The 71222-nt window shown below is 47.4% G+C and overlaps 1 protein-coding gene across 10 annotated transcripts; it reads left to right on the forward strand.

Moving 5' to 3' along the window:
* The first annotated feature begins 4647 nt into the window (after positions 1-4647).
* On the forward strand, positions 4648-41809 carry ZNF496 (zinc finger protein 496). Of its 10 annotated transcripts, none has more exons than XM_045056521.1 (11): positions 4648-4804; positions 5251-5454; positions 6563-6774; positions 7172-7551; positions 7826-8009; positions 11744-11820; positions 12707-12769; positions 31086-31218; positions 31845-31952; positions 32940-33053; positions 38603-41809. In XM_045056521.1, the coding sequence occupies exons 2-11, from the start codon at positions 5375-5377 to the stop codon at positions 39337-39339; spliced, it is 2088 nt and encodes a 695-aa protein (XP_044912456.1). In that variant the 5' UTR covers positions 4648-4804; positions 5251-5374; the 3' UTR covers positions 39340-41809. The 10 variants fall into 10 exon arrangements, with proteins under 10 accessions (XP_044912456.1, XP_044912459.1, XP_044912463.1 ...); XM_045056524.1 differs by having other exon boundaries at positions 31107-31218; XM_045056528.1 differs by lacking the exon at positions 12707-12769.
* The last annotated feature ends 29413 nt before the right edge of the window (positions 41810-71222 follow it).

Genomic DNA, 71222 nt, shown 5'->3' on the forward strand with positions numbered 1-71222 from the left:
TCAAAGCTTCCTGATTTCAAGGTTAATCTCATCTAGAAATACCTTCACAGCAAATGTAAACCAGTGTTTGATCAAAATCTGGGCACCTTGGCCCAGCCAAGTGGACACATAAAATATACCATCACACCCTGCTTCTCATCTTACTGGACAGTGCCCACCATGGACTCCCAGACAGCCACACATTCTCACTCTGTTACCAGAGGCCACCTTCCCTATCCTCCTCCCTTCGCAGCTCCCCTGGGCCCTGGACCCCGCCCCCTCCCTGCTGCTGGAGATTGCTCCTACACAGCCCCTGGCTCCTGCCCAGCCCCTCTACCCAGTCCTAGGAGGGTGTTAGCTCCTCATGGGGTGTGATCTGCCAGCAGCAATTACCCCATTCCTCAGTCACCTATGGGGGATTCCAAGGCTCAGCAGTGCCCAATTTCCCTCCACCTCAGGGCAGCTGCTCCCCCTCCTCCTCCCTCCCTTTCCCTCCTCCAGCCACTCCCCTCCTCCCCCTCCTCCTCACCTTCTCCCTTTCTTCCTCCCCCTCCCCTTCCTCCTCTTCCCCCCTCCCTTTCCTCTTCTCCCTTCTCCCCTCTCCCTTTCTTCCTCCTCTCCTCCCTTCCTCCTCCCCCTCCTCCTCCCCTTCCTCCTCCTTCCTCTCTCCTCCTCCATTCCTTCCACTCCTTCCTTTCCTTCTCCTCCCCCCTCCCTTCCTCCTCCTCCCCCTCCTCCTCCCTTTCCTTCTCTCCCTCCTCTCTCTCCTCTTTCCCCTCCCTTCTTCCTCCCCCTCCTCCTCCCCTTCTCCCTTTCCTTCTCTCCCTCCTCCCTCTCCTTCTTCCCCTCCCTCCTCCTCCCCCTCCTCCTCCCCTCCTTCCTCCTTCCCCTCCATCTCCTCCCCTCCTCCCTTTCCTCCTCCCCCTCCTCCTCCCCTTCTCCCTCTCCTCCTTCTCTTCCCTCCTCCTCCTCCCCTCCCTCCTCCTTCCCTTCTCCTCCTCCATTTCCTCCCCTCCCTCCTCCTTCTCTTCTCCTCCTCCATCTCCTCCCTCCCTCCTTCTTCCCCTATCCTCCTCTATCTCCTCCCCTCCTCCCTTTCCTCCTCCTCTCCCTCCTCCTTCCCCTCCCTTCTTCCTTCTCTCCCTCTTCCCTTTCCTTCTCTCCCTCCTCCCTCTCCTCCTTCCCCTCCCTCCTCCCCCTCCCCTCTCTCCTCCTTCCCCTCTCCTCCTCCATCTCCTCCCCTCCCTCCTCCTTCCCCTCTCCTCCTCCATCTCCTCCCCCTCCCTTTCCTCCTCCCCCTCCTCCTCCCTTTCCTACTCCTCCCTTTCTTCCTCCCTTCCTCCCTTTCCTGCTCCCCTCCACCTCTCCTCCTACTCCTCCCTTTTCCTCCCTCTCCTCCTCCCTCCCCCCTCCTCTTCCCCTCCCTTCCTCTCCCTCCCTCTCCCCATCCCCCTCTGCATCTCCCCACTCTCTTCCTGATCTGGAAGCTGCCCTGGCCCAGTTCTGCCTGCTCTTCCCAGAGGCAGCATCTGCACCCACCCATACTTGTCCATCCCAGGGTCACTGCTGTTGTGATTCCACATTTCCACCCCCAGCCTCCATGTTCTCCCCCAAGGGTCATCACTACTTGTCTCTTGGGCATTTCAGACCCAGCAAGTCCAAAATTCCACAACTGCCTCCCAAGCCCTTTCCAGAAACCTGCTTCACTGTTTCTTGGACAAACCCTTCAGTTGCCCAGTTCAGGCCCAAACCACACCGTTCCTCATTCCTCTAACATCCACAGCACATCAGGGGGATCCCAGCCACAGCTTGCCAGATCAACCATCTACTGCCTGTTTCCCCCGCGGCTTCTAACTCAGCCCCTGCTCTCTGTGTCCTCCAATCTGGGGCATACAGTGATCACAGTAGGAAAGTCCCATCAGGCCATGCCCCTTCCTGAAAACTTCTGAAGGTAAAATCCAGTCACTCTGTTCCAGCTCCTTGTTCTCTCACCATGCGTGCACAGAGGGAAACAAACTCCTGCTTCACAGCCTTTGCATGCAGTTCTCTCTGCTGCAATGCTGTTCCCCACACACCTCTGTTCTGCTTGTTCAGAGCACCTGTTGAAACTTCCACACTCTCTCTGTTCAAATGTCACCTCATGGAGGTCCTTCTAGACTGCCCTGGCAGGCTCCTCCTTACCTGGGTTTTATTTTATTTTGTTTCATTTTATTTTATTTTTATTTTCATGGCATCTATCACCAATAGTGTTATATCACAGAGGCATTTATTTATTATCTGATTTCCCTTCAAGTTTCCAGAAACCAGGATTTTCCATCCACCACAAGGATGGAAGAACTAGTGGCAGATGGAAAGTATTTCAATCAATCAGCAACAGGAACATAAATGTAATAAACATACACACTGATGCAAGATGGCCAATGGTCCTTGAGCAGTGTCTATGTGCAGGGTTCATACCATGGTGCTTCACGCCGTGGTCCCCGACACAGTCCTGTATGGTGCAGAAAAAAAAAACATTTCCATGGCTTCCAGGCCTATGCACCTACCTGCTCACTCTCTGACACCCCATTTCTTTAGCTCACCATGGTGACGGTGGCCTCCACGGGGGACCCTGTTCTCACCCCTGCTGGAGCTTGACTGACTCTCTCAGATATCACAGTCACGATGGAGCCTTGACACTGCTCCACTTCTGCAACATGGATCCAACATAGCAGCCACGTTACTGATTGCACCAAGTGCTTGCCTGCACCCTACCCCCACGAGCTGGTTGTGTGCATGGATGTGCCTGAGTGCTGGAAGTGCCTAGTAGGTGCTCAGTAAGTTTGCTAAATGCCTGAACGATCCCAAACATGCACCCAACGAGGTAGACAGCTTCATCTGTTTCCTGGATGAAGAAACTGAGGCATAGAAAGGTTAAGCATGCCTGAGATCACCTGGTCAGGAACTGATGAAGCAGGATTTACCCCAGAGGCTGGCTCTAACCCTGGGGCTGAATGAAATGTAGAGTGAGGGCATATTCTAAGCTGTGAAGGGCAGACAGGTGACAGAGAGGTGTCAGTTTGGGGGAGGGAAATGGAGTAGGCAGCAGGGAATGATCTGATGCTGTACACAGTCATCTCTAGGCTCTGCATTTTATCTGCCGCAGGGCCACTGGCCCTAGGCAGAATTGTGAGCACTGATTCCCAGCACTCCACAGCAGCATCTCCGGCCAGTCACAGGGCTAGGAGCTCCAGCAGAGGGTGTGGGCGTGACCACCTCAACCCAAACTACCTGGGCTAGCCTTGGTCCAGGCCAAGCTGCTGGCTGGTGTTTCTGAAATTGAGTGTGCCTGATTCCTGCTAACCGTGAGTCCAGGGAAAACCTGAAGGGGGTGGCTGCACATAAGATACCTGGGTATGTATCTGTCATTTGGGGGAACACTCACTGTTCACAAAGAACTTCACTGCTTCACTTTGGTGCATCTCCTGTTAAAGTCGAATCCAGGTATTTGACAAATGGCGGATCCCAGTAACTGCACTAGTCAGGAGTGATGATTTTGCAGTCTATAGGAAACAGGAGGTGCCCAGGCCCTGAAGTGCGAACAACACAGCTAAGGGATCCAGGTTCTCCTCAGTCCATCCACTTTCTACCCATTTGTTCTGCCAGGCCACTTTCTTCAGGGGAACTGATTTCATTTCTGCTTGGCCTTCAAACAGGATCTGAGGCAAATGGGTTCTGTGTCGTCAGGCGCTGCTCTGGTAGATGGAACCTTTTCTTTGCCTTCTCTTCTGTGGGAAAGTCCAACTTCGGTGTGGAGCAGATGATGCAGAGGGCTGGTGGGAATCGGGTCTGCTCAGGGATCCTGGACATGCCTTCTCCCAGGCTCCAGAGCCTGGAAGATTAGGGATGGGTGCAGGAAGACCCCTTTGAGCCACCAGACTATGTTCAGCATAGAGTAGTGGCAAGTGGCCCTGTCTGGGGGTCCGGCGGCCCTGATTCCTGCTCGCCCCTCACTGTTACCTGACTTCAAATACCCTTCGCCTCTCTCCCCAGCACAGTATGCACATCTAGCCGTACCCTCCGCTGAAGCGAGGAATGAGCTTCCCGATCAGCCACTCGTGGCCGGGATTCCCCACAGCCCCTTTGCGCATCCCCCAGGGTTGTCCTAATGCTCAGAAGAGCCTTAGCGGGCAGCCCTGTCTCAAACTGTGAATCATCCCTGGAAAGCGCGGGCTGCTGCGGGCTGCGACGGGGAGGAGGGGTCTCCGTCTCGGCAGCCCAAGCAACCCCGGCGGCCGCGAGCTGGGCGTGAGGGAGGGGTTCCGGCTGCAGGGGGGTTGGGTCGGGAGGGTCCCAGGCGGACTCCGGGAATGCAGTGGCCCAGGGCGCGCGGGAGCGTCCTCCTTCCGCTGCCCCCTCCCAGTTCCAACATTCCGGCGCGGCTCCGGGATCGGGATCGGCCCTTCCCGGCGTCCCCGGGCCCCCGGCCAGCCCATGGTCCGCCCCCAGGCGCGTCCCCAGCGCAACACCGGGGTGGTCCAGGCCGCAGCCGCGCGGTGGGCCCCACAACGCCCCCGGCCGGACGCCCTTGTCCCGGCGGGCGCGCGCGCGCGCGCGCGCGGAGCGGGGCGGGGCGCGCGGGCCGGGCCCGGCCGGGGGGTGTCGGATGTCACCCCCCGCGCACACCTCGACCACTGAGATGCGGAGACCTCCCCAGTCCTAGAGCGGAGCAGGAAGTGTCCCAGGGGAGGGAGCCGGAGGGCTCCGGCCTTTCCTTTCCTGCGCGTCCGGCGGGCTCCGCGGCGGCCAGGCTAGCGCGGCCCGCCAAAGGGGACGCGCCGCGGCGGTGAGTGCGGCCCGGGGCTCGGCGGGGCCCGCGCGCTCTGCCCGGTGCCTTCCCGAGCGCCCCGGCCTCCCCGCGCCCTGCTCCCGGCCCCGGCCTCCCCGCGCCCCGCTCCCGGCCTCCGCGCGCGCCCCGGCCTCCCCGCTCCCGGCCCCGGGCTCCCCGCGCCCCCGCCTCCTAGCCCGCAGCCCCGGCCTCCGCCTCCGCCCTGACCTCCCCCCGTGCGCTCCCCGTTACCGGCCCCTCAAGCCCGGGCCTCCCCGCCTGCAGTCGCGGTCTCTCCGCGCGCCCGGCCTCCCCGCGCGCCTGGGTCTCCCCGCTCGCAGCCCAGGTCTCTCCGCGCGCCCGGCCTCCCCACGCGCCCGGGTCTCCCCGCCCGCAGCCCAGGTCTCTCCGCGCCAGGGACTCCGCGGGCGGGGCTGTAAGGCTGCACGAATGCTGTTTTGCAGGCGCCTCCATTTGCTGCACTAGTTCAGCCGCGTTTTCGTGCATGAGCGGGAGACGGGGGCTCGACCAGCCAAGGAGAGAGTCCCTCGGCCTCAGGAAGGACGCCCGGGAGGCCGGGCTGGAAGGATGAGGAGCTGCTGCCGGAGACTTCCGCAGCAGCAGGAGGGATTGGAGTTAGACTCGGGGAAGGAGGTCCGGGCTGCGAGGTGAGGAGCCTGGAGCGGGTTACGCTGGAGGCGCGCCTGGGGTAGGCGGGGAACGAGGACAGCCTGCCTCTCTGTCTGGCTTAGCGTGCCCTCCTCCTTCCTTTCTGCTGATGGGGCTCTGTCCTCCGAGAGCTGCTACAGGCATGCCCCGCCCCCTCCGGGAAGGCCCCCGGGACTTAAGTTAGCTCATTCATCAGGCATCCTTCTGCGCCGCCTGCGTGCCAGGTGCCAGGTCCCGGGGTGACAAAGGCAGACCCGGCTGTCTGCTTAGGATGATCCTCACAGACCCCGAGCGGGATGCCCCACTGCGAACAGAGTGTAGAAGGTGGGGCCCGAGCCCCCACCCAAGCCTAGGGGCAGGTCTGAGAAATATAGAGGCCCGGCAGGTGTGCGCTGGCTGAACTCAGGGAACGTGGGGGCGGTGGAGGAGAGATTGTATTCCAGGTGCTGGAGGCGGGAGGACACCCAGACACACTTGGAATACTTTGGTGTCATTCTGTATTGGTTTCTATGTTGCAGAGCAAGGGGGTCCAGAAACTGGAGTGTTTCTGATTGCCACTCAGTGGTCTTTGTTCTCTCTCCTGGCCTCACTGGTCTTCCTGTGAAATGGGAGTGAGCTGGAGCCTTATGCAGACTGGAGTCCAAGGCTCTCATGTTTCCCCATTCGCCCTTCCCTTGAGTCCCACAGTGCAGAGTCAGGGTTACTGCTCCCTGATGTCGCCCTGTGTGTGTTCACTGGGGAGGTGCAGGTGTAACTGCGCCAGAGTGCCCCCACCTCACTCCTGACGGAGGAAGGGCCGTGAGCAGTACACGGTTGCCTTCATCATGGTTTGAAGAGGACAAGGGGGTGGGGTAGAGGCTCGATGGAAGGCCAGTGCATCTTTAAACACATCCTAAAGTTTGCCATCCAGACTTGGGGGCAAGATGGGTAGAGGCTGATCTGAAAGCACTGATGTTTTTACATACGTAGTTACCTTCTGCTCTACACTCAGGATGTACCTGCCTCTTTTGACTCTTCCCATCTTATGCATGGGCATCATCTGGGCTGTGTGCTTTATCCCCCTGGATTCTGCTGGGTGCCATTAATTCTTGCTCTGTGTGAGTCCAGATCCAGCACCGACGGCTGGCCCTGGGCACCAGCATGGCTGATTTCTGGTCCCGGATCCTCTTTGAAGGCTCCTCCCAGGCACCCCAGGCATGTCTGTGTCTTTCCAGCTCTTTTTGTAAAGGTCTCAAGGGCAAGAACGGGGACTTTGGCTGCGAAGTCTCAAGATAGCGGCCTATTCACTTGTCCTGTCCAGGAGGACCTGGCCACGGAAGGTACCACAGAGTCTCAATTCAATCTCTGCCCTGCATGTGGCCCTGTCAGGCTCCCTGGATGCCTGAAATGCCCGTGATGTGTTGATATGCTAGCGCTTCTCTCCCAGATCCTCTGCCTCATTTGGCTGCCCCGTTAGGGAAATCCTGTCATGATGCTCTTGTGTTGGGGGGGGGGGGTCTTCCCTATCTCCCCTTGTGTAAGAGCCAGCCACAGTGACCCTTGTCCCATGTCCGAGGACTTGTCCCACGGGCTGGTCTCTGTGGGTTTTGTCACTTTCCCCATCACTGCCCCCAAAAAACTGCCACAGGAGACCAGAACATTGAAGCCAGTGATTTCTGTTTGGAAATAGGGTCGTCCTCTGCTGCTGACCCCCATCAAATCCCATCATGCCCACAGCCCTGTGTCCCCGAGTCTTGGCTCCGAAAGAAAGCGAGGAGCCCAGGAAAATGAGGAGCCCACCAGGAGAGAACCCTAGCCCCCAGGGCGAGCTTCCCAGCCCCGAGTCCTCCCGCCGCCTCTTCCGCCGTTTTCGCTACCAGGAGGCGGCGGGCCCCCGGGAGGCCCTGCGCCGCCTCTGGGACCTGTGCCAGGGCTGGCTGAGGCCCGACAGACACACCAAGGAACAGATCCTGGAGCGACTGGTGCTGGAGCAGTTCCTGGCCATCCTGCCCCGTGAGATCCAGGGCTGGGTGCGGGCCCAGGAGCCTGAGAGTGGTGATCAGGCTGTGGCGGCTGTGGAGGCGCTGGAGCGGGAGCCTGGGCGGCCCTGGCAGTGGGTGAGCAGGGGGACACAGCGGGGCTGGGCAGCACTGATGGGGAGGGTGCCTCGGGGCCCCTGGCTGCGAAGAAGTTCTGTGTAGAGCCCCACACTTCAGCAAGGCTCACACTGGAGTTTGGTTTCCCAAGAAAGCAGGTTCCATTCCTTGAGGGTCCTGCTTTGGGGCATGGTTCTGTCCTATGCGGGGCCCTGGCGGAGCCTATGGCGGTCACTGTGCAGATGGTCAGCAGGACCTCTCCACCTCGCCCTGAGCACCCTCTCTGGGATTGCAGCTCAAGCACTGTGAAGACCCCGTGGTGATTGATGATGGCGAAGGCCCTCCAGACCGAGAGCCGGAGCGGCTGCCGGCAGAAGCCCAGAGCGACCTTGCAAAGAGCCAGGACAGCCAGCCCACGGCCGTAGCACAGGGCCCTGGGCTCCCAAGCAGAACCCCGGGCCAGCCCGGTGGGGATCCAGGTACTCAGTGGGGTTACCCCTCCCTGTGCCTCTGGCTCTGGACTTGGGTTTTTCTTGCTCATCCCCTGAAGAGCCATGAACTGTTTCCATGGTCTGGGTCCTTCTCTAGAGCAATTCAGTCAGGATCTCCTGAGGATGTGTGCCCCCTTCACTGTGGTAAATCCACACAGAGCGACCAGGGCTGTGGGTGGGTGTCTGAGGCCGCACCATCTCCTCTTCTTGAGGGTGCATCTCCAGACTTGGTCGGTTTGGGGAGACGCCTGTGTGGGTGGCTGAGCACAGCCACATCTTGTGTCTCCAAACCTCCTTCCCCAGTGAAGAAATAGCTGCTCTCCGGATTTGTTAGGAAGCTGCAAGGAAATCTGCAAGTGCTTCAGAGGGAACAGGGTGGGTTTTTCAGGCCTGAATGTCGCCTGGACCTATTTGGCTATCTGTACAAAGAATGCCAGTGGTGGCTTGAGGCAGGTGGCTTTGACGACTCTAGCTATGACTGAGAGCACTCTCCAAGTCCTGGTTTCCTGGCCCACCCTTTGGGGATAATCATCACCCATATGGGTCTTTTGAGAATTAAAGGACTTTACCCACAGAATGCTGAGAGCGGAGACCCTGAGCCCTTCTTGACTTTTGGTCGCGGTAACCACCATGGGAAGTTGTGGTTGAGGGGAGTGACCCCAGTGGGGTGCAGGTTGGTGTGGGCAGACTCCCCACATTGTACTGTAGTTACACATGCCATAGGAAGCCGGGAGTGCACTCCTGTGACTCACAGAAGTGATCCTTTATAAGCTTTTCAGTAAAAAAAAAACACACAAAAAAAAAAACATATTAAGTTTCTTTTTGGGTGGAATTAATCTGATTTTAGTACAGATGTCCAGGCACGCTGGCCTTGTGTTAGTTTGCTAGGGATTGCTTGGCAAAGCATCGTACCGGGCAGGCCCAACAATGCAGGTTTACATCCTCAGAGTTCTGCGGGATAGATGTTCTAAACCAAGGTGCAGGCAGGCTCGCTTTCCCATGAGGCTCCTTCCTTGGCTTGTTAATCACTGTGGTCTCCCTGCATCTCCACACGGTTGTCCTAATCTCTATTTATAAGGACACGAGTCGTTGGAGCAGGGCCCACCCTTGTGACCTCACGTTAACTCATTACCTCTTGAGAGATCTCTCTAAATGCAGTCATATTCTGAGGTACTAGGATTGGGACACAACTCAGCCCAGAACTTATTCTCCCAGATAAACCTTGTGTGTGCACACAGCCTGGGTCGTGCCCTGAGAGGGTCTTCAGGAGGGCAGATAGGAGATCCAGGGGCTGCACCAGCCCAGGCAGGTGAGCCAGGTGCTGCAAGGGGCTTTGGGTCAGATAGGTCAGCTCCAGTATTTCCCCGGACAACAGTAAATGGACAGAGTAGGCATGATGCGAGTTAGTTATCAGGAAGACCTTAAAATTCATCATTGACTTGTGGGGATGAGCTTCCAGTAGCAGCTATATAGTTCCTATGTTGTTGTTTTTTTTGTGTGTGTGTTTTTTTTTCTAAGTTTATTTATTTATTTAGAGAGTGAGAATGGGATAGCATCAGCAGGGGAGGGGCAGAGAGAGGGTGAGAGAGAGAATGCCAGACAGCCTCAGCACAGTCAGCACGGAGCTTGACTCAGAGCTTAAACTCCCAACCGTGAGCTCGTGACCTGAGCAGAAATCCAGAGTTTGACACTTGACCACCTGAGCCACCCAGGCGCCCCAGTATAGTTGCTAATCTTGAAGGTCTTCCTCAAAAGCTAGATTTTGTTTGGAGACAGAGCTCTGCAGAGGGATGTGCATAGTGTCCCTGCACTCATTTCTTCTGGGGACATGTAAGGCAGGGCTGTAGTCCCTCCCTCAGAAGGCAGCAGGTAAGAGAGCATATTAAATCACCCCCTACTCCAATCCTGAGCTTCCACAGCTGGGGCAGCCAGACAGCACCACAGGATAAACTGGCTCCCCTCCTGGTGTCTCGCCTGTGCCATGACGAAAGCTTCGTGTCCCAGGTCCGAAAGGTGAGGGACACTGGCTTCCAGTGTTAGCTTTGGCAGTGATTTAACACGTGACCTAGGGTCAGCCTCTGGGATTTCCTCTCAACCAGGAGATGGTAGTACAGCTTTCCAAGTCTCCCTCTGTAAAAGGAGCATATTGTTTTTTTAAAGTTTACTTATTTTTCGGAGAGAGAGAATCCCAAGCAGGCTCCACACCATCAGTGCAGAGCCCGATGTGAGGCTCAAACTCACAAACTGCGAGATCGTGACCCGAGCCAAAATCGAGAGTTGGAGACTTAATCGACTAAGCCACCCAGATGCCCCAAAAGGAGCGCATTCTAAAACACGGCTCGGGTTCACACAGCAACTCCCTGCCAGGTACATGCCCCCCCCCACACCCCGGCTAGCAGAAGCCTGAGGCAGGCAATGAGTCCCAGCCAGAGGAGGGACGTCATAGGAGAATATAGCAGAGGTCCCAGCAGCTCAAGTGGAGGGCAGGTGAGATGACTAATCCCATACTCTGCACTTTCATGTGACAGTAGCTCTTCCAAGAGTACCTCACAGCTGCTTCCTCATGCAACTTTGCAATTTATGAACTTAAAAATCTGTAGATGATAGTGGAGCCTACAATCATGTTCATTACTAGCAGCTCTTACTGGCACCACAGCCCCGTAGAGCTTTAACCTTTATTTTCCCCCATATCGCGGTTGAAGCTGAGATCCCTGAACCCATGGAAAGTTGCAGAGCTACCTGATGGCAGCATACAGTTATCCTGATGAGCTGAGTAAAAACACAGATTTGCTAACCTACTGTATTGTCCACCTGAAACTAATATAATGCTGTATGTGTACTATACTGGAATTAAAATTTAAAAAAATAAAATAATAGTGGCACCTGGGTAGCTCAGTCAGCTGAGCATCTGACTCTTGATTTCAGTTCAAGTCATGATCGCAGGGTCATGGGTTTGAGCCCCATGTTGGGCTCTACACTGAGCGTGGAGCCTCCTTGGGATTTTCTCTGTCTCTGCCCCTCCCTGCTCATACTCTTTCTCTTAAAAAAAAATTAAAAAACGGGCACCTGGGTGGCTCAGTCAGTTAGGCGTCTGACTCCGACTCAGGTCATGATTTCATGGTTTGTGACTTCAAGCCCTGCATTGGGCTCTGTGCTGACCGCTCAGAACCTGGAGCCTGGTTTGGATTTTGTGTCTCCCCCTCTCTCTGCCCCTCCCCCGCTCATTCTCTCTCTCTTTCTCTTTCTCTCTCTCTCTCTCTCTTTCCCTCCCTCTCCCTCTCTCTCTGCCAAAAATAAACATTAAAAAATTGTTTAAAAATTGGGGGCACTTGGGTGGCTCAGTTGGTCAGGCGTCCAACTTTGGCTCAGGTCATGATCTCATGGTTTGTGGGTTTGAGCCCCGCATTGGGCTCTGTGCTGACAGCTCAGAGCCTGGAGCCTGCTTCAGATTCTATATCTCCCTCTCTCTCTGTCCCTCTCCTGCTGACACTGTGCAACTCTCTCAAAAATAAATAAGCATTAAAAAAATTTTATTAAAAAGCATCACGTATTATACACAAAAAAGCTCCCTAGAGACTGAGCGCACATGACCCAGGCATTCCCCACTGAAGCCTTCTCATTGGTGATGTAAATTCTTGTGGTTCACAAGTGCTTTACCCCTTCGACGTCTTGCAGATGAGAAGAGACCTTAGATTTATGAATCCACGTTTCCTCTCTTTCAGTTCTGCAAGAGCCTGCCCTTCTTCAGGAGGCAAGTCTGAGGGATACACAGCAGGTAACCACCCTGCAGCTGCCCCCGGTGAGTGATGTGTGGACAGCCCTTGAAGAACCCCATCTCTGCCCGCCAGCTGTGATGGTGGGAGACAGATGTCCTCCCCCTGTGTGTTAGGGTTTCCCCCTTGTGAAAAAAGGGAGACCTCTCTTTTCATACTTCACAGGGTACTGTCTTATGCAGTGATAACCACAGTGATTGTATTTAGGAAATGGAGGAAAAGCAGAGATATGTCAGTGCTGTACGCAAGTGGGCATGTTGTTGGGGAGTTTCCTGGGCGTTTTTCCCTGTTGTGATTCTGCACAAGGCCGTGCAAAGCTTCCCTTGTTGGGCGTCCCTGTGGGATGGAAAGCTGGTCCGATAGGGGGTCTCACGCACTTCCTTCCAGCCCCCTTGCCTCTGGCCACGGTTTCTCATCACACCCCCTTTGTTTCTCTCTAATGATGTCTGCTGGCTGGCACGCGACTTGGGTATTACAGCCTGGTCTGTTTGCACGAGAAAGTGCATGACAAGAAGGTGTGGACCTTGTCTGGTTATTGTTCCTTACAGATGGAGGGCCATCTGAAGGATGGTAGACACACAGTAATCACGTCCCAAGGTTGCTCTCGGCCATCCTAAGCACAATGCATCCCGCATAACCTGAAGCCTGGGTACGTGGTACCAGGCACATGGGGTGGGGTGCCTCCTTTCCCCAAGAGCTGCGTTCGTGGGCTCTGTTCACGTGTGTCAGCATCTCCCATGTAGTGTGGTGGCTGCTGAGCACAAGTGTGAGCCCAAGGAGGGAAAACTCAGGTTTCTTATTAAAGATTGAGACTTTTGGCCAGTATGACACACAGAGATGCTGTGACCTTAGTATCTAATGAGCCTTGGTATTCGTCTTTGAATTTCTCTGCGTTCCTGTACCCCAACCAAGGTATTCGTCTTTGAATTTCTCTGCGTTCCTGTAAAGGCCCCAGTAAACAGGAGACAGATTTTGGTAAGTCAGTGCTGTTTCATCACTCTGCTGAAGATCATTTCTGCTCAGTGCAGTGAAAGTCTTCATCACGAAGGTTTTTGTTTCTCAGTCTTTCTAACATTTTTTTAAGTTTATTTATTTTGAGAGAGAGAGAGAGAGAGTGAAGGAGGGAGTGGCAGAGTGAGAGAAAGAGAATCCCAAGCAGGCTCTGTGCATGTGGCTTGAACTCACAATCTGTGAGATCATGACCTGAGTGGAAATTAAGAATTAGACACTTAACCGACTGAGCCCCCCCAGGCGCCCCTTAGTTTCAATTGTAGTAAAATACATGTTACATAAAATTTACCATCTTAACTATTTTTATGTACTGTAGTGTTTTTAAGTGTTTAGTAATACACATATTCACACTGTCATGCAGCCCACCTCCAGAACTTTCTCATCTTTCCAAACTGAAACTCCTCACTGGTTCCAGGAATAGCTCCCCGTGTCCCCAGAGAGATGACCATTCTATTTTATGAACTCAGCTACCCTAACTAGCTTGCATAAGAATTACACCTTTGTGACTGGCTTGTTTCATGTAGTATAGGGACTTCAGGGTCCGTCCATACCATATCCTGTGACAGGACTTCCTTTCTGAGGCTGGATAATATCCCATAGTGTGTGTATAATGCATGTTGTTTATTCATTTTTGGTGGACCCTTGGTTTGTGTCCAGCTGTCGTGAATAATGCTGCTGTGAACGTGGGTGCATGTAATGTTTATCTTTTTTCTTTGAGTAACTACCTTCGCATGCAGTTGTGAGAAATATCAGAGATCTCTTGTACTCTTTACGCTAAATGGTAATGTCTTGCGAAAACACAGCCCGAGGCTACAGCCAGCGCACTGGTGTTGATACACACACGATACAGAACATTTGTGTCACCACGACCATCCCTCCTATTGCTTTTTATAGTGAAATCCATGGCTCCTTCACGCCGTCCTCTCGTTGGCCACACTAACCACAGATGTTGTCAACTTCACGAACGTCGTATAGACGGACCCCTGCCTTTGGGGGTTGACTGTTCAGTCGGCACGGTCTGAGGAGCTGTTTATTTCTGAGTGGAATTCCATGGTCCAGATACACCACATTTTTTTGCCCATGCACTTGTTGAACAACCTCTGGGTTGTTTTCTAGTTTGGGCCATTCTGCCTAATGCTGTTGTAAATATTTGTAAGGTTTTTATGTGAGCGTCACTTTGTGTCTCTGGGGTAAATGCCCAGGTATATAGTCACTGGGTTGTGTGCTAAGTGCAAATTTAGTTTTGTTTTCCGGAGGGACTCTATGCCATCCCATTCCCATGAGCAGTGTGTGAGTAATCTACATTCTCGCTGCCACCGTTTACTGTTTGCACTGTTTTGTTTTTTTTTTTAAGCTGTTCTGATGGGTGTGCTGTGATGTCTCATTATGGTTTACATTTTCATTCCATGAGGGCTAATAATGTTGGGCATCTTTCCTGTGCGGATCTGGCCTCTGAATATCCTGTCATCTTCTATGGAATATTTCATCACTTTTGCTCATGTTCTAATGGGACCATTTGCATTTTTCTCTTACTTTGAGAGTTCCTTATATGTCCCAGATATTTGACCTTCGTTGGATATGTGTTTTGTAAATGTTTCCTCTCATTCTGGAGCTTGACTTTCCTTCCCTTTGACAGGGTCTTCCCACCCCCTCTCCCCTGCCCCCAACCAAGGTTTCATCCATTTTATTTTACTGTATTTAATTTTTATTTTATTTTTTTTATTAAAGTATAGTTGAAGCCCAAAAGTTTTTAATGTTCATTTACTCCAAATTGTCAGTTTTTCCTTTTAAGGATCATGCTTTTGGTGTAAAGTCTAAGAACTCTTTGCCTGGTCTTCAATCTCAAAAACTTCATCCTATATTTTTGCCTAAAAGTTATATAGTTAAACATTTTCCATTTTAAGTCTATGATTGGTTTAATCCATGATCTGTGATCCAGTTGGATTTGAGTCCATGATCTCTAGCTTATTTATTTATGTATGTATGTAAGTTTCTTTATTTTGAGAGAGAGAGAGAGAGAGAAAGCAGGGGAGGGGCAGAGAGAGAGAGAGAGGAAGAGAGAATCCCAAGCAGTTTCCACACTGTGGAGCCCAATGTGGTGCTCCATCCCACAAACCCACGAGATCATGACCTGAGCTGGACACTCAATCGCCTGAGCCATCCAGGCGCCCCCGTGATCTCTAACTTATAAATGAGGTGTGACACATTAGTTGTGGCTTATTTGTTTGTGCCAGTGGATGTCTGGTTCCAGCCCCATCTGTTGGAAAGGTTTTCGGGGCTCCTGGGTAGCTCAGTGGGTTTAGGGTCTCACTCTTGACTCTGGCTCAGGTCATGATCTCACAGTTCGTGAGATCGAGCCCTCCATCAGGATCTGTGCTGTCAGCATGGAGCCTGCTTGGAATTGTCTCTCCCTCTCTCTCTCTGCCCTCCTCTGTGCTCTCTCAAAATAAGGAAGTAAACATTTTTTTTTTTTAAAAGAAGATTTTCTTCCCTCCATTGAATTGCTTTTGCTCCTTCGTCAAACATCACTCGAGGGGCGCCTGGGTGGCTCAGTTGGTTGAGCGTCCGACTTTTGATTGTGGCTCAGGTCATGATCCCAGGGCCTGAGATCTATCCCCACATCCATGCTGGGTGTGGAGCCTGCTTAAGATTCTCTGTCTCTCTTTCCGCTTCAGCCCTTTCGTGCACACACTCACACTTTCTCTCTCTGTAAAAAAAGCAAAAACTCTGTTGAGCATATTTCTATAGGTCTGTTCCTGGGTTCTTTACTCTGTTTCATCGACCTAGGTCTGTCTCTACTGATACCGCACAGCTTTGATTACTGCGGCTATTTTCTAAGTCTTGGAAGTGGCGGCCTTGATTCCTCCCATTGTATTGTTTTCAGAAATTACTTCAGCTGTTTTAGTCCCTTTGTAAAATTTCTTTGTAAATTTTAGAATAATCTTGTCCATGTCTACAAAGAGTCTTACAGAGATTTCGATAGGAATTTTGTTTAGCCTGTATATCCATTTGGGGAGCATTGACATTTTCACCCATCTGAGTCATTCTGTCTGTGAATGTGGGATGCCTCTCCATTTACTTCTTTCTTTCTCTCTTTTTTTTTTTTTAAGATTTTTTTATTTTTATTTTTTTTAAGTAATCTCTGTAGCCAGTGTGGGACTAAAACTCACGACCTCGAGATCAAGAGGTGCACACTTCCCCAACTGAGCCAGTGGGCACCCCTCCATTTACTTACTTCTTTGATTTCTTTCATTAGTGCTGTGTGCTCCTTAGCTTGTAAGTAGCTGTGCACGTTTTGTTAAATTCATACCTAAGTACTTCATTTTTTGAGCAATTATAAATGATACTATTTTTTTTTTTTAATTTTGATTTCTAGTATAAGACATGTAGTGGAAGGGAGCCTGAGTGGCTCAGACAGTTAAGTGTCTTGATTTTGGGTCAGGTCATGATCACAGGGTAATGAGTTCAAGCCCTGTATCAGGCTCGGCACTGACATTGTGGAGCCTGCTTGGGATTCTCTCTCCCTCTCTCTGCCACTCTCCCCTGCTCATGCGCACAGGCTTTCTCTGTCCCAAAATAAATAAATAAACTTAACAACAACAACAAAAAGAAATGCAGTTGGTTTTTTTGTATGTTGATTTTGTATTCTGTGACCTTGCTGGATTGACACATTGTTTAAGGAGGGATTTTTGTTGGTTTGTTTTTAAATAGAGTCCTCTAGATTTTCTATGTAAACCATCATGCTATCTGCAAATAAAAACTTTTATTTCTTTCCAATTATATGCTTTTATATCCTTTTCTTGCTTCATTCGGCTGGTGAGGACTCTGATCATGTTGTTGAAAAGCACTGATGAGAGCAGATGTCCTTGTTCCCAATCTTAGAGAGAAAGCATTCAGTCTTTCACCATTTGGTATGTTAGCTGAGGGATTTTTGTAAATTCTCTTTATCCACTTGAGAAACCTCCTCAATTCCTGTTTCTCTGGAGTTTTTATCATGGGTGGTTATTGAATTTTGTCCAATGTTACATGTTTTTGTTTCCATTGATCACATGAATTTTCTTGTGACTCTTAATATTGTGGGTTATGTTTATTGATTTTTGAATATTGAACCGGCCTTGCCTCCCTGGAATAAACGTCTTCTTGCCATGGAATAAACGTCTTCTTCTGTTGATATATTACTGGATTTTATTTGCTCTTACAGTTGAACATTGAACACATGAATTTGAACTGTTTGTCCACTTATACGAAGATTTTTTTTTGACAAATGCAGTACTTTAATGTATTTTCCTTGCGATTTTCTTAATAATGATCTCTTTTGTCACTTTATTGTAAGAATGCAGTGTATAATACATATAATATACAAAATATGGGTTAACTGTTTATATCATCGGTAAGTTTTCCTTATGGTAAAGAGCAGGTGATTAGTAAAGTTTTGGGGAAGTCAAAAGGTATACATGGATTTTCTGTTGTAGTGGGGGACTTGTTCAAGAGTCACCTGCATTTTAAGAATTTCCGTATCTATACTCATGGGTGAGTATGGTGAATCAGGAAGTGTCCCCTTTTATTTTCTAAAAGAGATTGTTTAGAATTGGTTTTATTTATTTGTTTATTATTTTTTAAATGTAATTTTAGAGAGAGAGAAAGAGAGTGTGCATGAGGTGGTGAGGGACAGAGAGAGAGAATCCCAATCCGGGGGTCCATGCTCAGTGCAGAGCCCGACCTGGTGCAGAGCCCGACCTGGTGCTCAATCTCACGACCCTGGGGTTGTGACCTGAGCTGAAAACCAAGAGCCAGAAACTCAACCCTGGGCCACCCAGGCGCCCCTAGACTTGGTTTTGATTCTTCAACATTTGGTAGAATACGATAGTGGAACCATATGAATGAGAGATTTTGTCGGGGTGGGGGGAAGTGGTATTTTAATTATAGAGCCAACTTCCTTAATGGTTACAGAGCTGTTCATGTGATCTGATGGTGGTTGAGTTTTGGTAGTACGCGCTTCTCAAGCAGTTGGCTCATTTCATTGAAGTTGTCAAATGTATTGCATGTAGACTTTCTTGTGGTGTTCCTTTATCGTTTTGGTATGGGCATGGTCTGTGCTATTCCGGTTTCATTTCTGATACTGGAAATTTGTGTTTTTTCTCTCTCTCTTTTTTTTCTGTTTAAGTCTTGTTAGAGGTTTTCACTTTCACTGACCTTTTCAAAGAACTAGTTCATTGTTTCATTGGTTTTTCTTTGTTATTTTCCTGTTTTCAGTTTCGTTGATTTCTGCTCTCATCTTGACTGTTTTCTTCTTCCTACATGCTTTGGGTTTATTTTACTGTTTGCCTTCTAGGTTCGTGAGGTGGGAGCTTCAATTATTGATTTGAGACTTTCCCTCAAATGTAAGCATTTTTTTTTTAATTTACATCCAAGTTAGCATACAGTGCAATAATGATTTCGGGAGTCAAATCCAATGATTCATCCTCTGTGTATAACACCCAGTGCTCATCCCAGCAAGTGTCTTCCTTAATGCCCCTTTCCCATTTAGTCCATCTCCCCGTCCACAACCCCTCCAGTAACCCTGTTTGTTCTCCATATTTAAGAGTCTCTTATGTTGTGTCCCCCTCCCTGTTTTTATATTATTTTTGCTTCCCTTCCCTTATGTTCATCTGTTTTGTATCTTAAAGTCCTCATATGAGTGAAGTCATATGATATTTGTCTTTCTCTGACTGACTAATTCCACTTAGCATAATACCCTCTAGTTCCATCCATGTAGTTGCAAATGCCAAGATTTCATTCTTTTTAATTGCCAAGTAATACTCCATTGTGTGTGTGTGCACATGTGTGTATACATACCACGTTTTCTTTATCCATTCATCCATCAATGGACATTTGGGCTCTTTCCATGCTTTGCCTTTGTTAATAAATGTAAGCATTTTTTAATATAAGCATTTTAGTGCTGTAGATATCCCTCTGAGAACCACTTTGGCCGTATCCCACAAGTTACAGTATGATGTGGTTTTACCTTCATTTATTTCAGTGTATTTTTTAATTTCTCTTGAGCCTTCTTTGACCCAAGGATTATTTTAAAATGTGGTATTTCATTTCCAAAGGCTTGAAGGTTTTCCCTTTATTTTCTTTTATAGATTTCTGGTTTGGTTCCATTATGATCCAAGAATATACTCTGTATTTCTTTCAAATTTGTTGGGAGTTTCTCCTCTCCCTCCAGGATTTTGATGACCCAGTGTTTGGTCTGTCTTGGTATAGTCCTGTGCACACGTAAAAACAGGATATATATTCTGCTGGCGTTGGGTGAAGTGTTTTATAGAAGTTGATCAGAACCTCTTGTTTGGTGGTGCTATCAAGTTACTTTCTTCTTATTTTCTGTCAGTTGAGAGTGGGATATGGAAGTCAATAGTAATTGATTTGTCTGTTTTCCTTTGAGTTCTGTCAGTTTTTGCCTTGTATATTTTTCAGCTTTGTTGTTTGGTACATACACATTTAGGATTGCTATGCCTTCATGGACTACCCTTTTATTATATAACGTCTCTAGTAATTTTCTTTGCTCTATCTCATTTGGTATTAATATACCTACTCTTGTTCCTTTTGATTAATGGTTGTGTAATGTATACTTTCCGTCTTTTTACTTCCAACCTGCCAAATCATCATGTTTGAGGTGAGTTTCTTTTAGATAGCATATAGTTAGGGGCACCTGGGTGGCTCAGTCGGTTAAGCGTCTGACTCTTGGTTTCAGCTCATGGTCACGATAGCATGGTTCATGAGATCGAGCCCCACGTGGGGTTCTGCGCTCACTTGAGAGCCTGCTTTGGGTCTTCTGTCTCCCCCTTTCTGGGCCTCTCCCACTTGTGCGCTCTCTCTCTCTCTCTCTCTCTCTCTCTCTCTCCCCCCCCCCCCTCAAAAATAAATAAACATAAAAAAATTTAGATAGCCTATATTTGGGTCAGGTTTTTTGTTTTTTATTAATTTTAAATATATATTTTAAATTTTTTAAAGTTTACTTTATTATTTATTTGAGGAGATAAAGCACTGGTGGGGGAGGGGCAGAGTGGGTAGGAGAGAGCGAATCCCAAGCAGGCTCCATGCTGTCAGCACAGAGCCCAACTCAGGGCTCCATCTCACAAATCATGACCTGAGCCAATACCAAGAGTTAGACGCTTAACGTTTAACTGAGTGAGCCACCCAGGTGCCCCAGATCAGGTTTTTTAATCCCCTCTGCCAATCGCTGTGTTTTAAGTGATGAATTTAGGGGCACCTGACTGGCTCAGTTGGTAGAGCATCAGTTCTTGATCTCAGGGTCGTGAGTTCAAACCCCATGTGTGGTATAGAGTTTACTTTAAAAAAAAAAAGTCTTATTTAGACCATTTATATTTTTTTAATTTTTTTTTTTTAATTTACATCCAAATTAGCATATGGTGCAACAGTGATTTCAGGAGTAGATTCCTTAGTGCCCCTTACCCATTTAGCCCATGCCCCCTCCCCCAACCCCTCCAGTAACCCTCTATTTGTTCTCCATATTTATGAGTCTCTTATGTTTTGTCCCCCTCCCTGTTTTTATATTATTTTTGCTTCCCTTCCTTTATGTTCATCTGTTTTGTCTCTTAAAGTCCTCATATGAGTGAAGTCATATGATATTTGTCTTTCTCTGACTAATTTCACTTAGCATAATGCTCTCCAGTTCCATCCACGTAGTTACAAATGACAAGATTTCATTCTTTTTGATTGCCAAGTAATACTCCATTGTGTGTGTGTGTGTGTGTGTGTGTGTGTGTGTGTGTGTGTGTGTGTATCTTTATCATCTTGTTTATCCATTCATCCATTGATGGACGTTTGGACTCTTTCCATACTTTGGCTATTGTTGATAGTGCTGCTATAAATATGGGGGTGTACATGTCCCTTAGAAACAACATACCTGTATCCCATGGATAAATGCCTAGTAGTGCAATTGCTGGGTTGTAGGGTAGTTCTGTTTTTATTTTGGGGGGGGGGAACCTCTATACTGTTTTCCAGAGTGGCTGCACCAGTTTGCATTCCCATAGACCATTTATATTTTAATGTAATTATTGACATGCCTTTTTTCCCATTTGTTCTGTTTTTCGTTTCTCTTTTTTTTTTTCTTGCTTTGCTCTGGGTTACCTGAACATTCTGTAGCTTTCCATCTTGACTTACCTAGTGTGTTGTCAAGTATATGTCTTTATATTGTTAAAATATTCAGTGACACTTGTTACAGATGATAAGGCAGACTTTATTCAGGACCACACGGGGAACATGGCAGGGATCGTGCAGTGGAGAGAGCTGGGGCTCACCTCCAAATACAGCAACGGCAAGTGGGAGTTTACAGCCAGGGAGCATGGGGTAGGGAGGTCTGTGGACAAAACATTACTAGGAGGAGACGTCAGGGATAAGATGGGGTTCCAGCTAAACTGACCTAACAGGATTCTCACCAAAGGTAGGCCACAGACATCAGACTTCACCTAGGGGTGATGGACAATAAGGAACCTAATCAGGTATCAAGGGTTGGGGTTCTGGTTAAACTGACTTATCAGCGTTCTTACTAAACGTGCGTTTTGTTTTATATTACACAATTTTAAAAAGTTTTTAAAGGAGTTATTTTTTTTTAATATGTATTTATTTTAAGAGAGAGAGCACGCGTGTGTGTGAGCTCAGGAGGGACAGAAAGGGAGGGAGACAGAGACTCCCAAGCAGGATCCGTGCCACCAGTGCAGAGCCCAACATGGGGCTCGAACTCATGAACCATGACTGCGCTGAAATTGAAGAGTCGGACACTCAACCGACTGAACCACCCAGGTGTCCAAAAATGTGTGTTTTATAAGGAGGTGCCTTATAGGAGGGCCACAGATGGCCCCAGGAGAAGATTCGGGAGCCTGACTAAAGTTTGGTCAATCAAAGAATCTGTCATGCAGCTTTTTTAGTGATTGCTGTGGGTATTAAATTATGTATGTATGTATGTATGTATGTATGTATCTATCTATCTATATATATATATCTGTGTGCATATAGATGTATACAGATGTATATGTATTGATTTTATTGATTCAAACCAGAAATCAATATATCCATATCCAGATATACCTCTGTATTATACATATAGATACAGAGAGAGATATTTATCTTATCACAGCCCTTAACATCCCTTCATTCCCCCCACCCTTTGTATTAAAAGTGATTAGGGGTTGCCTGGGTGGCTCAGTTGATTGGGTGTCTTGAGTCTTGATTTTGGCTCAGGTCATGATCTCAGAGTCATGGGGTTGAGTCCCATGTCGGGCTCTGTGCTGAGTGAGCATAGAGCCTGCTTGAGATTCTCCCCCATTTGTGCTCTCTCTCCAAAAAAAAAAAAATAAAGTTTCTTTTTAAAAAGTGATTTAACTAGTTCCTCTAGATACTTTTTTTTTTGGACAGAAAGAGAAAGAGTGTGCACACGAGCAGGGGAGGAGCAGAGAGAGAGATACACACACAGAATCTGAAGCAGGTTCCAGGCTCTGAGCTATCACTATAGAGCCTGACATGGGGCTTGAACTCATGAACCGTAAGATCATGACCTGAGCCAAAGTCAGGTGCTCAACCGACTGAGCCCCCAAGTGCGCCTCCCAAGATACATTTAGAACTACATCAGACTGTCAGTTACTGAGAAAACTTAAATGGAGAAGGAAAGCCTAGTGCATCTCCTATTTTTGCTTACCATTTTCTTCCTTTTGGTTCCTTCTCTGGCTTCCTTTCCACTTAGATAATTTCCTTCAGCCTTTCCTACAGGGTGAGTCTGCTGGTCAAGATGGACTTGGTTGTGATCCATCTGAGAATGCCTGGATCCCTCCATTCCTGCAGGTGTTTTCTCCCGACATGGGCCCCACGCTGCCCCAATTCCTGTCAGTACTTGAAGCATATGGCCCCCCTCTGCCTGCCCTCCGTGGTTTCTCATCAGAGACGGGGATTTTCTTCCCTCATGTGGGGAAGCTGTCATTTTCCTCTAGCCACTTTTCAGATTCTGTTTTTGGAAGTTTAATTAGGATGTGTTTTGGTGTGGATTTCCTTGGATTACCTCTTTGGGGTTGGCTCTGCTTCCTGAATGAGCTGGTCTAACATCTTTTTCCAGGGAAGGGAATTATTGAGGCCTGGTTTCTTGGAGGCGTTTTTCGGCCCTACGCTGTGCGCCCGTCTGGGACATGTTCTTGCAGTCCCACAGGCACCGGAGACTGTTAGAACATCTCCGCCACAGTTGGCTTTTCCTGTCTTCACAGGTTGGCAGACTGTCCTGTGCCCTTCATTCTGCTGTTGAGCTCATCCCTGAGCTCTCAGGTTCTCGGTTCTTGTATTTCCATTTACTTGCGCTTTATATCTTCCGTTTTCACTCACTTTGAGATCGTTCTGGTTCTTGGTGTTGCCAGTGATTTTCTTTCTTTCCTTCTTCCTTTCTTTCTTCTTTTCTTTCTTTTTTAATGTTTATTTAGTTTTGAGACTGAGAGAGAGAGAGAGAGAGAGAGAGAGAGAGAGCGAGCGAGCACGGGGACGAGGAGGGGCAGAGAGAGAGGCAGACACAGAATCCGCAGCAGGCTCCAGGCTCTGAGCTGTCAGCGCAGAGCTCTACGTGGGACTCGAACTCAGGAGCCTTGAGATCATGACCTGAGCTAAAGTCAGATGCTTAACCAACTGAGCCACCCAGGTGCCCCTGACTTTCTATGTTATGTTACGACACTCTGGGTCCCCTTGAAACCTGTTCAGGTGGGTTTTCACTCTGACCCCTGCTTGAGCAGAAGACCCCTCAGGGTGGGCTGTCCTGTCCTGTTCCTGCCAGGGAGGGAAGGAGTCCAGCCCCCTCCTCAGTCTCCATGGGCACCAGGGAGGGGGGCTCCTGACTGGGGCAGAGCTCCAACTGACCACTTGGTCTCCCTAGATGACCACAGGTGTGGGGGCAGGCGGGGAGGGGTGAACTGTTCCAGCCAGCAGGACAGGATTCCTGGCTCCCGCTCAGCCCTTTCGGAGGCCACTACACCCAGCAGTGGGGTGTCAGGATGCCTGGCATCAGCCTCATGAGGGTGTTCGTTTTCTGCCACAGGAGCAGGCTGGGGGCTGTGGTGTTTTCTGCAGCACTGGGTAGAGGAGAGCAGTGATGCCCGGCTGGCTCAGCTGCTCCTTTCCTGGTCTCGTGGCTGAGACCACAGGCTTTGTTTGGGTTTGTTTTTCTCTGCACCTGGGGTGGGGAGAGGGGGGTTGTCTCTGGCTTGCCAGCTTCTCTGCGTTCACTTCAAGTTGGGATGCATGAGACATAAAGAATGAGAGAGCTCGTCACCTTGAGATTCCTCAGGGTCCACGCCAGCCTTCTTCCTCTCCCCATTCAGACTCCCATGTGTGTTTTATGCATCAAGGGGCTGGGATTTTAGCTATTCTTAGAGGCAGGAATCAGGGAAAAGTAGCTATGTTTTTAAATTGACGTATGTATGTACTCCATCCACTCTCCTTATAAAAATTGGCAAGACTGGACACCTGAGTGGGTCAGTTGGTTAAACGTCCCTCTCAATTTTGGCTCAGGTCATGACCTCATAGTTCATGGGTTCATTATACTCCGTGTTGACAGTGCACAGCCTGCTTGAGTTTCTCTCTCCCCTCCCAAAAATAGACACTAAAAAAAAAAAAAGAAGAAGAATGAGCAAGATTTAGCACAGGAGTGTGTTACATGTTCCCAGTTCCTGTGAAGATCTTCGAATGTTTTGTTGAACTTGCGCCCAGAGTTACCTGTGCCAGTTTTTTCTCCCTTGCAGGGATTATGCTGTACATCCTTGCTTCTCCCTGACATGTGAGCATTTCCCCATGAGACAGAAGTCCCCGGGGGTCCCAGGGTGGCTGTGTCAGACTGTGTCAGACTCTGTCAGCAAGTAGAGCATCACAGATCCACCACCTGGCCCTGGCACTGGGGTTTGCTTCCATGATGCTAACTTTGTCCACTGTGATTAGTTCCTATTTCCACTTGGGGTCTGTTCCCAGACACCCATCCAAGGCTAAAGTGAGCAGTTTCTACATCTCCTCCACTTTTGTCTTCAGAATCTGCAGAACCAGAACCACACTGCCATCTGAGAGCTCTGATTTCTTTTTTTTTCTTTCAATTTTTTTTAGATGTGTATTTATTTTTGAGAGAGAGAGACAGAGTGTGACTGGGGGAGGGGCAGAGAGAGAGGGAGACACAGAACCAAAGCAGGCTCCAGGCTCTGAGCTGTCAGCACAGAGCCCAATGCGGGGTTCTAACTCATAAACCGTGAGATCATGACCTGAGCCAAAGTCGGATGCTTAACCGACTGAGCCACCCAGGTGCCCCTGAGAGCTCTGATTTCTCAACTGTTTACCAACAGGGGCAGTTACCACCTTCAGGGAGAAAAAAAAAAACCTTTTTCCTCCACTCTGTTAGGCTCAGTGCCCCCTGTACATTGAATTGACACAATGCAGAGTCACAGGATTAAAAAGATTTTTTTTCCTGTGCCTGTGGGTTGCCTCACAGAAATGAAATGAAAACCCCAAGAAGGCAGTCAGATCCGCAGGCTGACTGATGCACCATTTTAACCCAAGGCGGTAATTGCAGAGAAGTGACAAGACAGAGGAAAGGGATTGTTAGCTCAGAGGGTTGGTAAATTATGGGAAGGCAAGTATTTGGAGAGTAATGGAAAACAAGGGTTACTTGGTCAAGTGTGTTTTGTTGTCTCTGGTCCAGTTCTGTCCTCTCTGGAGATGAAGAGTAATTTTGCCCTTGCGGGTGGGAGACCAGGGTGCTTTTCACAGGGAAGCTTCATGTCCTTCATTTAGGCAGATGGGGGAGAGTAGAGAGCTTTTGTTTTGTAAATGTTTATTTTGAGAGACAGAGAAAAGTATTGTGCAAGTGGGGCAGGGGCAGAGAGACAGAATCTCAAGCAGGCTCTGCACTGACAGAACACACCCTCCACAGGGCTTGAACCCACGAACCATGAGATCATGACCTGAACTGAGGTCAAGAGTCACTCAACCAACTGAGCCACCCAGGCGCCCTGGGTAGAGAACTTTCTCTGTGATCCTGTTTCTCAGTTGACTGAAAGTCCTAATGCCAAAGTGGCGTATTTGGGATGGACCTTCTAATCCCCTTTGAAACCAACATCAGATTCTGTCCTGCAAACCCATGGCTTTCTCAGCTCCATCTTCCATCCTGTGGAACTCGTCTTGGGAGGACAGGCTTCCATCATACCGACCTCTTCTGGGAGCAAAGCCACTTACAGCTTGTTCAAATGCCGCCTCTCAGGCTCCTCCATAGACCTACTGATGCAGACTGCATCGTTACTGAGATGCCTAGGTGGTTCATAGGCATATGTGAGTTTGAGAAGCCTGTTCCAAACTCCTGATTCGACTTCACACATTTTTTAAATACTCTATTAGTTTATTTATTTTTTTTAATGTTTTAATGTTTATTTTTGAGGAAGAGACAGAGCATGAGCAGGGGAGGGGCAGAGAGAGAGGGAGACACAGAATCCAAAGCAGGCTCCAGGCTCTGAGCTTACAGCACAGAGCCCGACATGGGGCTTGAACCCACAGACCATGAGATCATGACCTGAGCTGAAGTTGGGCACTTAAAAACTGACTTGAGTCTCCCAGGCACCCCAAGTTTGAATAGTTTTTGACAAGTGTCTGCACTCACATAACTATGACCCCAGTCAACATAGAAAACATCTCCTCTCTATCAAATCCCAGAAATTCCCCTGTGCCCGTTTGCAAGTCCTGCTCTCACACCCAGGCCAGCCATGATCTCCCTTTTGCCACCTAGATGATTTTCTCTCATTCTAGAATTTTCTGTAAATGGAATCCTACAGTATGTGGTCTTTTGTGCCAGGCTTCTCTTACTCAGCCCAGTGATTTCAGCGTCACTCACATGTCTATCAATTGTTCCTTTTTTATTGCTGAGTAGTATTCCATTGTACACTGACAGCTGGTTTACCCAGTCACTTGTCAACCCATATTTGGGTCCTTTCCACTTTGGCCATTATGAGTGAGACTTCTAGAACACTTAATGTCTTTTTGTGGATACAGGTTTTTATTTCTCTTGGGTGATTATCCAGAAGTGGAATTGTTGTAGGGTAAGGATGTGATTGATTATATGAGAAATGGCTGTTTTCTGTGGTGGTTTACCACTCAACACTCCTACCTAATGAATGAGAGTTCCTTTTGCTACACATCTTCACCATTTACTGGTATTGTCATTTTTTTTTTTAGAAAAAGTGTATATTTTGTCCATTAAAATAGGTATCTTATTATGGTTTTAATTTTCAATTCCCTGTTGACTAATGAAGTTTTTCATCTTTCCATGTGCTGTGGATCATTTCTTTTAATCTTTCATGAAGTGCCCAAATATTTTCCCTGCTTACTGGGTTGCTTACTGCAGTTTTTTGTTTTGTTTTGTTTTGTTTTAAGTAAGCTCTACACCTAATGTGGGGCTTAAACTCATGGCCCTGAGATTGCATGCATACCAACTGAACCAACCAGGCACCCTTCCCCCCCACCCCCACCCCCCCACCATCTTACCGTGTTTCAAGAACTTTGTAAAATAGGAGTGCCTAGGTGGCTCAGTCAGTTGAGCATCTGATTCTTGATTTCGCTCAGGTCATAATCCCAGGGTCATGGGATTGAGCTCCGTGTCAGGCTCTGTGCTGAGCATAGAACCTGCTTAAGATTCTCTCTCCCTCTGCCCCTCTGTCCCTCTCCCCTGCTCACACTCTCTCTTTGTCTCTAAAATAAAAACTAAATTAGGGTGCCTGGGTGGCCCAGTTGGTTAAGCATCCAACTCTTGATTTCGGTTCAGGTCATGATCTCACGGCTTCATGGGTTTGAGCCCCCCATTAGGCCCTGTGCTGACAGCACAGCGCCTGCTTGGGATTCTTCCGCTCCCTCCCTAGCTGCCCTTCCCCCACTCATACTGTCTCTGTCTCTTAAAATAAATAAACTTAAAAAATTTTTTTTAAATTAAAAAGGACTTGTAAAATATATATATATGTGTGTGTGTGTGTGTGTGTGCTGGATAAAAGTCCTTTGATATATTATTGGAAATATTTTCTATCACTCTTCTACAGTTTGCCTTTTCATTGTTTTGATGTCTTATGAAGATTGGACATCAGAGGTCCCGTGTTTTTCTTTTGTAATATATACTTTTTATGTCCTAATGAATCTCTGTCTACCCCAGGGTCACACAGAATTTTCTTCTGGAAATTTTATAGTTGTGATTTTTTACATATGGGTCTTTGATTCATTTCAAGATTTTGTTGTTTTTGTTCTTTGTTCTGGTTTTGGTTGGGGTTTTTTTTGTTTTGTGTTTTTGTCATGAGGTGTGAGGTTTTTGTGTTTTGTTCTGTTTTTTCAAACAGTTCATTCTATACCACTAATATTACTGATTTTTTTAATGCAACACATTGGATTTTTTTTAATTTTAAAATTAAAATAATATTTTTCTTTTATAAGAGACACATACATCTGCAATTTTAAATAAGCTGGTTAAAAAAATTAGGAAAAGGAACCATGAGAAAATAGAAAAACGTGCAAACAAAATACACGAGGATTTCAAAGAAGACAGATGCAGATTGGCCCATAAACCCATGAGAAAAATGTTCATCGAGAAGAGGGTAGTTCCACTGCTGATTGCTCCTTGCCCACAGTGTCATTAGAACCGTAGACGTGGCCTTGCCAGGTGTTTGCAAAGATGTGGGTGAACAGTACAGGTGCGTTGCCTGTGGAGTACAGTTGTGGGTACCCCACTGGAAGAACAATGTGGGAATATTTAATATTGGGGAAGAGGTGTGTTCATGTCGACCCTGGAGACACTTGTTCGTGGGCAGGGAGACTGATGAGGGAGTTCATTGGACCGTTGCTCTTAGTAGCAAAGAATTGGGGAAAACCCGAACGTTATTGACAGAACCATACTCTGAAACAAGTCCATGTCCTAGAGCTAGCTACATACTACACGCTCAGGGCAGTCTTCAGCCACTAGGGAAAAGTGTGCAGAACAAAAGAATCCTCGCGCAATTCTCCCAAACAGTGTGTTCCATGTTGTTTCACACACATTTTTGCATATATCTCTGAGGATTCCTTAGGAAAATTTCCCAGAAGTAGAATGGGTGTGCTTCTGTTAGCATTCTCCCAAATGTCCAGAAACATGCATTTCTGCTAAGCATGTATGAGGACCCATTTTCCTACACCCTCCGGGACCCAGAGGAGCATAACACTTATAATCTTTTTAATCAGATTTAACCTTTGCTTGGGCAAAAAAAAAAACAAGAAGTAATTGTAAACCTACGACTGTTAAATTTCACTTATATTCCTGATGATTGACCTTTAAAGAGTTTATGGGGCACCTGCATGGTTCAGTCGGTTGAGCATCCGACTCTTGATTTCGGCTCAGGTAATGATCTCATGGTTCATGGGTTCAAGCCCCACATTGGGCTCCATGCTGATGGTGCAGAGCCTGCTTGGGATTCTGTCTCCCTCTCTCTGTGCCCCTTCCCTGCTCATGCTGTCGCTCTCTCAGAAATGTGTGGATAAACATTAAAAAATTAATAATGAAAGAAATACTATGAATTCTTTTTCATGTTTTTAATGTTTTATTTATTTTTGAGAGAGAGTGAGTATGAGCAGGGGAGGGGTAGAGAGAGAGGGAGACACAGAATCTGAAGCAGGCTCTAGGCTCTGAGCTGCCAGCACAGAGCCTGATGCAGGGCTCAAACTCACAGACCGTGAGATCATGACCTAAGCTGAAACCAAGAGTCGGGTGCTTAACCGACTGAACCACCCATGTGCCCCCAAAATGAACAATGTTTACATGACATTTATTGTTACCATCCATTTGTCTTGTAACATTCACAGGAAACTTGAAACCCTCACTTCATGCTTCAGCTGGCAGAGATCTTGTAGTTCCATTTTGCAGAGGATATCTTCATTTATTTATTTTTTTAATGTTTATTGTATTTATATTTGAGAGGGAGAGAGAGTGCAAACGGGGGAGGAGCAGAGAGAGAAGGAGACACAGACTCTGAAGCAGGCTCCAGGTTCTGACCTCTCAGCACAGAGCCCAGCATGGTGCTCGAACCCACAAACTGCGAGATCATGACCTGAGCTGCAGTCGGACGCCTAACCGACTAAGCCCCCAGGGGCCCTTCTTTATTGTTATGGTATCCTGGTATTATATGCATATGCTATCACTTTTTTTTTTTTTCAACGTTTATTTATTTTTGGGACAGAGAGAGACAGAGCATGAACGGGGGAGGGGCAGAGAGAGAAGGAGACACCGAATGGGAAACAGGCTCCAGACTCTGAGCCATCACCCCAGAGCCTGACACGGGGCTCGAACTCACGGACCGCAAGATCGTGACCTGGCTGAAGTCGGACGCTTAACCGACTGTGCCACCCAGGCACCCCTGCTATCACTTTTTAAATTAAAAATTGCCATGGTTCATGACTCAAAGTATAAGAAAAGTCTCTTTGTCAGGACACCTGGCTGGCTCAGTCGGTGGATCATCCAACACTTGATCTCAGCGTCCTGAGTTCAAGCCCCACCTTGGGTGTGGAGCCTACGTAATTTAAAAAGACAGTAATAATTTTTTTTAAAAAAAAAGAAAGAAGGCAAAGTCTCCATGTAGCACTAACCATAGGCCCCTCTATAGCAGCAGGCAGCGTTCCAGACTTCTGGACACTTGGCACGTGGGGACCATCTAGACCACCTTCCACATGGGTGCTTTTTCCATGGGTGAATCCCTTAGAGGGATTCCTTCTTGGTACAGACAGGCCCTCGTTCCTCCTCACCGGTGTGTGATGTTCCTGCTGGGAAGTAGCTTAGTTCTGTGACACTGGGCACAGATGTCGGATTCTTTCACTGTCACCTGGAATCATTAATGTTGCAGTGAACAAGCTTGTACTTTGCACATATGCAGCGTAAACTCTAAAAATGCAATGTCTGCATTGGTGATTCAGTTGGACACCCCCCATGTACCCACCTCGGAGCTGAGGGTGTCAGGCTGCCCCAGCACTGACAAGGAAGCCAGTGAATGATCCGTGGCCATCCTGTCCCCGAGAGGCATCTGCCATTGGGATTATGCTGAACCTGATCCGTGTGAGGTCATCTCAGGCTACAGCTGGGGCAGCCTCTCTGCCTTCCCTTCCATGGGGCTCATGCGGCTGGGGTCTCGAGGGGCTCTGCCCTTCATCCCAGCTTGCTTTCCCCTGGTTCAGAGCTTCCCTGGACTCAGGCATCCTCGTTGTCCCCCTGTGGTTTCAGAACCGGGTTTCTCCTTTCAAGGATATGATTTTCTGCTTCTCCCAAGAGGACTGGTCCCTTCTAGACCCTGCGCAGACGGGCTTCTATGGAGAGTTCATCATCGGGGAGGACTGTGGGGTCTCGCTGCCTCCAAGTAAGACTTACCCCCTCTCTCCTGAGGCCAGAGACTGGGGGGGCCGGCATCTGATTGCTTTTCACCCCCAGACCTCATGGGCACTTTGCAGATTGACCATCACCCACCCTCTGTCTGCCACATGTAGATCAGGCTTGCCTGGCTGTTTCATACAAAACCAAATGCAACATGTTTCCTGTGCGTCTGGTTTTCTGCCATTTTTTTTTTTAGCGTTTGTTTATTTTTGAGAGAGCAAGAGAGACTGAGCTTGAGTGGGGGAGGGGCAGAGAGAGAGGGAGACACACAAAGCAGGCTCCAGGCTCTGAGCTGTCAGCACATGGCCCAATGCGGGGTTCCAACTCACAAGCCGTGAGATCATGACCTGAGCCACGCAGGCACCCTGGTTTTCTGTCATTCTTCTATGGCTCTCTTCACGTCTGATTTCCTGACAGCCCCAAAGGATATGCGCTCATCCCAAAGCTCTTCCTTTCATGTGCTCCTTGTCCTGCCCCCTCCCTGCATGCCCCATGGCCCCTCATGGCCCCTGCGGGTGCATCTGCCCTGGTGCAGAGGTCCCCCCCCTCCATCTGGCCTGGGCTCCTGTGCAGACACCTCAGTGACAACTGTGTCCTCCTCTCCATGAACAGGTGACCCGGGCACCCAGCTGCATCTCTCCCAGGGAGAGGAGAATGAGCCCCGGGTTCCAGAGTTGCAGGACCTGCAAGGGAAGGACGTGCCCCAGGTTTCTTACTTGGGTGAGTGATGGTTGCAGAGCTGGGGGGAGTTTGCTGCTGGCCAGGGCAGGCCAGCCTCTCCAGCCTCCCTCTGCAGCCCAGTGTCCCTCCCCCTCCCCCCCATCCCACACTCTGTCTTGCTGGAACATGCCTGGCCTCTTCCCTGACTCTTCCAGAAACACTGTGAGGTTTCAGTTCTGTTGGGTGTGGGGATCACTCTGCCCTCAGCCAGAGCCCAGGGTGTGACAGAAGTCTTTCTTCTCACTGTAAGCAGTGCTGGTTTGTGCCGAACAGGTGCCCCCCTGCCCCCAGCTCCCACATGTGAGGTCAGGTACTCTCCAGAAGTGAGGCCAGGGAGGAGGAGGAGGAGGCCATAGCTTCTCCTGGCCAGGCACCAGGCATAGCACCTCTGGATGCCTGGCCAGTCTGGTTTATGTGAGGAAACCAAGGCACAGAGAGGTGCTGGGGCTGAGTGGACAGCAGCACAGCTCAGCAGCATTTTCCCACAACCTCCCTGCCCTGGGGCAGTCCATGTCACCAGAACTCCGTGCCCTGATGCCATGAGATGTCCACCCCTTCAGGGAGACACGCTTTGCACAGTATGGGCAGCAGCTCCACACCTCGGCCCCTCTGGGACCTGAAGCTGGCAAATCAGACCAGGCTGTGGCTCACCACCCCCAGCTGGGACGAGGTGCAGACTCTCCGGCACATGGAGGCGGCGGCCCCTGTGCTCCCTCTGCCCCGGCTGGGTCTGTATCCATGGGTGCAGGGCCCCGTGCTGAAGCCTGCACAAACCCCACCACAGAGTGGCGGTGAGCACAGGGATGCCCTCAGGACCAGACGGCATCCACATCCACACGGATTCTGTCTGGTGTCAGAGCCCATGTTCCTGCTGCTGGCCATTCTGCCTTACCAAGCGGCTGCCCAGGGCTGCTCCCAGATCACAGCAGGGCATATGTGAGGCTGGCAACTGCAGGGCAAATCAGTTTCTCCATTTTCTTTGGAAAGACTTCCCAGGTCTCCAGCCATTCCAGGTGGAAGAGAGAAGGAAACGGGATGAGCTGCAGGTGCCCGAGTTCCAGACCTGCCAGCAGACGGCACTCACCCAGAGCACCTGCCCAGGTAAAGGGGGTGGGGAGAGTGGGGGGCAGTGTGCAGTGTGTATGCGAGCAACAATGTACATGGTAGGGGGTGTAGCATGGTGTGTGCTGGTGTGTAGTGTGGTGCGCGTCTACCTGCCTGTGTGCTGTGTGGTGGGGTCCGTGTGTGTGTGCCTGTGCACTTGGTGTCCGGTGTGAGGCATGCGAAAGTGCACGCGTGTGTGGTGTCCAGTGTGGTGCGTGTGTGCGGCTGGGAGGTACGGTGGGGTCAGGAACTGGACTCTTCGGGACCCTGCCAGCTGCAGCTGCTTGGGCTGGTTCTGTTCTGCCTGGATCCCTCAGGTTTGGAGAACCTCCCTTCCTTGCCCTCCCTCTGCGGGTTGAAGCAGGGCTGTGATGTAGGGTCAGAGTCCCTGATCTGAGTCCGGGAATTAAGACCAGGTCTGGGATGGCCGAGTTGAGGGGCCCTCTGGACAAGGAGGCAGAGCCTCACAGGAGTGGCCAGCATGCACTCTGAGCTGTGATGGTGAAAGTCACCACCTGCAGAAGCAAGGACTAAAATACAGCCAGCCTTATTGGTCTCGGGGTTCAGACCTCCTTCCAAACACCAGAGCCAAGCTCTGGTTCTCCCTGGAGCCCACTGGGTCATGGAGATTTCCCTCAGTTAGGAAGACGGGCTAACGCATGATCTCTTTGACCCGTGGTGGCATTTGGAGGCAAGACTTGCGTGGGATTGTGGTATTTCCATGCAGCTTCATGCAGGGCCCACAGTCATTTATGTGTGTGTTTGTGTAAATCTGTGTGCTGAGGGTGATCATTCATGCAGGCTTCAGCAATACCCCCAGAGGCATGTTGGGTCCTTGCTGGCACCTCCCTGCCCACAGTGTGTCTCACCCCCACCGGCGTCATTTCACAAGGGGGACGGATGTTCACCAACATGGAGTGCTCTCACCTCCACTCCCCTTCCTGGGTCCTGACACAGAGTCTCTTCTGAAATGGCACAAGCCAAGGTTGCCGTCTGAAATTGGGGAAGTGCTGGATTCCCAGGAACAGGCACTGGTTTTGTTTTGGTGGCCCATGCTGTGTGACATCAGGGGAGGGGTCTGTACCTGCACAGCCATGCCCACGCAAGATGCTACGGGCCCATCCATTCGTGCCAATCACCAGTGCATCTCAGTGCTGCACAGAGATGGAACGTGTCTTTTCGCTTCCCACATTTCCTCTGTGAGTCGACTAGTTAATATTCGTTCATCCTTGTTTTTGTTGGCTTTTCCCTGTTCACATTTGGTGAGCTCTGTTTAGGGCCCAAGTGCAGCACCACTGTAAGTTCTCAACGAGATTGTGTGCACTGGGTCCTTCTGGCACCTTCCAAGATGCATACTGTCTTAGCACAGGCTGATTCTGCAAGACAGTGTAGATGGGGCAGCTTAGACGAAAGGGATTTATTTCTCACAGTCTGGAGGTGGGGAGAGTCTGAGATGGTAGTGCTAGCACATCCTGTAAGTAGTTAGGACTCTTCCTGGCTCGTAAACACTTGCCTTCTCCCTGTGTGCTCTTGGAAGGAGACAGCATGGATCTGTCCTGTCTCTTCCTCTTCTTGTAAGGGCTCTCATCCCAACACAAGGGTCCCAACACCAGTAGGTCCCACTGTCGAAACCTAGCCACCACCACCCCCCACCCCCCACAAAGGCCGCACTGCCTAACGCAGGCTCGAACGTATGAGTACTGGGGGAGACAGATATTTAGCCCATAAGAGGTACTGTGATGTCTCTGTTGTGCATCTGGGGCACGTGGTCCGAGTCAGGGGCCCAGGAACACCCTGCACTGCAGATATGAAGCCATGTGGTCAGATGCACAACATCTGGGCTATACCCTTCACATTACCAAGCTGGTGTTCTCTGAGAGAATTTCATAGAAACTCAACATTAAGGGCCTCTTACATATATCCACACGATTCTTCCCACTTTTTTTAAACTTTCTAGGTCTTTCAGCCTATAATTCTTGTTCTGCATTTTAAAAATGTAAATTTATTCATCATCTCCTGTTTGGTTTTTTGTCTTGTAAGTAAGCCTCCTCACTCTAACATTCTAAGAATATATTTTTTATAATGCCTTTATTTTTTTTTATTTACTTTCAGTCCACGCTGCCCCTCAGCCCCTCTGGCTCTTGGGGGTCTGTTCATTTCCAGTGCACAGAGTGCTCTTCAGGACACGTCAGCTGCGAGCCAAGGCATGTGCCTCTGCTCCCGGCTCACACGCCGGTCTGGCCGTTTCCTGCCTGCAGCACAGCCTGGCCACAGCTCTCCTGAAACCCAGGGCTGCTTTCTCCCTCTGCTTTAAATTTTTCACCTGCCAAACAGGCGTAATCATCATAGTTGCCAGGTGGGGTTACTATGGTTCTTTTTCTTTTTTTTAATGTTTATTTATTTATTTTGAGAGACAGAGAATCCCAAGCAGGCTCCACAGTCAGCACAGAGCCCAGCATGGGGCTTGAACCCACAAACCATGAGATCATGACCTGAGCTGAATTCAAGAGTCTGGACACCTAAAGGACTGAGCCCCCCCCCCCCCCCCAGGTGCCCTCAGATGGACTCGTTGTTGAGGATTAAATAGTTCATGTAAAAGCACGTAGATAGATCAGTAATTCTTGCCTGTTACCCCACCGTTACCCTACTACTCAGTTCAGCGCCCCTGCGTCCACCCCCACATACCTTGTTACTCATCAGTGCTGAGCCAAGAGCTCCCTCTTAACTCTCTTCCTGCTGCTCTGGGCACACCTCGGAGTCTCATGTTACCTACTAGGGATTCTTCACGTTGTTGTATTGATGACACACAACAGCATTACTGTTGATTTCTTCCTCCCTCTTCAGAAGCTCCACGTCTATTTTTGTTAACTTTCTGATCTGAGTGGATGTCCTCCCATGTGCATTCTATTAGTCTCGGAGGGCTGCGATACCAAAATACCACAGACCGGGAGGCTCAAACAAGGGTGGATTTTCTCAGAATTCTGGAGGCTGCATGGCTAGGATGAAGGTGGCCGCATGGTGGGCTTCTGAGCCCCCCTCCCCCTTCTTGGCTTGTGGATGGCAGTCTCCTCCCTGTGTCTTCTCGCAATCCATCTCTGAGTGTCTGTGCCCCAATCTTCTTACAAGGACACCTGGTGGAGCAGGTCCTGCCCTAATGACCTCATTTTAACTTAATTCCCTCTTGAAATGCCTTATTTCCAAATATGCTCATATTCGGAGGTACTGGGGTTAGGACTTGGATCTATGGATTTTTAAGGGGCTGCAGTTCAGCTCATTCCACCCTCGTGTCCTACAAAGTCGTGTTCTCTTCCCATGCAAAGTGTATTCACCCTCTCTGGACATCCCTTAATCTCTTCCAGCACCAGCTCTGCATCCGTAACCTTATCTGAATGTCCTGTAGATCAGGTAGAGGTGAGACCCAAGGCACATCCTCTCTGGCTGTGAATCTGTGAAACCACACGTCCAGTGCTGTACTTCTCAAAGTGCAGTGCTCAGGCTGGCACAGGATAGACCTTTTCATCCCAAAAGGGGAAAATTGGGAAGAAGAAAGGTTCCCAAGCAAGTTTGAGGCCCAGTAGGGCAAATTCCATTAGAACTTAAGGCTTGGGGCGCCTGGGTGGCTCAGTTGGTTAAGGGTCCGACTTCGGCTCAAATCATGATCTCGTGGTTCATGAGTTTGAGCCCCACACCGGGCTCTGTATCGACAGCTCAGAGCCTGGAGCCTGCTTCAGATTCTGTGCCTCCTGCTGTCTGCCCCTCCACTGCTTGCACTCTGTCTCTCTCTCAAAAATAAACATTAAAAATTTTTTAAAAAAAGAAAGTTTGGGGCACCTGGGTGGCTCAGTGTGTTAAACGTCTGACACTTTATATTGGCTCGGGTCGTGATCTCATGGTCATGAGTTTGAGCACCAAGTTGGGTTCTGTGCTGACTCAGCACAGAATCCTCTTGGGATTCTGTCTCTCTCCCTCCCTGTCTCTCTCTCTCTCTCTCTCTCTCTCTCTCTCTCTGCCCCTCCCCTGCTCATGTGCACACTCATTCATTCTCTCTCTCTCAAAAATAAATAAACTTGAACTTAAAGCTTGGGATCAATCTCTGGCCAGCACTCTGATCGCCCTTGGGCCCCAGGCTGCTGTAGCATCCTGTCTACCTGGGGACGGCCATTGGAGCCAGCCCTCTTTCATCAAGGCCAACTCCCATGTGTCTCCAGATAGCTCTGCTGGACTACTCTGTGGAATCCCAGAAGTCTGACGGCCTTCCTAAGGTCTCTTGCTTTTTAGTCTGAGTTGGCCGCGTCCCTGCTCACAGTGCAGTTCACAGGCGTTCAGGTCACCAGACCAGAGGGTCCTCCGCAGCTCTTTCCTGGATTGCCTCCCCTCCATGGGTTACACCCAGAATCCCTTTACCAAATGGTTATCCGGCCACTTGGGCATTCTCTCCAGAGCATACTTTGTAATTTTTTCAGTGTGGATAAAAGTGGGAATTTTCCAGGTTCTCAAGTCTTTATTCCCCAGTCTCATGTTGTGCTGTGTCCCCTTACCCTAGTCCCCTTAGGAACAAGTGCTTCATGGCCCTGCTGCTGCCTGGTGTCTGCCCCATGCTCTGTGGCTTCTGGGTACTCCTGCCCTGCTTCTGTATCTCCAGCTCCACCCACCCTCAGGTTCCCTAACCTCACAGAATGCTCCTTCCTCCAGAGACTAAATCCAGAATCAGCATGTTTCTGCTAACATCTCAATTCCTGCTAAGACCTCAAGGGGGTCTCGCAGCACTCCCCGCCCCCCCGCCTCAGTCCCACATCTCACACAGTTAGGAAACAGACCAGATGGGGAGCTGCGTGGTGGGCCTGGGGCTACGACTTCACCCCACTCCCCACCCATCTTCCAACATCACAGACTCAGGATTCATGGAGTCTGCCCGCTGCAGTCTAGAGTATAAAGTATAGAGCAGCTCTACCCATCACCACTGGGGGCAGCTGGCAGGCGTCAGAGGTGACACTGAGGGAAAGCTGACCTGGGTGTAGGGTACTGTTGAACAGCCCTGAGGTCAGCACAACGAGCCTGACTCCCCTTCAACCCTGAGCCCAGAGTGTGTCACCCAAGTTTGTGCATATATATAATTTGGCAAATAATACATCAGTGACTTATATCCAGGAACAAACAGGGCTGTTCATGTCACAAGTGCCACAGAGCCCCTGGAGCTTGTCAGTGCTCAGCACATGGTAGCTGGTACCTTCCTGGCACTGCCTTCCTAGAATATGGTGTCTTTCTCTTTCCTGACAGCTTTAACGTGCCCTATGACATTAGGTAAGTGGTGTTAACTGATGTGTAAATGGCCAAGACTTCACACTGACAAATACAAAGTCCTTAGAGCTTGTAGGGTTCTCTGCCTAGAAAAGGAGGAAGGAAAGGATTGTGTGATGGGGCCTTAAGGGAACAGGACAGGGAAGGGGAAGAGAATCCACTCTGAACCTCCCTGGCGAGCCTTTGCAGGGGCAGGGCTGTGGCATGGGCAGCAGCACTGAATGAACTTCCGCGTGGCTTCCCTGTAGCCGGAGGGGACGTGCTGACCCCCGAGAACGGCCTGGACGAGGAGGTGACCATCGAGATCGTCCTGTCCAGCTCTGGAGACGAGGACTCCCAGCTCGGCCCTTACTGCACTGATGAGCCTCGGGGCCCCGCCGAGAAGCCGCGCAGCCTCCCCGCCTCCCACCGCAGCGGCGCAGAGCCTGGGGACGAGGTGCAGACGTCATCCAAAAAGTCCTACATCTGCCCCAACTGCGGGAAGATCTTCCGCTGGAGGGTCAACTTCATCCGGCACCTGCGCAGCCGCAGGGAGCAGAAGCCGCACGAGTGCTCGGTGTGCGGGGAGCTGTTCAGCGACAGCGAGGACCTGGACGGGCACCTGGAGAGCCACGAGGCGCAGAAGCCCTACCGCTGCGGCGCCTGCGGGAAGAGCTTCCGCCTCAACTCGCACCTGCTGTCTCACAGGCGGATACACCTGCCGACGGGTGGACTGGAGCCGGTGCCAAAGACCGAGCCGAACGCGGCGGGGGCCGTGGGCGGGGGCCCGGGCGGCATGCTAGCCTTCCAGTGCTGCGACTGCGGGCGGGCGTTCCAGCGGCCAGAGCACCTGGCGCGGCACCGCAGCAGCGCGCACCTGCGGGGCACGGCGCAGCCCTTCCAGTGCCGCTACTGCGTCAAGAGCTTCTCTCAGAACTGCGACCTGCTTCGCCACCAGCGCCTGCACTTGAAGCGCCGCTCCAAGCAGGCCCTCAACTCCTACTGAGGCGGCCCGGCCTGGCCCCTCCCGCGGTGCACCTGCCCGGGACAGAAGCTCCGTCCTCCCACCCTTCGCTCTCAGGTAGAAATGAGATAGTGGCCGACTGAGCATGTGCTCTGTCTCGGCCGTGCCAAAAAGCAGGGAGGGCGCGTCTCCACCAGCTGTGACTCTTCATCTCTGCAGGTCCTAGAGAACCGTCCCTCCAGAGCTTCCCTGGCAGGGAGGGATGGGACCACCCCCCGGGGTCTGGCCCTTGCCAGCCAGTGTCAAGTACACTCCCTTCCCCTGTACTGAGGTCTGGGGGTACCTGCACTGCTGTCCGGCAGCAAAAAGTTTGGGGTGTGCTGATGGGCTGAGGGTGGCAATAAGGCAGGGTGCGTCCTGTGGGCCTGTGACCACAGGGCCAAACACCAGGCCGCATCCTGTCATCAGAAGGCTGAGTCTCCATCACCTCTTGGCCCATAGAAACAACCCACTGCTATCAGGCAGCCCTTTTCAGGCTCAAACCGTGCTGGGGGGCTTTATAGCTCCTGCAGAAGGGAAACTCCTACCCTTTTATTTGTGATGGTGTCTGCTTATTAGGGAACAGGAGCTTATCTAAGGCAAAGCCCCATTTTAAACTGTAGCACACCCACCCCTAAATGCTGTTTCTTTGTACCCTTGAAGGGTCTTCATAGGTGGTTTTGGGTGGACGTGCAGTCCATCGAGTCCAGGAAGGGGGGGCTCAGCCCCCAGTGAGGGTGTCCTGTTGTGTTTGTCTGGGTGAGCTGAGCCGGGAAACCAGAACCTCACGTGAAGTCATGCTCATGCTCTGCGTATGTGACTTAGTGTGCTGGTTGTGGTCGTTTGCAAGGGCTCCTGCAGAAACCAGATGCCTTAAACAACAAAGGCATCATCTCAGTTCTGAAGGCACAAGTCCAAGATCAGGGTGGCCCCTCCCAGGGGAGGGTCTATTTCATGCGTCGCCTGTCGCCTGTTGCCTGTCACCTGCCCCCGCACCCCAGGGCTTGCTGGCAATTGTTGGTACTGCATGGCTTCCAGAAGCATCACCCCAGCTCTGCTGTATTCTCACATGGTGCTCTGTGTGTGTGTCTGTCCCTTTCTGGAAGGAATGCATTCATATCTAAGGTCTGCCCGTCCTACTCCCGTAGACTCCCATCTTAACTAATTACACCTGCCGTGGCCTCAGTTCCAAAGAAGGTCACACTCCAGTGTGCCAGGGTTAGAGTTGTGGGGGTTGGGGACACAGTTCAGCCCACAATACCACATGGTCATGTAATGCTCTCATCCCCAATCCACACAAGGACCAATACAAACACTGTAGCTAGCTCTTCCTTCAACCAGAAGCACGATTCAGACCCAAGCTGCTGCTTTCAGGGTGGGGTGTCCTCTGCACAAGAGCCTTCAAAGTTTGTAGCCTGGCATTCTGGATGGGGAGTGGAATCTCAGGCATGGATGGCTGTGGTCTTAATGCTTCTGGGAGAACTGACCATGTCCACTAGGCCCAGTGACGAGAAGGCCTGGGGACTGGTGAGCAGCTGTGGCCAGTTGTAAAAGCCAGTGACCGGTCAGGTGTTCTGTATTATCTATACACCTGCCAGTGTCTCCTGTCATCCACTTCATTGTCCTGTCAAGACACCACTCCCCCAGACCCAATGAGAGAGTCCCAAGGTCCTATAGTTAAATGATGGCTGTGCCTGTGTAAGGGCAGCTTCATACCCAGGAACAGTAAGTGTCATAAAACCATTTGGTCCTACTCTCAGTAATAAATAAACTATTGGGGCTCTTTGTTTCAGAAGAATTTGCCTCTTGTATCAATCTGCCAGGAAACGGGGAAAATAAATCCCCCCAGATCTTTTAAGGCTAATAAGAAAGTGGAAAATTCCAAATAGAAGCCAGACGCTGTGCACATTTGTCTCGTCCAGCTGTGCTTTTGCCCAAAGGTCCATTGGTGAGTGTATTAACCCACCCACTTAAGACACGTCTACAAGGAGCATTGCTTCACTTACCTGGTGTATTTTATGTGTGAAATCTGATTGTAAGTAAGGAACAAGTGGAATGTAACAGAACTGAAACCTAAAGAGAGGCTGTGTGTTTCTTGAGTATCAATCAGACATCGTGAGGCAGCCTCCGATTCCCTGACCCAAAGCTGACCAAGGCGCCCAGCAAACCAGGAGTTGACATTGCTCCTGGGAACCGTCATGGGTGATGTAGCTCAAATCCCAGGTTCATCTGTGCAGAAGAAGCCAGGGCTGCCTGCATTGCGGAAAGCTGCAGGTAATAGGAGGGCTGGCCCACTTGGTTCCTCCCTCCCTCTGTGGGCACTGGGCAGGCAGGTGAGGGGTCTCTACCTGGCCATGGAGGTTCAGGAGATGAGACTTCTCGTCTGAGAAGCATCTGCCCTCTCTGTTCCTCTGATCCCTTGGCATTGTTCCCACAAACTGAACAGGTGCATAATAAAAACTCACTGAATTAATATTCGTGTTAGACTTTTAATTTTAGTTAAAAAAGTAAAATGCACAGCTGAGAGAGATGGTCAGTCAACAGGCCAGAACAGTAGGGCTTCAGGTATAATGATCTTGAAAATGTTCCTTCTGGACATCAGACATCCCTGTGTGAAACCTTTATGTCTCAGATAGTTTCTGTCACCTGATCTGAGCCTTCTCTGGAAGAGAAAGGAAGTCACTCTCTCTACACCACGGGTAAGTTGCACTCCTGGTTACACCATAGCTATTTCACTGAACTTTGGCCATTTTTTAGTGCATCCTTTGTCTCCTGAACTCTTGCCATTCCTAAGTCATGCTATAACACTGATGGGAGAGAAGGCGCAAGTCCACACCTGTCTTGGACTTGGACGTTGGTCCAAGTTGCTCTTCTTCCCTGAGATGGTTTCCTTCCTCCACCAAAAGCAGAATTTGCACCATGCACAAGCTCTTCTGTTTGCAGTGTAATGTAGGGGATTGGACGACTCCCAATCCTATCAGGCCCAGGCACATTGTCTTTTGGCAACAAACGTTGATCCTGTTTTGTCTTAAAAGTGATGGTCCGGCCCACTGGTGCTCCTTGCATCAAGACTACATGTTAAGACGTGCTCAAGAAGGCAGGCTGGCCAGGAAAGGAGCACTGGGGAATCTTCGTGATGCCACATTGCACAAAGCTCTCTACCAAGTGGCAGAGTCACAGGAAAGGTAGGAGATTCAGGGAGAGTCTGAGATTCTCTAGCACCTCATTCTGAAGCAGATCAGGTACAGAAGCTTTTAAGACATGAAATAAGTTAGGCCAAAGTTCATCTATTTGACTCAGTTTCCTATTCCCAGGCAACAGGTCTTCCAACACATTTTCAAGTCACAGTTTATCCACAAAACTCTTGGAAATGAGACCTTCAGCATATCCCCAAGCACAGGAACACATTATTAAAAGTCTCAAGGGATAGAAATAGTAGGAAGGAGATAAAAAAGGAGTTTGCCTCATGGAGAGCCAGCAAGTAGAGCATTAGAATGTGAGACTCGTAAACGCCCTGGTCAGGGTTCTGATAGCAAGACCCCAGTGGCTGATATAATGCAGGACCATTTGGGCCAGTGGCCACATCTGAATGCTCTTCCTGGGACTCCCTGTACCTAAAGTAGCCACAAGATTCACCCTCACTAACCAGCTAGGCTCCATAGGTTTCCTTTTTTTTTTTTTTAAAGCTTTTATTTAAATTTGTTAGATAACATAGTGTAATATTAGTTTCAGGTGTAGAATTTACTGATTCAATACTTATATACAACACCTGGTGCTTACCACAAGTGCTCTCCTTAATTCCCATCCCCTATTTAAGCTATCTCCCACCTGCCTCCCATCTGGTAACCATCAAGTTGCTCTCCATTGTTAAGAGTCTGTTTCTTGGTTTGCCTCTCTTTTTTCCATGTTTATTTTGTTTCTTAAGTTCCACATAAGAGTGAAATCATATGGTACTTTTCTCTGACTGACTTATTTTGCTTAGTATAATACTCTAGCTCCATCCACATTGTTGCAAATGGCAAGGTTTTCTTTTATGGATGAGTAATAATCCATGTATATATATACACACATCTTTATCCCGGCATTTGGGTTCTTTCCATACTTTGGCTATTGTCGATAGCACTGCTATAAACATTGGGCATGTGTCCCTTCGAATCAGCATTTTTGTATCCTTTGGGTAAATATCTAGCAGTGCAATTGCTGGATGTTAGGGTAGCTCTATTTTTAACTTTTTGGGGAAATTCCATACTGTTTTCTAGAGTGGCTGTGCCAGTTTACATTCCCACCAGCAGTGCAAGAGGGTTCCCCTTTCTGTGCATCCTTGCCAACACCTATTTCTTGAGTTGTTAATTTTGAGGCTCCATAGGTTTCACTGTTAGGAGTGAAATCCCAAGTTAGAGTAAGTAGTCTTGGGAGAAAGAACGGTCATTCAGGATTCCTGAGAATCTGGTATAAGCAAGATAACAACAAACTGCATATAAAATGGGGTTAAAACCTGGCCCCAGGTGTTAAATATATGATGGGGATCAAGGTTGCACTTGTGATGAGCACCAGGTGTTGTATGAAATGCTGAATCACTATATTGTAGATCTGAAACTAATATTACACTGTATGTTAACCAACTGAAATTAAAATAAAAACTTAAAAACAAAACATGGCCCCATGTAAGAGAAAACACTGGGAAACTGTATGGGGATGAAAGGGCTCAGTTTCGTCCCTCAAAAAGATATGTCCATGTCCTAACCCCCAGAACCTGTGAACATGACCTGTTTAGAAAAAGGGTCTTTGCTGATGTAATGAAGTTAAAAATTTTGAGAATAGATGATCCTGAATTACGTGTGTGGGCCTGAAATCCAAAAAGTGTTCTTAAGAGACGCAGCAGGGGGGACACATGGGAGAACGCTATATCAGGCACAGGCAGAGATCGAGTGAGAAGCCACAAGCCGAGGAAAGTCTCAAGCCAATAGAAGCTGGAAGATGCAAGAAATGATCAGACCCTAGAGCCTTCAACACCTTGATTTCAGACTTCTGGCCTCCAGAACTGTGAGAGGACACATTCTGGATGTTTTAAGCCACCCAGTTTGTGATAATTTGTTGTGACATCCATGGGTTACACCAGCTTCTGGTGGCTCCAGGTATCCCTTGGCTTGTGACTGCATCAGCCCAAATTCTGTCTTGTCAAGGCCTCTTCTTCACATCTTCTGCTCTTATAAACTCTCATTGGAATTAGGACCAACCCAGGTAATCCTTGAGGGTCTCATGTCAAAAACCTTAATTTAATTAGTCTGCAAAGACCGCTTTCTCCAAACAAGGTGACATTCACAAGTTTCAGGGAACAGATCATCGAGGGGTCCCCATTCAACTCATTATGGTGATTACTGAGAATCTGATTCTTTCAAGTGAGGATTAAAATCAAAACCAGCCAGTTAATTGATAATGCCCTACGTCTTGGGCAAATTAAAACTGCCCTTGACCGTCTGGTTTTCCACAGTAAAGAGATGCTCCCCCAGGAAATGATTCTCTTCAGTCAAGAGTCTGGAGTGTTAAACCTGAAGGAAATGCGATGAGTTACCCAAAACCCTCCTCGGCAGGTGGGGGCCATTTGGTTTTGTCTAAGATCAGAGGCATCTAAGGGAAAGCGCCCAGGATATCTGCTGCTGGGCCAGGATCCCTGGCTTTGCACCGTGAAGTGGGGAGAGGAGAGACAGACTGATACCTCATTGTGTTGTTAAAAGGAAATAATGGGCCCCAAGTGGAGTCACTCTTGCTAAGCACCATCAAAACTTAATAACCAACCAAATTAATTTCGATCTCTCCCAGGAATAGAATTTTAAACCACTCAGTCTGGAATTTCCTAATCAACACTAGTAAGGCAAACCCACCCTTTCCCCAGAAGAAGGTGATTAACTGAAATAATAATTTCTTTTGTTTATGACATCCTTGTCCCGGCCCCTTTCTGCCTATTAAAGCCTTTCATATTGTACAGGTCCTCAGAGATCAGAGATCGCTTCTGCTTGCTAGATGGTGAGCTGCCTAAGTCAAGTCATTGAATACAGTCAATTAGATCTTTAAACTTACTCAGCTGAGAGGTTTTTTCTTTAAAAAAAAAGTTTCTTTACTTGGGGGGGGGGGGCAGTGGGGGGGCAGAGAGAGAATTCCAAGCAGGCTCCAAGCTGTCTGCCCAGAGCCTGATATGGGACTCCATCCCTCGAGTCCCTCATGAGATCATGACCTGAGCCAAAATCAAGAGTCGGACACTTAACCTACTGAGCCACCCAAACACTCCTTTTTTTTTTTTTTTTTTTTTTTTTTTTTAACAGTATCTATCAAGAGGGGCACCTGGCTGGCTCAGTGGAGAGTATGACTTGATCTTGGTGTTGTGAATTCTGGCCCCATGTTGAGTGTAGAGATTGCTTAAGTAAAACATGAAAAATCTTTTTTTTTTTTTTAATTTTTAATGTTTTTTGTTTGTTTGTTTTTTGAGAGAGAGAGAGACAAAGACAAACAGTGAGCAGGGAAGGAGCACAGAGCAAGGGGGACACAGAATCTGAAGCAGGGTCCAGGCTCTGAGCTGTCAGCACAGAGCCAGATGTGGGGCTCAGTCTTACGAGCCGTAAGATCATGACCTGAGCTGAAGTCAGACATTTAACCAACTAAGCCACCCAAAGTGAAAAATCTTAACTATCAGGATTTTCCACAGAAATGTCACCAATACAGGATGTGTGTATATACATACATATACATATACAATACATACATACATATACAATAATAATATATATAAATATATATATAAATGAATAAATAAATCCCTATATATATATATGTATGTATATATATATAGGGATTTATTTATTTATTCATTTAAAATTTATTTTTTAAATTTACATACAAGTTAATTAGCGTATAGTGCAACAATGATTTTAGGAGTAGATTCTTTAGTGCCCCTTACCCATTTAGCCCATCCCCGCTCCCACGACCCCTCCAGTAACCCTCTGTTTGTTCTCTATATTTAAGAGTGTCTTATGTTTTGTCCCCCTCCCAAATTTAAATTCTTTTTTTTTAATGTTTATTTGTTTTTTGAGAGAGAGAGAGAGTGAACAGGGGAGGGACAGAGAGAGAGGGAGACAGAGAACTTGAAGCAAGCTCTGTTCTGTCAGCAAAGCCCGACGTGGGGCTCAAACCCAAGAACCATAAGATCATGAACTGAACTGAAGTCAAGCTCTTAACTGACTGAGCCACTCAGACACCCCAAGAAAGGCATGGGTGGCAAACACTGATTTCTCACAGTTATGGAGTTTGGGAAGTGCAAGATGGAGGCTCCAGCACATCTGGTGTCTGGTGAAAACCCACTTCCTGGTTCATAAGCAGCCACCTGCTTGCTGTGTCCTCATATGGTAGAAGGCGTGAGGGGGCTCTCTGGATTTGTATATAAGGGCACTAATCCTATCATGAGGCTCATGACCTAATCACCTCCCAAGGCTCCACTTCCTCATACCATTACACTGGGGATTAGGTTCCAACATATAAATTTTAGCGGGTTGAGCCTAGAGTTGGGAGAGAGGTCCCTGATTTGGAGCATAGCAGGCTCTGAATCGAGGAAAAGAGGCCACCAGAATTTCTTCTCAGCCTGCTTCCCTGCTTCTCTAGTAGGTGGGCTTGGATAAGCACCCGTGCAGAGTGGTGCAGAACAGGAGGTATCAGGATGGACGGCAGCTGGTAGTGAGTACAGAAGGGTTGGGGTCCTGGGGGTACAAACAGTCAGTCCATAGCAGCCTTCATCTGATTGGCTGCAGCCAACCCACATCATGGAGAGCAATCTGCTTTATTCAACATCTACTGATTTAGCATTTTTTTAAAGTAGGCTCCATGCCCAGTGGGAAGCCCAACACCCTGAGATGAAGACCTGAGCTGAGATCAAGAATAGGGTGCTTAACCCACTGAGCCACTCAGACGCACCAACATCAACTGATTTAAGTGTTAATCTCATCCAAAAACACCTCCCAGGAGCATCCAAAAATTTTTTGACAGAATATCTGGCCACCATGGCCCCACCACACTGACACATAAAATCAACCATCACACTTAGATTCCCACTTCCTTAGGGGACCAATTCTGTGCAACAAAAGCAAACTCTCCAGGTATCTGGTGCACAAAGTCTTGAATGAGTTAGAAACTTTGGTTCCAAATAAGCCCTATGGCCAAGTTAATGGCTGGCCAGGCCTAGACTTGGCTTTTCATCATGAAAGTAAATTTGGGTCTGCTCAAGACAGAGCTCTGGGGCTGCCTGGGTGGCTCAGTTGGTTAAGCGTCTGACTTTGGCTTAGGTCATGATCTCACAGTTCATGGATTTGAGGCCCGTGTTGGGCTCTGCTGACAGCTCAGATCCTGGGCCTGTTTCAGATTCTGTGTCTCCCTCTCTCTCTCTGCCCCTCACCCCACCAATTTTTCTGCCCCTCCCCCCTCACAAAAAATAAACATTAAAAAAAAAGTGGGGAGCCTGGGTGGCTCAGTTGGTTAAGCGTCCGACTTCTGCTCAGGTCATGATCTCTCGGTTTGTGAGTTCAAGCCCCTCGTTGGACTCTGTGCTGACAGCTCAGAGCCTGGAGCCTGCTTTGGATTCTGTGTCTCCCCATCTCTTGGCTCCTCCCATGCTCATGCTCTGTCCCTCTCTGTCTCTCAATAATAAATGTAAAAAAAAAAAAAAAAAAAAAAAAAAAAAAAAAAAAAACCTCTGTTCCAAGCCTCTCAACTTGTGCTGAAATTCTCAGAGTCCCTTGAGTGTCCAAGGCATTGCTGTGACGGAGTCAGCCAGAGCCAACCCTAGCCACAGCTAGGGGAAACCATGGGTCAGGGCTACACCAGCTCAGGACACCCCCTTGTGGTCAAGGAAGACTGCCCACCCACCAGTCCGACCACCTGCCAGGGTCCTGCCATTTCCCTCCTTGCTGACTTTGCTCACCCACCTAGGGAAGGAAGAAGAGGGTGAGAGGAACATCCCTTATTACCTCTGCACTATCTACAGGAGGTTCTTAGGACAGACTTCCAAGAATGACTGAACCTCAATAGGGTAAAGAATTGGGAGCCAGGAACTTGAACTTTAGAGGTGAGATGAACCTTCGCTGAGGTTCTGAGATGCTGCATGGGTGCAATGTTCCCTGCTCTGTCTGGCAGAGAGGCCTCATCTGCTTTGAAGAAAATGTTGAGCCTCCTAGGATGGGCCCTGGGTGTCCCTGGCTCCCTGACTACACCCGTGCTTTGATCTGGGCAGTACTCAAGGCAGCATACGGTGGACAGGTTGACATGATGTCCCCATATAAGCACCCAGCCTCTGGGGTCCAGAAGCCTGCGTCCCTGACAAGCTTCCCTGCTCCACACTTGGGTGTCCACCCAGAAGCCTAAACAAACACCTGTCCTCTTCTCTCTCAACTTCCATAACTTGTGCCTCGAGTTGACTGATAAGGAATGGAGGCTCCTCTTCCTTCCCTTCGCCCTGCCCGCACCCCACACCCCAGTCCTTCTGTACTACCAGCTGCCCCCCATCTTAATACCTCCTGTTCTGCATCACTCTGTGCAGGAGTTTATAAAAGCCCACCTCCTAGAGAGGCAGGGAAGCAGGCTGAGAAGAGTATTCTGGTGGCCTGTTTTCCTCGATTCAGAGCCTGCTATGTTCCAAATCAGGGACCTCTCTCCCAACTCTAGGCTCAACCATTGTTTCCACTCTGAGGGGTAAGATTGAAACCCCATGCTGCCCACCCTCTCTTACCTGTCATCGTGAGATTAAACTGCCTTGAGTATGAATGTGCCTTTCACAAGGTGAGCAAAACTCAGCATGGGGAGTGGGGACTCCTCATTTATGGACTGATTTTAAAATCCTTTTATACTGTCTCCTATTTTAGAATGGAATAAGAGGGATACAGGACAAAACATTAGCATGCATGGAGTTCTCCAGAGTGAGTTCACTGTCTCCTCAGAGGGAAATGGTTTGTGATGCTATTTGCATCACGGTGCATCCCTGCCCTTGGAAGTGATGATTATAGAACCACTGCGCATCTTCAGATTACCTGGCTTGGCCCGTTTATTCCATTGATGAGGAAGCTGAAGCCCAAGCAGGCTTGAACAGCTCATTCACAGGCAGCCAGTTAGTGGTGGGGCACAGTGTCGGTCCTTGCACCAGGCTCTCCCAGCCTCAGAGTCTTGCAGGATTTTTTACCTCAATACCCAGGATTCGTTGTCTCGCTACTTCGAAAAATGAAGAGGTTTGGGGCGCCTGGGTGGCGCAGTCGGTTAAGCGTCAGACTTCAGCCAGGTCACGATCTCGCGGTCCGTGAGTTCGAGCCCCGCGTCAGGCTATGGGCTGATGGCTCGGAGCCTGGAGCCTGTTTCCTGTGTCTCCCTCTCTCTGTCCCTCCCCCGTTCATGCTCTGTCTCTCTCTGTCCCAAAAATAAAGAAAAAAAAAAAAAGAAAGAAAAATGAAGAGGTGGACACAGAATGAGTGGTAGGCAAAAGTTTATTAATTAGAGTATAAGATTCTAATCTAGTCTTAATCAGCTCAGGTCATGATCTTACGGTTCGTGAGTTGCAGCCCCATATCAGGCTCTGTGCTGACAGCTCAAAGCCTGGAGACTGCTTCCGATTCTTGTCTCCCCTCTCTCTCTGCCCCTTCCCTGCTCATGCTTTCTCTCTGTCTCTCAAAAACTGAATAAACGTTAAAAAAAATTTTTTTTAAATGGACACCTGGGTGGCTCAGTCCGTTGGGCCTCCAACTTTGGTTCAGGTCATTTGAGCCCTGCGTTGGGCTCTGTGCTGACAGCTCGGAGCCTGGAGACTGCTTCGGATTCTGTCTCCCTCTCTCTCCTCCCCTCCCATGCTCACGCTCTGTCTCTTTCTCTCAAAAATAAATAAACATTAAAAAAAAAAAAAAGAAGAAGAATATGAACGCTGTCTTTATAGAGGACACATTCAAAAGTGAATGCCTGCGACTATAGGGAAGCGTGTTTGTTTTATAAGGTTCTGGTCTGCACCTTCTTCCTTCCCCCTTATTCCTTCTCAGGTCCTACCCTTACAGGCTGAACATCTCTAGGTACTGGGTTGTCCATTCCTGATTGACTCAACTCCATTGTGTGAAGAGTCAGACTGGTCATACCATACCCCGTATAAGGTATAACATATGTTTTATGGTTTAGCTAGGTATTTTGGTTGTCAGATTCCTGAGGGGAACCTCAGGGTGAGTGGTGGTATCTGTTACATTCTTAAGAGGAAGGTTGTGCCTGAGGGGATTTGTTGTGGTCAGACGCTCCCAGCATTGTTCCAAAATCTGTGTGTTTCCTTTCCCCAGGGAGCTCAGGTAACCCTTCCCTCTCTGCCTATTTTGTCCCGTCTTTCCCTATTCTAAGAGCACTTCTGTGGTTTATGGCGGGAGCACTCCTTCCTGAAGCTGAGTCTTTCTCACCCAGGCTGGGACCTGCCTGCAGGTTCATGGTCATTTGTACCACCCAGTCTATCCAGTCCCACATTTCCTGTTGCACCCCACCTTTCCAAACCCAGTTTCTGTGCATGGTCTCAGCTTGTACTCACTGAGCACTGCTGGGGAGAAAAAACTCTCTACCTTCTATTCATTAATTGTAAACCACCAAATTAAATTGGCAAAATATCGGTAAGCAAAGGAAAAGACAGGTTTTTTTTTTTTTTTACCCACTTATATACATAAAGTCATAGAAAAATGTGATTCAAGTTGGTGGTTAGAATTTGGGGCTTCTATACCTTCTTAGTAGGGGCTGGGGAGGGACTGAGGGGCACTTTGCTCTGGGAGAAGGAATGACTTCTTAGAAGGGTGGGGAAAGGGTACTTATGGAAACACAAAGGATTTTATTGACTGACAAATGGGCCTTTAGGGCCCTTAGGAGAATAGTTGGGAGGTACAATAGCCTCCCAACAAAGTCTGTCTGGGTGTGGTTCTGACTTCTAGTCCCCTTTCCTGTGATAAAAGCCCATCATCCTTTGTTGACTTTTGGTGAAGCTCCAAGGAGGTGAGGGGGTTGAGGATGTCAGTTCTTTTGGGAGGGGCTGCTTTTAGGCAAAAAAGGAATTGTAGGAACTCAAATTCCTTTAGCTCCAAATCTTACTTACCCTATAGTGGCATATTTTAGGGTGGCATGTCCTGACCCCTTCCGTGCTTACCAGGAGCTTGGATCTGTGCTGGATGTCGACCACTCTGCCAATCCTGATGTCCTGCTGCACAGACTGCAAAGTGCCTCATGCTCAAACTACTGTAAGTAGCCATGCTGAGTGGATTGAGGGGCTGGGTGGCAGTGAATGCCTTACTTGTCACCGCTGCCCCCACCACACCCCAGGGCTTCCCCTTGGAGGGGGAATAAAGGTAGTAGATGCAGTTGCTCTCCTGTTAGGATGGACAGTCTGAGAACATGGAACACATGACTTTTGTCACTTTTTTCTTGGTAGAGGTGAGATTTTGGGTTAGGTTTGAAGAGGCGGAGGGAGGAACGTGCCTTTTCTGCATCTTCATGGACACTTGGGAAGAAGGAATCTATGACACAAAGGCTTGTGCAAAGCCAGACAGTGTCCTCCTCCCCCAGTCTGAGCTCAGCCTCCTCCACCTGGGGGAGGCCCTCCTGGGGACAGTGGAGGTTGGGGGCTGCTCTGGCTTGTCTGTTTCCTCCAGGCAAGATCAGGGCTTGGGTCATAGGGTGTGGCCCTGGGTGAGCTTCAGGTCCTGGAGAGTAAGGGTGAAGTCATGATAAATCTAGAGAAGGGAGAATAAAATCATTTCTAATCAGAAGACCCTGGTGTGGTTTGAAATCGGGCGAGGGGGAGACTTTCTGGGAAGAAAACCTGATTTCCCTGCGAGCACGTAGGAGCAGCCCTCATTGTCTACCCTTGTCCTTTGCTACCTTGGCCGTCAGCCAGTTGGTGAAGAATGTATGGAAGGCCAGGACACCTGGGCTTGGTTGCCGTGTGCCCGTCGATGGACCCAAACTCCTGGTGCCATGGACCCTGTGCTCAGAGGAACAGCTGTTTGAGGAAGGCAGAGCATGGCTCTTAGGGCTACAGCAGAAGTTGGGTGGTGCCCCTATTTCTTGGTATCTTGTATTCTAGTGCACTTTCTGTCTTGTTAATTAGATCAAACCTCAAATGGGAGGCAAGGAAGCGCTGACTGCAGACATCTTGAAGGCATTCAGTTCTCCTACCTCTAATCCCCTGCCCCTCTCCAGGCTCTCTCTGTCTTTCCATCTGTTTTCCAGAAAGACACGAAAGTGTAGTGGAGAGACCTGAGGGGACCTGACTCCTGGTCCCACCACTTTTTGATGGCTCTAAGTTGTTTCCTGGGGCTCATTTAACTGCTCTGTGCCTCATCCTGAGGCTCATTTAACTGCTCTGTGCCTCAGGGGCAGTGACCCTCGTCCTGGACTGGGTAGTCAGAGGTGCAGCTGTGCCTGCAAAGCCCATAACCCAAGCTCGGCACTGGGTGGGGTCATTGGAACTAAGAAGGGAAATGCACATGCACTGTGCAAGACCTAAACCACAACATGCCCCTCCCTATGGTTGATGAACTGAGAAGCAGAAAAAGAAGTTGGAGAATATCCTATGACCTGGAAGAGACTTGGTGTTTACTTTTCCCGGGAATCACCGGATCTCAGTGAGAAAAGCTTGGACGATCTTTCCCCATGTCAACTCTAATCATCAGGATCATCCTGCAAAAGAGGCACAATTATTATTTCACAGGTGATGCACAATGGTTCAGAAATAGGCTTAGGGAGACCCAGCTGACCAAGATTCCCATCCAGGTAGCCCGTTAGGTAGTCTGGGCATTCATAGTGTGCTGAGCCAGCAGCTTGTCTAAGGCGTTAGATAATAAATTGCACAAATAACTTTTAAATTACTGCTGGGACAGGGTGACAGGTGAGGAACACAGAGAGAATGTGTCAGGGAATGAAAGAGGGCTTCAGCTGCCTCCACTCTGACCTCACACTTTCTAGTAGGGTTCTTCTTTCTGGCTTGTCTCGTGGCTCAGGTGGAAGACCCCCGAAGGTAAAGCAGCCCCTGAAATGACCCCCTCAAGCAATGAGGACTGCCCGGAGCCACCAAGACACCACCCAGGACTGACTCCAAGACAATGATTGATTTGACATTCGCTGCCCACCTGTGCAGGTACCCACCCACCTTGGCCCACATTTTCCTTATATAAACCTGGAAGGGGGCACCTGGCTGGCTCAGTCAGTTAAGCATCTGACTCCACTTGGGCTCAAGTCCTGATCTCCCGTTGATAGTTCGAGTTCCGCATCAGGCTCTGCACTGTTAGTGTGAAGTCTGCTTCTGATCCTCTGTCTTCCTCTCTCTCTGCCCTTCCCCCAACTCTCTCTCTCAAAATACATAAATAAACTTTAAAGAAAATAAACCTGGAAGTATTTTCAGTACTTGGAGACATCTTTGACACGTTAGCCCGCTGTTTTCCTGGGGCTGGCCACACTGAAATAAAATCCTTTTCTGTATCAACACACTTGTTTCTCTGCTGTGGATTTTGTCGGTGGACAATGGCTGAACCTGGTCTGCGGGGGACTCCCAAGCCAGGTGCTCTTGCACGCTGGTGCTCTGGCTGTAGGAAGACTGCTATGAGAAGTAACCATAAAGTGAGATGCGGCAGAAAAATAAAAGTAGAATATAAAGGGACAGAACAAGGCCAGGGTGGCACCAAGCTTCAAATTTACCTTCAGAGTCAATTAGGATTGGGATATGGTAAGACCAGGTTTGTGTTTTCAGAGATGGCTCTACTACGGGTAGAAGGGGGGGAAGTGAGGTGAAGGGAGGAGGGAGTGGGGTGAATGGGGGACAGTGTGGTAAAGGGAGGGGGGTGAAGGGAGGGGTGCAGTGTGGTCAAGGGAGGGGGGAAATGTAGTGAAGGGAGGAGGACAGTGGGGTGAAGGGAGGGGGGCAGTGTGTGAAGGGAGGAAAGCAGTGTGGTGAAGGGAGGGGAGCAGCATGGTAGAGGGAGGCTGGCAGTGGGGTGAAGGGAGGGGTGCAGTGTGGTGAAGGGAGGAGGGCAATGTGGTGAAGGGAGGGGAGCAGTGTGGTGAAGGGAGGAGGGCAGTGTGGTGAAGGGAGGAGGGCACTGTGGTGAAGGGAGGGGAGCAGTGTGGTGAAGGGAGGGGTGCAGTGTGGTGAAGGCAGGAGGGCAGTAGGATGAAGGGAGGAAGGCAGTGTGGTGAAGGGAGGGGGTGCAGTGTGGTGAAGGCAGGAGGGCAGTGTGGTGAAGGGAGGAGGGCAGTGTGGTAAAGGGAGAGGGGGCTGTGGGGTGAAGGGAGGGGGGCAGTGTGTGAAGGGAAGAAAGCAGTGTGGTGAAGGGAGGGGAGCAGCATGGTAAAGGGAGGCTGGCAGTGTGGTGAAGGGAGGAGGGCAGTGTGGTGAAGGGAGGGGTGCAGTGTGATGAAGGGAGGAGGGCAGTGTGGTGAAGGGAGGAGGGCACTGTGGTAAAGGGAGGAGGGCAATGTGGTGAAGGGAGGGGGGCAGTGTAGTGAAGGCAGGAGGGCAGTGGGGTGAAGGGAGGAGGGCAGTGTGGTGACGGGAGGAGGGCAGTGTGGTCAAGGGAGGGGGCAGTGGGGTGAAGGCAGGAGATCACTTTAGTGAAGGGAGGCGAGCAGTGTGGTGAAGGGAGGAGGGCAGTGTGGTAAAGGGAGAGGGAGCTGTGGGGTGAAGGGAGGAGGGTAGTGTGGTGAAGGCAGGAGGGCAGTGTGGTAAAGAGAGAGGGGGCAGTGGGGTGAAGGGAGGGGGCAGTGTGGTGAAGGGAGGGAGGCAGTGTGGTAAAGGGAGAGGGGGCTGTGGGGTGAAGGGAGGGGGGCAGTGTGGTTAAGGGAATAATGCAGTGGGGTGAAGGGAGAGAAGCAGTGTGGTGAAGGGAGGGAGGCAGTGTGGTTAAGAGAGGAGGGGAGTGGGGTGAAGGGAGGAGGGCAGTATGCAGAAGAGTGGCAATGTGGTAAAGGGAGAGGGGGCTGTGGGGTAAAGGGAGGGGACAGTTTTTTGAAGGGAGGGGAGCGGTGTGGTTAAGGGATGGGGGCAGTGGCATGAAGGGAATAATGCAGTGTGGTGAAGGGAAGGCAGCAGTGTGTGAAGGGAGAGGAGAATGGGGCAAAGGGAGGGGCAAAGGGGTGAAGGGAGGGGAAGTGGGTTGAAGGGAAGAGGGCCGTGGAGTGAAGGGAGGGCAAGGGGGTGAAGGGTGGAGCACTGTGGGGTGAAGGGGAGCAAATGGCAGTCAGGGTCATAGTGCAGACTGGAGATTTGGGGAGCAGACTTTCAATGTTGTCTTTCTAGCACATCTGGGATACCCTGCAAGAACCAGCCGACAGCAGTAGACAGGCAGGAGGAAGGAGATGTGAGGAGATGAGGTGTGAAGAGGAAGGAATACATCAGCACGAGTGTAGTGTGGGTCTCACTGAGTTCAGGGCAGCCACAAGGGAGCAGCTGGACAGAACATCTGGAGACTGGAGACAGCTTCAGGCTGTAGGGGAGACCCTGGAGTCATGTCCTGTTACTGTAATGGCACCTGTGAGAGCAGAGGAGGTGGCCACGGGAGAAATCATGAAAACACAAGGGAGCCTGGAAGGAGGGAGTCTAGCTAAATGTGTATCTAAAAGACAAAGAGAGGGGTGCTTGTGTGGCTAAAGAGGTTAAGCTTCCAAGTGTTGATCTCAGCTCAGGTCTTGATCTCAGGGTTGTGCGTTTGAGCCCCAGGCATTGGGCTCCACACTGGACATGAAGCCTACTTAGAATAAATGAATGAAAGAATGAATGAATAAATAAAAGACAAAGAGAGACCATACTGATGACTAGATGTCATGTGGGATCCTGGGACAGAAAAAGCACATTAGGAAAAAAGTAAGTAAGTCTGAATGATGTATGGACTTTAGCTAATAAGAATGTATTATATTGATATATTAACTGTAACAAGTGTACCACACTTGTGTAATGTTAACCTGAAAATAAGAGCCACAATGATAGACAAATGAGTGTTTATTTCAGAATCAAAAATTGCAATTCAGTGAGCACAGATTCAGGCAGAAACCCAAATAGTGTCCCACTTATAGGATGAAAGCAAGGAGTTTCTAAGAGGAAAAAGGAAGGGGGAAATTATAAGAGTCGGAGAACAGAAAAAAAAGTTTTCTATGTGTGATGACAAGCTAAGTTACACTGATAGACTACTGATTCTATCTTCAGAAAGTCCACAACCATCAGTCCTGTGATCAGGATGTCCATTACCACCCCCGCTCTCCAACTTGTCCAGCAATTGCTTAAAACACCTGATATTTTTCCCAATCCAAAGATTATATCCCAGTTCATACAAAGGCAGGTAAGTGAGCTTTTCTGCAGTGGCCACTCTGGCTCTATTTTAAAATGTTTCTAGTCATGCCAGTTTGTCACATTTTCCCCTTTTGATCTTGATCTTTCTCTGAAAGCATCCCTGATCAGCCTTCAGAAGGCAGTGCTGCCTGAGACTGGGTTGACTTCTTGGTGGGTGTCAAGCCAAAAGACACAGCCAGGCCAGAATGGAAAAAAAGGGTTTTGCTTGTAACAAGTAAGGAGAACATTTGGGGTATTTCTCAAAGCAATGTTTCCCTGAACAGCAAAATTGGGGAAGTTTTAAGCTGAGGGCACATACATATTCATGAAGGGGCTTGCACAATGGGGAATTCAACAAGCAACTGGGGGAAAAGTCATCTTGAGGTGACAGAGTCCACGTCAGAGTCATGGGACCAGCCAGGGTCAACATTAGTTCCCTGGCTTTCGTTGCTCTGGTATTGGAGTGCTTACAGGGGTTTACATTTGCAAATGGAACTCAACAATGTGTGTCAGGTCAATCTTTACCTTTGAATCAGCACTGGGAGTTTACCACTGATTAGTTGTTGTTGTCCTTTGTGTGATTAGGTTGTCCCCTGGCCTGGTAGTGGCTGCTGTTCTTATATTCCTTTGTTTCCTTGACATTAAGCAGTGATGCTAAGTCATCAAGGATTATTGCTCTTGTTTTCTTCAGGAAGACTCATTCCCAGTGTGGCATGTTTCAAGAGGAGAAAAATGATTTCCTTAGGAGCTTTGGGCCACATTTGAGCCACAAGAGTGCCAGAATGGAAAAAGGCTTTACCGTCAAGTTCCTTTAAGGCCAAATGTCTTCTGGAGTTTTTGGATCTTCCTCGTGTGAGGTGTCATAAGCCTTAGAAATCATTTCAAATTGTTGAGTGACCATTATTTGGGTGGTGTCCTTATAACATGCAACTATAGAGAGGAGGCAAAGTTTTACAGGGACAAGAATTCCAATAATAGTAAAAATACTGAATCCAAATAGAAGGATTGACCCAAACCAGGAAGGAATTCCTGGGGGCAGTCAGCTAAAAAGATCAAAGAACCATGGATATCATTGGACACTGCATTTAACTTTCTAGTTTGTGCCTGGATTTTATCGGATTCTGTTTCTACTTTACAAGAGGAGTTAACCCATGTTAAAAACATATATATCAGGAATCTCAGAAGATAGCAGAGTAGGAGGATCCTAAGCTCACCTTGTCCCATGGATACACCTAGATAACAGCCACATCAATGCAACTAACCCAGACAATGACACAAAGACTGACACAACTCTCTCCACAGTTAATCCTAGACAGGAGGTCACATCTAGAAGGGTAAGAGGGGTGGGAAAATGGTCAGGAATCAAACTCCCAGTGGGACACCCCAATGTGGACAAGGGAGAGGAGCAGATCCCACACCAGGCACCCCAGACCCTTGTACTGGGAAGACAAGTCCTTGTAATATTTGGCTTTGAAAACCAGGCAGGGCTTAGCTGCATGAGTTTTTGAAGTCAGTAGGGCATAACTACAGGTACTTTAAAATTCATCATGCTTGGTACTAGGAGAGCTGGAGGACAATAGGAAACTGAGTCCTCACCCTTACAGAAAGTATAACAAACAACCTAGTGGAGAAACAGCATAGAAGCACCAGTTTGAAAAGTGCCTAGGGTATATGAGAAGGAGATGTATTTACTAATCTCAGAACTTGTGCTGGAGGGGCATGGATTTTTAAGGGATTTCTCTAAGAATAAAAGAACTTGTAGGCACCATTTCCCTCCTCCCACCCAGCCTAGATACCCAGACACCTGTAAGAACCAGCACCACACTTTCCACATAGTTCGCTAACACCACATATCCCATTCCACATTATCCATTAGATTCACCCCATCCAACCTGCCCCACTCAGCAGGAGTCCTTCCAAAGCAGTACCTACTGCATCTCATTTCACAAGCAGCGCTAACAGTGACCAGCATCATTCCAAAGTGACTCTTGCCCTGGGGAAAGGGGAAGATAACCACATATACCAGTTTGATTATAGCCCCAGAAGTGGGCTGGGGATAGATATTTGACCTGATTGCCAGTCCCACCCACCAACAAAAATCTTACAAAGGACAGCACAAGAAAAGAGCCTTGTAGTTCAAGGTCACAGCAACCCTAGCAGATAGATTAGGGGCAGACATCTGTTCTGACTGTAGGTTCTGCTCATCACTAAAAGCCTCTCATAGGGCAATGCACAGAGAGAACCCTGCATTTTGATATGCCCACATATCCAGCAAAGGGGCTGAGGGAAGGTACCTGGTCTGACTCAACTATAAGCACAAGGTTGCCCCACAAGGTTGTCCTTGACAGCACAAGGACCAAACCCTGCCCACAACAGGCAAAGGGGTCATTGAAGCTAGCCGGACTAAAGGCAAACATGTCTCAACCACAACAGTAGGGCACATGCAGTTAGACATCCTTGAAGCAACTGGTTCTAGTGAACAAGGGACATTGCACTATAGGACACTACAGGACTTCTTCATAAGCCCACTACTTTCCTAGTATACAGATATACTATATCTAATCTTAATATACTACAGGTCTTCTACTACAGGATATCCTAATATACTACAGGACTTCTTCATAAGTCCACTAATTTCCTAATATATAGAAATAGAGAATGAGACAAAATGAGGAGACAGAAGAATATATCCCAAAAGAAAGATCAGGACAAAATAACAGAAAAAAAAAAGATAAATGAAAGGGAGATAACTACATGTCTGATAGAGAATTCAAAGTAATGAATAAAAATAAAGATAAAACTAAAGGGGGATGTCATAAAGAAATTCACTGGACTTGAGAAAAACAAGGGAGGACATCAATGAGACCTTCAACAAAGACATAGAAATTATAAAAACAGAACCAATCAGAAGTGAAGAACTCAATAACTGAAGTCAAAAATACCTAGAAGGAATAAATAATAGACTACAGAAAGCAGAAGAATGGATCAGGGACCTGGAAAACAGTAATGGAAGGCAATCAAGCCGAACAGCAAAAAGAAAGACTAATAAATGAGAATAGGTTAAGGGAACTCAGTGACACCATCAAGTATAAAAACATTTTCATTGTAAAGATCCCAGGAGAAGAGAGAGAAAATGGGGGCATAAAATCTATTTGAAGAAATCATACCTGAAATTTCCCTAATCTGGGGAAGGAAACACACATGCAGATCCAGGAAGCACAGAGAGCCCCCAACAAATTCAACCCAATGAGATTTACATCAGGACACAGAATAATTAAAATGTCAAAAAATAATGATAAAGAGACAAGAAAGCAGCAAGAGACAAGAAAGGAATATATATAAGAAAACCTCATAAAGCTATCAGCTGATTTTTCAGCAGAAAGTTTTCAGGCCAGAAGTGAATGGTCTGATATATTCAAAATGCTAAAAGGAAAAAAAAAAAACCCTGCAGCCAAAGATATTCTATCCAGCAAGGTCACCATTCATAATAGAAGGAGAAATAAAGAATTTCCCAGACAAAAGTTAAAGGAGTTTATCACCACTAAACCAGCCTTACAAGAAATGTTAAAGGGAATTCTGTGGAAAGAGAAGGAGTACAAAAACTAATAAAAGAAAAAAGTTCACAGATAAATACAAACATAATAAAAGTAATAGGTTAATATATTTAAAAAACAGTACAGAAGATAAAGCACAAAAGCAGTAAATGGACTGTATCTATAAAAATTAGTCAATGAGGGGCACCTGACTAGCTCAGTTGGAAGACCATGCAACTCTTGATCTCAAGGTTGTGAGTTCAAGCCCCACATTGGGTGTACAGATTCCTTAAGATAAATAAATAAATAAATAAATAAAATGTTTAAAAAATATTAGTCAAGGAAATCACAAAAGGATGTAAAGTATGGCATAATATATGTAGTGTAGGAATGTGTAGGAATGTGTAGGAAGTGTAGGAATAAAAATTTAGCACTTCTAGAATGGGTTCAAACTTAAGTGACTACCTTAATATAGACTGCTATATACATAAAATGTTATACATCAACCTAATACTAGCCACAAATCAAAAACTTGTAAAGATATACAAAAATAAAAAGAAAAGAAAGAAAAGAAAAGAAAAAAGAAAAGAAAAGGAGAGGAGAGGAGAGGAAAGGAAAGGAAAGGAAAGGAAAGGAAAGGAAAGGAAAAAAAGGAAAGGAAAATATCCAAGCATATCACTGAAGAAAGCAATCAAATGGTAAGGGAAGACAGCAAGAGAAGAAACAGAGAACTACAAAAAGGATTGTAAAACAAGTAACAAGATGACAATAAGTACCTAACTACCAATAATTACTTGAGTCAAAATGGACTAAGTGCCCCATTCAAAACACATAGGGTGACTGAATGGATAAAAAAGTGTAGAGAGATAGGCTTAAAGGTGCAGAGATGAGAGAATTGGAAAGCAGGGGGCTAAGACTCTCCAGGAGCCGAATCATTGGCCCCTGGATCAAGCCTCTTTTATTTTTGCAAATTGTCTGATAACAGCAAGCACATACAACATTGTATTTGGCATCTTGACAGGCCCTGCACCTGCAGTGTATTCCATACTGGGTCATGAGTACATCTGGCACCAGACAAAACATTCTTATCACTGGCCTGGTGCCGGTATGATGTCCTTCTGAAGAGAATGTGCAGTCCCCGTGGCCTTCTGTCCTGGGAATGAAACAGCGTTCAGTTCCTTCCTGCTCCATCCCTTTCCTTCAGGACATTCTTACAGTGCCTCCAGCTTCTTGTTCTCCAATGTCTCCCCCTTTTTGTTTGTATACAATGGACTGTAGGAGGACATTGCATAACCCAAATTGTCGGTTGGTTCGTTGACAGGCTCGTCGTCCCTGGCGCCAGACTGTACATGCAAAGATAAATACCCTGCATATTAATACAAACAGAATAGCAGTAGAGAAACTAAAAATTTTAACATGCTCTATAGGGTTTAATTTTCCCAATCCCTCTGATAAAATTTCTAAGATCTTAGAACTGGATAACATGTCCAGATTTGTTTTGGAAGTCTCCTATATCTCTGCTTGCAGATGTTGAATGTCCATAGACACATTAAAATGTCCAAGCAAGTGTCTCTTAACATCATTCCGTGGCAATTTAGTGTTATTAAATGGTAACAGGGTTACACTTATTGATGTAGCATTCCAATCACATTTTAATGATATTTGTCTTTGTAGGCTCACTAATTGATTTCCCAGCAGTATCACAGCCTGTTGCAGGTCTGCAATTTCACTGGACAGTCTACTGTCAGTGTCCCATTGTGTCTTCCAAAGTCGGTGTGATTTCTCATGCCATTGTTGCATAAGTTGTACTGTCTGCACAGATTGGTACAACGAGACAGCTGCAGTAGCTGCGGCAGCAGTCACAGCAATAATGCCTCTAATAGCTGCGACAAGCATTCCAACAAATCATTGGGATCGATGAAGAATTCTCCATAGAGCATGGTCCATCAGATACATTTCTGGAGAATGTTGCCATGGTTGAGACATGTGAACTGGCAGACACAGGCTGGTGCAAGCTCTAAGTAAATATAAGCTTTTGGATGACATATTAAAGGGTATAGAATTGTTAAGACAAGTATATAATGAGCAGTAAACACAGGTTATAAGGGCCTCAGAATCATTCCAAACTATGTCCTTTTAATAGTACGTATGGCAAATGGACACAAGCCCGTATGTACCGGATACTATTGACCATGAAGGATAAAGTAGAAATATTGCTGGAGCTGTTTTTATAATATGTGCCCTTCCAATATGTGCTACCCTGGTGGAGGGCAGCAGTTAATTTCCAAATATGCTTTTGTAATGGTCCTTGCTGTAAATGAGGACTGGGTGCAGAAAATCCTGCACTGTGCCAAACAATTGAGCCATTAGCAGTGGTGCTGATAGTATGATTATGAACACACCATCGTAGATTTTGTAATGAATTTTTAAGGCGAGCTGAGCCCCTAGGGCTCCAATCAATGACACTTCCTTAGGAAGTATTTAAAAGAACTCGCCCTATCTCCCCTCTACATGCTTCCCAAGTCACCCATCCATTCCATTCTGACAATGTACGAGTAGCACGAGATGGAAGCATTGGAAGAGTGTCATTAAGATTGGAGCCAATTGGGGAATGGGCTGATAGTAAGAAAATATGTTTGTGCTGGGTCCCATTTTTAATAATAGACAGCCATGCTTGAGGCTTACTTTTGAGGCAGTGTTTCCCATAACCAAAACATATAGGAGAACCTTCAATCCCTATAGTATAATTCATAACAGTTCCTTCTTCATTTGGCCTATGCAGTCCTCTGCTGTCAAATGGCCCAGGTGTCCATTCAGTGTCATTTGTATATACCGGCATGGGGGAGTCATACCAATCTACGCCCTGATTGACAGGTGGATGAGGGATGTAAGCCCAGTAAGTATAGTTATCAGCACTTACCATAGTAGTGATAACCCCAACCATTGCAAGGAAAAGGTGAGCAGGGGTTTGTGGGCTGTGAGCCTGCATCAATATTTTTTCAACATCATGAATCAGCCTCTTAACTTGTCCCCAAGTAGGAGGTTGAGCAGTCCTAGTGCACCTCAGAAGAGGGTGTGGCACATTGGGCACAATTATTGGTTTCTGGATGGCATTTGGCGAAACTCTTCGACTAGTAGGGTCAGGTCAAACCGAGGTTGCTTGGATCGGCTCATGCCTGGGTTTCAAGCGGTGACTGGGTAACCACTGGTAGCCTTAATCTGTAGAGATATAAGCATACCCTCTGCCCCACACAACAACCTCTCCCTTTTCCCAGTATCCCTTCTCATCTTTCCAATATACCGACTGATGAACAGTCTTCATTCTTTTGCTTGTGCCAGTGTACCTCAGCAGCAGGATATGTATGGGGTCCTTGTATGTCCAAGAAATGTAAAGTATATAAGGCACGATGTAATTGTTCCCGTGGTGTAAGTCTAAGTCCTTCTTCTTCTCCCCCTTTTTGTTTAATTAACATATTTTTAAGTACCTGATGAGTGTGTTCTATGATCCCTTGACCTTGAGGGTTATAGGGCATGCCAGTAAGATGAGTAATTTGTCAGGCTGCAAAGAAATGGGCCACCTTATGAGATACATATCAGTTTTAATGCATTGTGGGATACCTAGAATTGTAAAGGTTTCAAGAAAATGAGCAGTAATGTGCATAGCCTTTTCTCCGGTACGTGCTATGGGCCCATATATATCCAGAGAAGGTATCCACAGTAACATGCACATAAGAGAGTTTACCAAAAGCAGGAATATGGCTAACTTCAGACTGCCAAAGTTCATTTGTCTGTAGTCCATGAGGATTCACTACAGAGATGTATGGAGCCACAGGGAGGGGGTTGCAACAAGGACAGGCACTATCAATGTCTTTTGACTGAGCGTGTGATATAGCGTGTCTATGGGCAAGTCCTTGAGCATTAGTATGGTGAAGCATATGCTCCTGTTGTGCCATTTGTAAGGTGCCTTGTAATAAGTCATCAGCAATGGAATTTCCTTAGGCTAATGGGCCAGGAAGGTTAGAATTACTGCGAATATGAGTGATATATGAAGGGTGTTGCCTATGCCGTATTAATTCTTGTAAATGTAAAAACAGATGATGTAATTCATTTTGTGGAATGATATGTGCAGTTTCAATGTTTAGGATGTTAACCATACATATTGTGAATCTGTTACAGTATTGAAGGAGGCAGGTACAGAATGCAACAATTCTTTAATGGATGCTAATTCAGCCTTTTGGGTAGATGTATAGGGTGTCTTAGAAATAGGACCATGTATAGAAGCTTTACCATGACCATTTCCATCTGTAAAATATGTCTCAGCATCTGCCAAAGGCCAGTCTTGAATTATCTTTGACCAAATCCATGATGTAACCTTGAGAAATTACAATATCCCTTGGATAGTGATTGTCTAATTTCCCTATGTAATTGGACAAGGCTATTTGCCATTATATATTAGTTTGGTAAGCCACATCAATTTGTTGATATGATAAAGGAATAATTATAGAGGAGGGATCACCACCATTAAGCACATGTAATTGGGATCGGCCTCTCCAAATTATATTCCCAATTTTATCCAGATGTATGGTAAGAATTTTAGTGTCCTTATTTGGTAAAAACAGCCATTCAATGATTCCCCCATCCTGCTGTAAGACCGCAGTTGGAGAATGTGGACTAGGAAAAATCAATAATTGATTAGGAACATTAAGTCAAATACGAGTGAGATGACAATTCTGAATATGATTTTCAATCCATTGGAGGTCAGCCTCTGCCTTTTCTGTGAGGACCCTAGGGCTGTTAAGGTTAGGATCACCGGCTAATGTTTGAAAAAGATGAGATAAGGTTTAAGTCGGTATTCCCAAAACAGGTTGCAACCAATTTATATCTCCTAGTAACTTCTGAAAATTGTTTAAAGTTTTTTTTTTTTTAATTTTTTTTTCAACGTTTTTTTAATTTATTTTTGGGACAGAGAGAGACAGAGCATGAACGGGGGAGGGGCAGAGAGAGAGGGAGACACAGAATCGGAAGCAGGCTCCAGGCTCTGAGCCATCAGCCCAGAGCCCGATGCGGGGCTCGAACTCACGGACCGCGAGATAGTGACCTGGCTGAAGTTGGACGCTTAACCAACTGCGCCACCCAGGCGCCCCTGTTTAAAGTTTTTAAATTATCTCAGAGTATTTGTACTTTTTGGGGAATGATTGTTGCCTTGTGAATTTTTGCACCAAGATAAAGGAAGGGATCTTGGGTTTGAAGATTATCCTCTGCTATTATTAGGCCATATTTGGGTAACAATAATCAAGCAGCCTGATAAAGATCTTCTACCGGTGTAGGGGTTTTTGCAGCAAAAAGATTATCATCCATGTAATGGATAATCAATGCCTGTGGAAACTGAATGTGTAATTGTGAAAGCAGCTGATTAACAAAATGCTGACACATAGTGGGGCTATTAAGCATACCTTGTGGAAACACTTTCTGTTGATAGCGTTTCACAGGAGCCATATGATTGTATGAAGGTACACAAAAAGCAAATGTTTCTCTATCATCTGGCTGTATTAGAGTTGTGAAGAAAACAATCTTTTAAATCTACTATAATTAATGACTGGTTCTGAGGAATCATAGTAGGAGAAGGGAGCCCAGGTTGCAAAGCTCCCACAGGTTGTGTAACCTCATTTACCTTTCTTAAGTCAGTCAACATTCTCCATTTTCCAGATTTTTTCTTTACCACAAACACAGGAGAATTCCATGGACTGGTGGACATTTCTACATGACCTGAATCCAATTGTTCTTGCACTAATTGCTTTAAAGCCTCTAATTTCTCCTTCAGAAGGGGCCACTGTTCCACCCACACCAAGGAAGATGTTAACCATTTTAATGGTAAAGCATAACGTTGTTCAGAAACAGTGGCCCTTACGCTAAATTTGGATTCTGTACAGGATATCCCAGTCCCATATAAGGAGACCGCATTTCAGCAGCAATTGGTTCCAAATGCCCATTTGCTTGTTGTCCAAGCCCTATTAATGGATTATAATTCATTTTGGACATCATATTGGTTGCAGCAGGGGAACATAAGGAATATTAATATATGTTCCCCTTTGACTTAATAGGTCTCTTCCCCACAGATTAATAGCTATATCAGTAACATAAGTCTGGATAGTAGCAGCCTGGCCTTCAAGCCCTTTACATAGAAAAATTTCAACACTCTGTTGGATATCAGTAGCTTTTCCTACACCTGTAAAGACTGTGGATACAGGTCGAAGTGGCCAATTCTTAGGCCAAAACTTAGAAGCAATGATGTTGACATCAGCTCCTGAGTCTACCAGGCCAGTAAACAACTTTCTATTAATTTGTAAGGTCATCTCAGGCCTTCTGTCCTTCAGAAATGTTTGCCAAAATACCTGTTTGTTGGTAGATCCAAACCCTCCCTGTCATTCTACGGGCATGGAATTTAAAGCAATGTAAGGCAACAATAGTTGGGCAATTCGATCTCCTGCCGTGACACTATAAGGGACAAAAGTACTAATAATTACTAAAATTTCATCCTTAAAATCAGCATCTATAATTCTTAAGTGGACACGAACTCCCTTGTATGTAAGACTACTTCATCCAGTAAGAAGGCCAATGGACCCTGCAGGAAGAGGGCCATAAATCCTAGTTTTAACCTTATAAATTCCCATGGAGGGTTCGAGGACCAGAGAATCTGGAGCAGGGATATCTAATGCAGCGCTCCCTCATGTGGCATGGAGGAGGTCACGGACAGATGTGCATGATAAGCCCTGTTGCTCACAGGATAACAATGTGGAATCTGATCCCCCATATTGTTTATATTCGGACCCTTGTAGGGGGGAGGGCATTATCCTGTTTCCCCAACCTAGATGTCAGGGGAGCTCCATTCTTATGGAATTTCGATCTACATTGATTTGCAAAATGGTAGCCTTTATTGCACTGGGGGGCATAACCTAGGAGGTTTAGTATTTTGTTCTGGGGGCCATGGTAGATCATGGGGATTGTTCCGACTAGGCTGTTGACAATCCCTTTTATAATGTCTCAATTTGCCACAGCGAAAACACTTGGACTGTTTGCAAGGTCCAGTACCTTGAATAGCCACTGCCAGTAGCCCCATTTTATAGACCTCTCAGCCAATATCTTGACAGGCCTTTCAATAATCAGTAAGTCACCTCCTTGAGCCTTCACTGGGTGTAAAGTTTGTTGGCATTTATTAGCATTATCAAAAGCCAGCAGTTGTAAGAGGAGATCCTGTGAACCTGCCTGAGAAACAGTTTTTATAATAACATCCTTTAGTGGAGCGATGAAATCTCCATTGGGCTCGTTAGGACTCTGTTTGACTTGAACAAAAGAAGGTGTAGCCTGTCCAGGGGTAGCTTTTTTCTCCAAGGCATTAAGGCAGCACAATCTAACTTGTATCACTGCTTGATCATCATACTGAAGCTGAACCTGTGTGCCAAATCCTTGTTCAGTTCCGATACATTGTTCTTAGGTAATAGGCACCAGAGGATTTGTTGCAGCATTACACCGGGCCTGTATCTGTGCTTCTTCATCCCACCAAGTTCTAAATTGCAAAAATTCAGAAGCATTTAAGACAGTGCAACCTAGCACCTCCCAAATCCCATGGAATGAGTCTCTCTGAATTTGCTAAACCAGACACCAATCCCAATGTATAGGGGGAATTAACACCATATTTTGTTTCAAATGTTTCAAACAAGCCTGTTTCAAATCCTTAATGACTTTAAAACTTAAAGGAACATAATCAAATCATTGCCCTCCCTGAGGGCTGCTGATTAGGAGGAATTTGGGTAATGTTGACAGGATAAACTGCAGGCAAACTAGCAGGCATTCAGTGTCCCCTGCAGGCATAGCTTGTTGAAGCATCTGCATCATGGGGGAAACAGGAACTGTGATGCTCTGAGTGGAAGTATCAATAAATGTTTGTTTTTTTCTGTTTTGTTTTTTTGTTTTTTTTTAATAAGTGGAATATTTAGTTTCTGTAAAAGGGTTGACCAGCTCAGGGCCATGGGGTAGTGCGAGAGGCAGGGGAGCAGAAGCTTGAACTGCAACTATCTCTTGGCCATTAACCCAGGGGCCTGTAGATTTCTGTTCCTGCGGTGGTGGGAGTAGGAGCTTGGGCTCTGAGTCCTCATTATCTACAAGCTCATGATCACTTTCACCCATGAGGGGTTGCAGGGACCAATGCCCCCTTCTTACCTGAATTCTGACTGCAAGGGCTGTAAAGCCAGGGAAATTAAATTACATTAAGACCATACAGAGAGAGGGATTACTTCTCCTTGTTGATGAGCACGGTCCAAAGCATGTAAAACCAAATTCCATCGTTTCTGATTCAAAGCATTTCTGCCAGAGTGCGTAAACCTATAACAATGTTTCTTCACTAAATAAAACAAACCCTCAAACCCGAAATGTTTCACTTTTATCCCTGAGCTCTTTAATAGAGTCTGCAAGAGCTGAATATGTGAGTTATAATTAGATGAGGTGAATCCCCATACTTACCCTGCAGAAATCCCGAAGGATGAGCTTCCCCGGCTCTAAAGGGATCTAAAGTTCCCTTCATTCCCTTGGCATTTCTTCAGCATGCTGCACACTTCCACCTTCAGGTACCGGTTCCGGTACCAGCTGTAGAGAGACAGGTCCTAAAGGTGCAGTGATGAGAGAATTGGAAAGCAGGGGGCTAAGACTCTCCAGGAGCTGAAGCATCGGTCCACTGGATCAAGCCTCTTTTATTTTTGCAAATTGTCTGATAACAGCAAGCACATACAACATAGTATTTGGCATCTTGACAGGTCCTGCACCTGCAGTGTATTCCATACTGGGTGGTGAGTACTTCTGACACCACACAAAACATTCTTGCCAGGCCTGGCACCAATATGATGTCCTTCTGGAGACAGCGAGAAGCCCTGGCAGCCTTCTATCCTGGGAATGAAACTGCTTTCAGTTTCTTGCTGCTCTGTCCCTTTCTTTCAGGACATTCTTATGGTGCCTCCAGCTTGTTCTGCAACAAAAAAGCAAGACTGATCTGTATGCTGCCAACTAGAGACTATTTTCAGACCTAAAGGCTCATGCAGATTGAAAGGAAAGGGATGGAAAACATTTGCCAAGCAAATCAAAACAAAAAGAAAGCTGGGGTAGCAATGCTTATATCAAACAAAATAGATTATATATTTTTTATTTTTAATTGTTTAATTTTTTTTAATTTTTTATTTTTGAGAGAGAGAGAGAGAGACAGAAAGTGAATGGAAGAAGGGCACACACACACACACACACACACACACACAGAATTCGAAGCAGGTTCCAGGCTCCCAGCTGTCAGCACAGAGCCCAATGCAAGCCTCAAACTCACAAACTGAGATCATGACCTGAGCCAAAGTTGGACACTTAACTGACTGAGCCACCCAGGAACCCCTAAACAAAATAGATTTTAAAACAAAGACTGTAATAAGAGACAAAGAAAGACACTACATAATCATAAAGACAAAAATCCAATAAGATATAACAACAGTAAATATTTATGCATCTAACATGGGAACACCCAAATAGATAGGCAACTAATAGCAAACATAAAGGAAGAAATCAATAGTAATACAATAATAGTAAGGGACTTTAATACCCACTTTCATCAATGAATAAATCATCCAGACAGGAAACCAACAAGAAAATGGTGGCTTTGAAAGCACATTGAACCAGGTAGATCTAACAGGTATACTCAGAAATTTTCATCCCCAAACAGCAGAAAACTCATTCTTTTCAAGTGAACATCAAACATTTTCCAGAATAGATCATATGCTATTCCACAAAACTAGTCTCAATAAAGTAAAAAAGATTGAAATAATGCCACATATCTTCTCTGACCACAATGGTAAGAAACTGGAAATCAACCACAAGAAAAATGTATGGAAAAAAAATACAAACATGGAGATTAAATAATCTTCTACCAAATAGTGAATGGTTCAATCAAGAAATTTAAAAAATGCATGGAAACAAATAAAAATAAAAACACAATAATCCAAAAATCTTTGGGCTGCAACAAAGCTGTTCTAAAATGGAAGATTATAGCAACACAAGTCTACCTAAAAAAGCAAGAAAAATCTCAAATAAGCAATTTTACCTTACCTTACACCTACAGGAATTAGAGATTAAAAAAAAAAATAACAACAACAAAGTCAAAAATAAAATAAAATAAAATAAAATAAAATAAAATAAAGTCCAAAGCCAGAGGAAGAAGAGAAATAAATATTAGACCAGAAATGAATGAAATAGTTCATTATTTTCAAAAAAAGTTCAAGGAAACTAGGAACTAGTTCTTTCATAAGATCAACAAAATTGATAAATCTTTAGCCAGACTCATAAAGAAAAGATAGATAGATAGATAGATAGATGATAGATAAATAGATATGGCTCAAGTCAAATAAAGAATAAAAGAGGAAAAATAAAAACAAAACATCACAGAAAACAAACAATAATAAGAAAATATTATAAAAAAATTATATGCTAACAAATTAGCCAACGTAGAATAACTGGTTAGATTTCTATAAACATTTCACCTCCCAAAACTGATAAGGAACAAATAGAAAATTTGAGCCTATTACTAGCAGTGAAATTGAATCAGTAAACAACAATAAAAAGTCCTGGGCCAGATGGCATCACAGGCAAATTCTACCAAACATTTAAAGAATAGTTAACACCCATTCTTCTTGAACTATCCAAAAAACTGAGGAGGAATGAAAGCTGAATTTGTTCTACATGGCTAATATTACCTTCTTGCTAAAACCCGGGGGAAAAAACCCTACAAAGAAAGAAAACAAACTACAGGCCAGTATCTGATGAACATAGATGCAAAATCTTCAGCAAACAAACAAAAAAAAATATTAACAAACCGATTCCAATAATACATTTAAAAACTTATTCACCACCATGAAGTTGGATATTTTCCAGGCGTGTGAGAGTGTTCAATATTTTAAATGTTCAAAAATCACTCAATG

The sequence above is a fragment of the Felis catus genome, chromosome A1, assembly GCF_018350175.1.
Source record: "Felis catus isolate Fca126 chromosome A1, F.catus_Fca126_mat1.0, whole genome shotgun sequence".
NCBI classification, from domain to species: domain Eukaryota; kingdom Metazoa; phylum Chordata; class Mammalia; order Carnivora; family Felidae; genus Felis; species Felis catus.

Bases quoted from the DNA above. Each gene is read 5' to 3' on its own strand.
- ZNF496 (XM_045056521.1), top strand. From the start codon at position 5,375: ATGAGGAGCTGCTGCCGGAGACTTCCGCAGCAGCAGGAGGGATTGGAG. The intron at 31,219-31,844 runs GTAAGACTTACC...CTCCATGAACAG, and splicing joins TGGGGTCTCGCTGCCTCCAA to GTGACCCGGGCACCCAGCTG. The intron at 31,953-32,939 runs GTGAGTGATGGT...TTCTTTGGAAAG, and splicing joins GCCCCAGGTTTCTTACTTGG to ACTTCCCAGGTCTCCAGCCA.